The 72089-nt window shown below is 47.3% G+C and overlaps 1 pseudogene across 1 annotated transcript; it reads left to right on the top strand.

Moving 5' to 3' along the window:
* Positions 1 to 32443: 32443 nt before the first annotated feature.
* Positions 32444 to 33359, top strand: LOC308622636 (small ribosomal subunit protein uS2-like; annotated as a pseudogene). The gene has a single exon. The product of its transcript is annotated as a small ribosomal subunit protein uS2-like (transcript).
* The last annotated feature ends 38730 nt before the right edge of the window (positions 33360 to 72089 follow it).

The following is a 72089-nucleotide window of genomic DNA, read 5'->3' as shown; positions in this document are numbered from 1 at the left end:
GGCTCTGCAAGGGTCCGTGTTTGCTCTGCAATATTTTCCATTGCTGTGTACAGAAGAGTGACCAGTGCGTCGGCAGTGCAGGCTTCAGTTAGCGAGCCCCCGAGACACAGGTGGGCCATGCGCAGACAGGGGTGCGCTGAGGCAGTGGGAACACAGGTGAAGCTGGTAAACACTGGGAGAGCTGGGGAAACATGTCCAGGCTGGCAGGGCATCACGAGGTTGCATTTCTGCAATAATGTGAGTACCCTCAGCAGAGCAGCAATGCTGCTCAGATTATGAGATGAGGGGTTCCGATCCCAGACTGCCAAGGTTTGCGTGAACGCGGGGAAGGCAGCTTCACCTCTCTGAGCCCCATTACCTCATGAATGTCATTAACATAAAAAACTTAATCCTGACCTTAACCCACTTAAAACATTCCTCTGGATAACGTGCAGATATCTGGATCATGTGATGACGGAGTGAGATGATGTTACTTAATCCTGACCTTAACCCACTTAAAACATTCCTCTGGATAACGGTGCAGATATCTGGATCATGTGATGACGGAGTGAGATGATGTTACGTGCTACAGCCTATACAGAGGATATGCTCAGTCATTCCTGGTACCCATGCCTGCCCCTGCCCTGACCACCGAGTTCTATCAGAGAGGATTTCTGACCAGTGACCGATGCTCTGACTTGAACAAAGTGGAGATACTCTGGAGGGAGAGGGGTGTGCTTCACACTGGCTTCCCTGGAGAGCCTCGACCCCAGGGGAGAGCTGCTGGCTGGGTGGGTGGGTGTGCAGGGACTGAGCCCAGCAAGTCCTGAGCCTCTTTCTCTGTGCTGTCAACCCTTTTTTTTTTTTTTGGTGGTACGCGGGCCTCTCACTGTTGTGGCCTCTCCCATTGCGGAGCACAGGCTCCGGACGCGCAGGCTCAGCGGCCATGGCTCACGGGCCCAGCCGCTCCGCGGCATGTGGGATCCTCCTGGATCGGAGCACGAACCCGTGTCCCCTGCATCGGCAGGCGGACGCTCAACCACTGCGCCACCAGGGAAGCCCTGTCAACCCTTTTCCTTAGTCTCAGTCACGAGGCCTGAAGGAGAAATGGAGAAGGACGAGGAGGGTGAGGAGACTCGGACTCTGGGGACCACCAGAGGTTGGCATCAAGCCTCTAGGGGCTGAGACCTCAAGGGGCTTCTTAGCCAAGTCTCTGTCCTGAGGGCCCCCAGTGTGCAGACAGCCCCGGCCTGGGGTAGTGGAGGGACCCACTGCAGAGTAGACACCCAGGCCAGGGACGGGAGACCAAGAGAAGGATTTCCACCTTGTCTGCATTTCAAGGACACCCCACTTCCTGCAATGTCGCATAGCACCTTCACCTCCCATGCACAGTGTGTACCGTTTATAAGCAGCCCCCTCGAGAAAAGTGGCAGATCGATGGGAGTGGGGACATGAGAGGGTGAAGGTGTGGACAGATGACTAGAGCTATGTACATAACGAAACAATTCTTTAAATGATAGAGTGTAGATGAAAGAGGTCATCAGGTGTATTTACACAATGTCTATCCTTATCACAGATGTCCTTGGGGACAGGGGTCTGCAGTCCTAGCACCACCATCAGAACTGGAACGTAGTAGGAATCAACAGAAAAATTCTTGAAAGAATGAACGAACAAATGACAGATGCTCCTACAGTCCACTTATGGGTTGTGTGCAAGCTACAAAGCACCTGAACGAGGTTAGAGGTGGAGCAAATGTGGAAAAGGGTCAAAGGAAAGCCAGCCCCTCCAGCCTCTCTCTTTCCCTCCTCCCAGGTCTCAGACTTTCCTGCTCACTACTTCCCTCCACACTCACATGCCTAAAACACCACTTCATTCTGTCTCTCCCTGCTTGACAACCTTCCGTGGCTCCCTACTTCCTTCCATGGCTCTTAAGCCTTCGCATTCCCCTCTTACTGTTCACTCATTCTGACCAGCCCTTTCCATTGGCCACCATCCCTCCTGCACCTCCCCCATCGCTTCCTAACCTAACCCAGACAGTCTCTGAGATGCTACTTGTCTAACGGCTCCAGCTGCTAAGAATCTGCCTTGTCTATGAAACCTCCAGGAGTCCATGGTCCCAGCAGCAAAATTCACCCCTGACAGATCGTCGGTCCCTATTCTCTGGGTTAGTCCTCCCTTACCACGGAGACTGGATTCCCAGAGGAGGGGGGAGTGTTCCCACATCTTCTATATCCCACCCCCAGAAGCCAGTTTGCCACTGACTGATAAATCATGTCTGAAATTATAAAATACTTAACAAGCACCTACTGGGCTCCGGGCACTGGGGACTCACAGATGCAGAAACACCGGCTCCCTGGGGAGAAAGGAGGGACACCAACAGCCAGTTCTAACACGATGGTCAGTGCTCCAGTGAGGTGGGCACTGAGGGGAAACACCCAGCTCACCCCCCAGAGCTTGAAGAGAATGTTCTTCCTGGGGAGGTGACAGCTGAGGGGACTCAGCAGGAGTTAGCAAGGCAGGACGTCCACAGGCAGGGACAGGGATGCAAATAGAGCAGTGGCCAGCTGATGCGGTGGTCAGATGCCTCCCCTGTCCCGCCTCAGAGTTTTCACTTTACCCTGAAGCTTATGGGATATTAACAAGGGCAATGCACTCATTGGCAGATACTTGATTTACTCACAACTTTCAAAGGGACACGCCATCTCTTAGGGTTACCAGGAATAGTAACAGGTTTGTGGAAGAATATCCAGAAAAGGGACTCTGAGCATTCTGTCCTCAAAGAAAGGATTTTTCTCCCTCTCTAACTGATATTACTTTTTAATCTCAAAGAGCAAGCTTTACAGAAGGCAATCAGTTTTTATACCAAGACTGGCCCCCCACCAAAACCGGGAAGTGGTCACAGACTCTCACAGGCCCTCTGGAGCCCCTCACACCACTCACGTCCAGCTCAGCCCCCCATCTCTCCCTCCCTCCCTGACCCAGATCAAAACTCCTATTTCTCCATCCCACAGGTCCGTCCCACAGGTCTAGTGTTGACAACTCTCATCTCCTCTGCTGGATTTGGGCAAGTTGCTTACATTACGGAGTCTCTATGACCTCATTTGCGAAATGATTATAAGCAACCCAGCCTTCATCTGAATCCTGACCCTAACCCCGGCCCTAACTGTGCTCTGGACAGGATGATGAGCCATTATCAGAATTATGTGATGCAAGCCATACAAACCCATGCCATACTCAGGACATGGAAGTGTCGATCATTATTGGTCCTTTGCTCTTCCCTACTCAGAGGGCAGACCTGAAGCTCAGGGACCCAGCCTTGTTTAGCTCAAACTGGTGCTCAGTGTTTGTAGAACAAGATGTCCTGAGAGAGAGTTCTCAACTAAGCAGCTGTTCAAGTAAACTGAGGTCGGTCTGCTTATGGATTGCAATGCCTAAGACCCAATTAAAAATGTATGTTCAGATACAGATGGCCAACAGGCACATGGAAAGATGCTCAACATCACTAATTATTAAAGAAATGCAAATCAAAACTACAATGGGGTAGCATCTCACACCAGTCAAAATGGGCATCATGAAAAGTCTACAAATATGAAAAAAAATGTCTACAAATAACAAATGCTGGAGAGGAGAAAAGGGACCCCTCCTACACTGTTGGTGGGAATGTAAACTGATACAGCCACTATGGAAAACTGTATGGAGGTTCCTCAGAAAAACTAAAAATGGAGTTGCCATATGATCCAGCAATCCCACTCCTGGGCATATATCCAGAGAATACTCTAATTCAAAAAGATACATGTTTCCCAATGTTCATAGCAGCACTATTTACAATATGATAGCCAAGACATGGAAGCAACCTAACAGATGAATGGATAAAGAAGATGTGGCGCCTATATATATATATATATATATATACACACACACACACACACACACACACACATACATACATATATATAATGGAATATTGCTCAGCTATAAAAAAAGAATAAAATAATGCTATTTGCAGCAACATGGATAGACCTAGAGATTATCATACAAAAGTGAAGTCAGACAAAGAAAGACAAATACCTGATATCACTTATATGTGGAATCTAAAATATGACACAAATGAACTTATTTATGAAACAGAAACAGACTCACAGACGTAGAAAATAAACTTATAGTTACCAAAGAGGAAAGGGTGGGAGAAGGGATAAATTAGGAGCTTGGGATTAACAGATACACAATACTACATATAAAATAGATAAATAACAAGGACAAGGATAGCACAGGGAACTATATTCAATATCCTGTAATAACCTATAATGGAAAAGAATCTGAAAAGGAATATATACATATACATATACATATATATCACTTTGCTGTACACCAGGCACTAACACAACTTTGTAAACCTACTATACTTCAATTTAAAAAATATGGGAACATAGAAAAAGAAAAAAAAAAAAAAAAAAAAGTATGTCCAGAAAGGAGAGACAATTAACTGCACACCTGCAGAGATGTCAAGGACTTTATGTAAATTTTTTGGTCTAATCCTCCTAAGAATCATGGAAATGGTTATTGCCCCCATTTAACAGATGAGGAAACTGATGTTTATAGAGGTCAAGTGTGCCTCATTCAAGTCACTATGTCTAGCCGGGCTCAGAAGCTGTGGTGTGCCATTGTTTGGGACTAGTTGTCTCTGCCAATGTCTGAGCTCCTCTTCTTCCTTTGAAATAGACTTCCTGATTTTTTGCTGGGCACATGATCATCCGGAACGAAAACTACATTTCCCAGCCTCCTTTGCAGGCAGGTATGGCCAAGTGACTAAGTTTTGGCCAATGAGATCTAAGACAGAAGTGTTGCGTGAAACTTCCAGGACTGAGCATAGCCTTTTCTCCTCCTATCTCTGCTGACTAGCGCAGATATGATGATTGGTCCTGAGCAGGTGTCCTGGACCATGAGGTGGCATGCTAACCATGTCAGAGCAGGTAGTTTTGGACTGCTTACCCCCAACTTCTTTACATTAGAACTTCTATGTTGTTTAAGTCACTTATAATAGGCCTTTATCCCCCCAGCTGAATCTAATTCTAGCTAATACAGAGACAGAAGAGAAATAAATTCAGACACCCCTCGTAAGATCCAGAGACCCAGGTGGTGCACTGGTTAAGAATCCACCTGCCAATGCAGGGGACACGGGTTTGATCCCTGGTCCAGGAAGATCCCACGTGCCACGGAGCAACTAAAAGCCCGTGCACCACAACTACTGAGCCTGTACTCTAGAGCCCACAAGCCACAACTACTAGCCCTTGTGCCACAACTACTGAGCCTGCGTGCCACAACTACTGAAGCCCGCATGGCTAGAGTCCATGCTCGCCAACAAGAGAAGCCACCACAATGAGAAGCCTGCGCACCACAACAAAGAGTAGCCCCCGCTCGCCACAACCAGAGAAAGCCCGCGCGAAGCAACAAAAACCAAATGCACCCAAAAATAAATAAAAAAATGAAAAAAAGATCCAGAGACCTAGACAGTGGAGCTGGCCTTGCAGAGAGTTAAAGTGAATTGAGAAGAATTCTGACACTGACATTCCAGAGTACCTAGTGAATGTTCTAGATAGACCAGTGGTTTCCAAACCTGATTGCATATCAGAATCACCTGGAGAGCTTCCACAGACTGCTGGGCCACACCTCAGAGCTTCTGATTCGGTTAGTTTGGGAAGCGGGGCCTGAAAATTTGCATGTCTAATGAGTTACCAGGATGCTGATGCTGCCGGTTCAGGGGCCCACACTTTGAGAACCACTGTTCTAGACTTCTCAAAGATGCTCACCCAAACTCAGTTTTCTTGGGTGGGTCTCAGCTTTGCATCTCTGACAAGGGGGTGTCATGATTTTCAGCTACTTTCCAGAAGGAATGTGGGGATGCAGGAGAGGGTCTGAGCGACAGCCTGGGTGAGCTGAGCATCCAGTGAAGAGAAGATTTGTGATGCAAATGATTTACTGGTGTTCAGCTGGCAGCAGACGGGATTTCAGTATGGTGAGCCAAATCGAATTCATTACCTGAAAATTAGCTCCAAATTAATGTGAGATTGTGCTGCCCAACTGTGCTCTAAGAAAGAGGTTCCCTGACAGCTTCAGATGGGTAGGATCTGAGACCTCAATCTTAGCTGGATGCAGGCAGGGCTTTTTCCCAGTTTACAAGTGTACCCCGAGCTCAGAGGATGGCCAGCACCCCCCTCAGAGGGCCCTCTCCAATTTCACCCCCTCCAGACTTGGCCCTTATTAACCCAACTCGACCCCATCGAAAATGGACTTGTCTCCCAATGCCCTTGCGCCTCCAGGTTTGTTCCTCGGGAGACTGCCTTGGGCACGCACACAGGCTGGCTGCTAATTCTTCAGCAATGAGATGCTGCAGGTTGAAGCTCATTATGTTTTAGGGGAGCAAACCGTTGGCATTATGTGAGTATATCTGACCTCCTTAACTGAAGCTGCAAATCCCTGGAGGATAGGAACAATTTTCCTTATTTTTTATTTTTTTTGCGGTACGTGGGCATCTCACTGCTGTGGCCTCTCCTGATGCGGAGCACAGGCTCTGGACGCGCAGGCTCAGCAGCCATGGCTCACGGGCCCAGCTGCTCCGCGGCATGTGGGATCCTCCCAGACTGGGGCACGAACCCGCGTCCCTTGCATCGGCAGGCGGACTCTCAACCACTGCGCCACCAGGGAAGCCCTTCCTTATTTCTTTAGTTAATTTTCTCCCCATTCTTCCCATCCCCTCCCCTTCCCTGCCCTTCCCACTCTGCCTCTACTACTTCCCCTCAGGGCCCCTGATAGGGGGCACACAAGAGATGACCATGATAAATGATGGTCAGTGGATTGAGCATCCTTGGGACTTCATTCATTTATTCATTAAACATTATATGCCCGGATATAGGTCCTGATGGCCTCTGACCACATAAAACTCACAGGCTAGTCTAAGAGATCGGCAAGGAAGGAATTTTTTAAAAACCAGAAAGTTGTGCCCTGCGGTCCTGTAGTCCTTACTCCATGGAGTAAGGCACAGGGCACTCTGCAGACCACTGTTTGCCAACTGAAAACTCCTATAAGCATTCCAGCTCAGGATGTGGACCCTTCTGCTTCTTTCCAGGACAGTGGTCAGTCCTGCCATCTGCCCACAGCTCCGTCCCCTGCTCAGGGCACAAAAGGTCACCATCCAAGGGCACTCTCCTGAGCCGTGTCATGCCCACAAATCCTCAGGATCAGTGATTCTGAAAAGTCAAGTTAAGCAAGGTAAGCAACGCAAGAGGGGCAAAAATGCCTTGGAGCGGCCTCAGCTCCACCCCGAAGGCCTGACCAAAGCCTCTTCCAGGTGGGGGCTTTACTTCCCATCGTTGCCTTATGACACACATCTGCATCCCTGAGAGACCTCACGTAAAGGACTTCACTGGTTTTGACAAATGGCCCCCAGTGTTTTCTCTTCTTGCTTGAACTGTGCTGAACTGACACTCAGAAGGAGAACCAAGCCCATCTCTACCCATTGGTCACACTCTCTCTAAGTAATAGGTATTTGATACTTACCTCAGATAATCTGAGGGCTGAATCTGGGTTTAAAAAATTAAGGATACCAAATTACATGTGTATATTGCTTTACAAAATGCTTTAACTTCCATTACCCTTTTCCTTTTAAAAAAGTTTTTATTTTTTAACTTTATTGAGGAATAACTTACAAATATAGTTGTATATATTTAAGGTGTGCAATGTGAGGATTTGATAGACATCGCATTATGGAATGATTACCAAGGTCAAGATAATCAATACATCCATCACCTCATGTAGTTCATCCTGCGTGTGTGTCTGTGAGTGTGTGTGTGTGTGGTGAGAACGTTTAAGATCTACCCTCAGCAACTTTCAAGAATACAATACCAAATGATTAACTATAGTCACCATGCTGTACATTAGAGCCTTAGAGCTTGTCCTTCTTATAACTGAAAGTCTGTACCCTTTGACCTAAATCCTCCCATTTCCACCCCCGCCACTTCCCCAGCCCATGGCAACCTCCATTCTATTCTCTGTGTCTATGGAATGAGCTTTTTTGCAGATTCCACATGTAAGTGATACCATACAGGATTTGTCTTTCTCTGTCCACGACCTTATTTGATTACCCTAAGCATTCTTGGGCTTCTCTCCTTGATACAGAAGAGCAGTGGTCAGTCACAGAACCAAGGCCTCAACACTAGCCTTTGACTCTCAACCTGGTGCTCTTCCCATCAGACCATGCCCTCCTCACCACCTGCAGCAGGCAGGCAGGCTCATAAAACACGTGCGTGTGTTTGCACACCAGCCTCACCTTCCACCCACCTCCACCACCATCATCATCACACCTGTTGAACCCTCGGATCAAAGAGCTGTCCAGGAGAATAAAAAATATCAGGACCACATGATGTACTCAAAATAGCATCTGATCAGGCAGTGTTCTCCAGAGAAAGCGACCCAACAGAAGATGCCCATGTATGTGTGTATAAATATGTGTGTATGTGTGTACGTGTGTGTGTGTATACATATGTTTTGTTTTGTTTCGGTTTTTTTTTTTTTACAATTCTTTTTTTACATCTTTATTGGAGTATAATTGCTTTACAATGGTGTGTTAGTTTCTGCTTTATAACAGAGTGAATCAGTTATACATATAGATATATCCCCATATCTCCTCCCTCTTGCGTCTCCCTCCCCCCCTCCCTATCCCACCCCTCTAGGTGGTCACAAAGCACCGAGCTGATCTCCCTGTGCTATGCGGCTGCTTCCCACTAGCTATCTATTTTACGATTGGTAGTGTATATATGTCCATGCCACTCACACACTTTGTCACAGCTTACTCTTCCCCCTCCCCATATCCTCAAGTCCATTATCTAGTAGGTCTGTGTCTTTATTCCTGTCTCACCCTTAGGTTCTACATGACATTTATATATATATATATGTTTTTTAAAGGAATTGGCCCATGTGATTGTGAGGCTGGTAAGTACGAAACACACCCAGATGAGTGTGGATGATGAGCAACATCAGTCTGGTCCATTACATCATCACATCTGCCCAGGTGTGGATGATAACACGCTATGACCAGGACCACACTTTCTGGCCAGCAGTCCTCCTGCTGATGTTCCTCAGCATCTGCAAGGCCTTTGTCATGGAGGCCTTCATCCCCATCTGTTCCCTGGGCAACTGGACAGCACTGCTGGTCCGAGCATTGGTAATGGGCCTTATATGTCACCATTGTCAACAGGCACTCCTAGACTTGAGTCCCAGACATTCACATAACTTTTCCTGTCTCTGGGTTTCAGTGAAGTATTTGGGGAAGTACTGGGGGAAAAATTTTGGAAACTCAGGCAGGATTTGATGCTGGGACAATTCTTTTTTAAGCTTATAAACAACATCAATTTTTTTCCTCACATTTCTAGAATCTGGGAAGTCCAAGGTCAAGGCACATGGTTCTGAGGCAGAATTTCTTCTCCAGAAAACCTCCACTTTAACTCTTAAGGCCTTCAACTGATTGGACGAGGCTGACCCACATTATTGAGGGTGACTTTACTTAAAGTCAACTGATTTCGGATGTAGCTACATTTACAAGATACCCTCACAGCAAAGTCCTGGTGAGTGTTTTATCAAATAACTGGGTACTAGAGCCTCGTCAAGATGAGACATACAACCGTCACATCTTCTAAAACAAACTTCTGTCAAAGCCAGAAGAGCTCTGGGGACACAAAATCACCTCTTCTTACCAGAAACCCAGAGATGGAATATAAAAATGGGGAGAATTCCCTTCTCTGTGATACAAGGGGAGGGTAGCTACTTTCATCCCATCCTGCCAGGAATTTGACAAGCAGGTTCCTGCCAGGGAGAGGGATCTGGATAAAACTCCCCTTCACATAGCATTGGCCCCTGCACCCTCCCATGGGTGCCCTCATGACAGATATAGAGAAGATGGGGAGAAACAGCTGCTACCAAATAGTCTCAGAGACCCCGAAATCCACTCACTGCCTAGTCGCCTTCAAATCCTGGAGCACCAGTGAGCTAATTCCCCACACTTACCCTCACCCTCCCGTGAAACAGTCACACTGGGATTGATTTTCTTGATTAGCTTATTTCTCACATTTGATAAATAACACCTGCCCTGTTCCAGTGCTTTCCTCTGACTCTGTTTATTAACAACGTTCGAGAGATTTTTCTTCTCCCATGATGGGTACTAAAGGCGCAAAATTCTAACTAATCATGTCGAGGGGAGGGCTCCAGCCATCCGTGGCTTTGCGCCAGGCAGGGACATTTTATTTGTCAAGGGCTGACCGGGGCAGCACAGTGTTACTGGAAGAGTTCTGCTTCTGGAGTCTGCTTCAGGGGGTCATCCTGGCCCTGCCTTGAGTGGCCTTGAGCAAGTTTGTAACCTCCATGAGCTTTGGCTCGAAGATCATCTGAAAAGAGAGTTCTCCTGCCTATAAAGTGGGAATCGTTGATGGGACATTACTATGGAAAAGCACCTTTAAAGTACAAAGTGCTTCATGAACCCAGGGGCTGGGCCACTTCCATCCTCACTGTCCCAGATCCCTTCTGAGCCTTGTCACCCACGCGGCCTCAGGCAGCCCTGCTTTGGGGCCTCTACTGGTTACTATTGCTATGTACGTACAACCGTAAATGCACTGACATTAGCAAAAAACATTTTCTTACGCTCAAGGATTCTGCTGGTCAGGAATTCAAAAAGAGCCCAGCAAGGATGGATTTCTTTGCTCCCTGATGTCTGTAGCCTCAGGTGGAAAAAGTCAAAGACTGGAGTGACTGGGCACTGGAATCATCTGAAGACCTGTTCACTCACAGACATGTCCACTCAGGTTCATGGGTAAGAAATAGGGGCCACCACCTCTAGATGGAAAGTCCCACTGTAAGAACAGTGTGTAGGATGGAAGATATTGTTACAGACATTTTTAGGAAATTCAGTCTACCAGGGGTCTGAGTCACTAGATGAATGAACAAGCTGGCAGGTTAGAATTCTGGGCCAGGGATGGAATTTGGCAGATGTAGTACCCCTCTATTCCTGGTCATTTCTGACTCCAGGCATCCACTGAGACCAGCACAAATTGTACCCAGCCCAGGAAACCTGGCCAGCACAAAAATCAAACCAAGAAGTGTCCCAAGGAGGGAGCGGGACAGACGGCACAACTACCATTTCCACCCACTCCTGGCCTCTCTGCCTCCGCCACGGCCTGAGCTAGTCTTGGTACTTACGTCTCCCCATTTCCCAGAATGATCCCAGCCTCCCATTTCCTGGTCAATGCTCCCCAGGGTCAGCCCCTTCAGGGTATTTGTAGTAGACTCTCGCTATGTAAACTCTGTTCCATGGAGGGCAGCAATGGCATTACCGGGGAACTTACTATAAATACAGAATCTCTGGGCCCACCTTAGATCTAGGGAATCAGAACCTGCATTTTAACAAGATCCCCAAGTGACTGTGATGTGATAAAAGCTGGAATAGCACCAGAGGAGGAGAAAGAGAACTTGATTTGAACAACTCAGGCTACTGGGTGTTGATTCTGGCTCTGCCTATTTAATAGCTGGGCCAACTCAAACTACTGAGCCTCAGTTTCCCTAATTATGTAAATTAGGTATCATAGGCATGTGTGTGTGAGTGTGCTTGTGTGACATTATGCCTCCCAGGGCTGGCAGTCAATAAAGTTCAACCCTGAGGGCCAAGCACGGCCATCAGCCCCCCGGCCCCCTTCCACTTGGCCAGGCCTGTCCTGAAGTCTCCCCTCTGCCATGGGGTGTGAGAGAAGCCAGCTGTCAGAGCGGCCCAGCAGCATGGTGAGCATTACAGGGAGGTGTAAAGCTCAGGGAACTCCTCCTGGAGACAGCAGTCTCCTTGAGAGGAGAGGGATTCAGGACGTCTTGCTCTCCTTTGCAGAACTTATTTATTTTTTCCAACAGACACTGTTTATCGCCCACTTACAGGAGTTCTGACTGGGGCCTCTGTCGCTCTTTAGACTCTGCAAACTAGGTCAATCCCCTCCAGAATTTACTTGCGCTGGGAAATCTGCCTGGCTGTGGCAGCGAGGGGCCCCGACAGGGACCAGGGGCTTCGTGAGGATTCACAGAACCGCGGTCCCTGCACCCAGCGGCAGTCCCCAAGGTCACCGAGCTTCTCCCGCTACCGACGCCCAGGCCTACCAGGCTCCAAGTGTGTGTGCAGGGGTGTGTATGGGGGGACTTTACATAAAAATTATGCTTCAGGGCTTCCCTGGTGGCGCAGTGGTTGAGAGTCCGCCCGCCGATGCAGGGGACACGGGTTCGTGCTCCCGTCCAGGAAGATCCCACATGCCGCGGAGCGGCTGGGCCCGTGAGCCATGGCCGCTGAGCCTGCGCGTCCGGAGCCTGTGCTCCGCAACGGGAGAGGCCACAACAGTGAGAGGCCCGCGTACCACCAAAAAAAAAAAAATTATGCTTCAGTATGACCTTGGAAAGCAGAAGAAGGGCTGGTAAAAAAAATGTTAACAGGGGGCTTCCCTGGTGGCGCAGTGGTTGAGAGTCCGCCTGCCGATGCAGGGGACACGGGTTCATGCCCCGGTCCGGGAAGATCCCACATGCCGCGGAGCGGCTGGGCCCGTGAGCCATGGCTGCTGAGCCTGCGCGTCCGGAGTCTGTGCTCCACAACTGGAGAGGCCACAACAGTGAGAGGCCCGCGTACCGCAAAAAAAAAAAAAAAAAAAAAAATGTTAACAGGATATTCATGTACTCCAAGCCTTTGTTTAAAATGTACATCAAAACGATCCCACCCTTCCCCTATGCTACAAGCTTTCAAACGAAATTTTTAAAATATCATACGTAAAGATGATGAGCAGTCCTTACTCTATCAGTACTGCTAGCTGCCAGTCCTTCTTTAGATCTAACTTCAAGTCCTACTGCTTTAAGTGTCTGCAACTAACTGCTCAGCACCACGCACACAGTAACTTCTCAGCAAGTACACAGCAGGTGGTTGTTCCGGAAGCCTATGGCCTGAGGTGGGTAGAAAAATCTCTCCATCTCTTTTGATTTCCCAGGAGGTCTGCTTCGCTAGGGTCAGATGGTCCAGGTGTGTTCAGGGTCTTGCTAAGTCCAGCTGGCCTCCTCCCCAACCAAGAGTCTAGACAATCAGCGATGCTCAAATCGCCCTTCAAAGATGGGCACAGCGCCGTGGGGACATCTGATTGTGTTTCGCAAAAGAAATCGGCATTGAGGTTTCATAGTGAAGTAAACGTAAAAATAGGGAAATACTGAACCACAGAGAGCAGGGACTTTCTAGAAGGAATATGTTATGGGAAATGATCCTGCTGCTAGGCAGCGGGATGACCAGGCTCTGGTCTCTCTTCTGGACGCCGGCCTTTATGTCAACATCTAACTGGCCTGTGAGCTGCCCTGTCTAGTTAGGAGGGTCACATCTGCACAATTCTACAGACACTGTCCTCCAAAGTCATTTATTAGAAGATTTCAAAACATTTCAACTGAATGTGCAAGCGCTACATACGCGTTAATATAATAATTCTCTCACAGCAGAGCCACCAGAATTGAGCACCCTGGGAGGTCACCCGGCGGGTCCATGGGGCAGGGATGCAGAGGTCCAAGCTCAGCCTTCTCTGACTCACTGTGCAGACAAGGTCCTGCCCCAGCACGGGCCATGAGAGGGATCAGCCATCCCAGCCTCCACCTGATGGAGACACGCCAGAGACAAAGTGATGTGCTTGGAAGCAGGAGATGCTGACAGCAGATCACACCCTGGCACGGCAGCTGCCCCGCGGGAGAGCCAGGCCTCCTCCACTCCATCTGGCTGATCCACAGCCACATAATCTGGTTAATACAGACGACTTCTGATGACTGGGTCCCCAAAGAACCGTGTCAGGGCCAGATCTCCTGGCCAGAAATGGAGAGATCCATTTCCATGGGAAGGGATCGCTCCCGGCCCACACAGACGTGGGCCTGGCTTTGGACTTTAAAGGCCAAGGTCGAGGGGTCTCTGATAGTGGAGTAGGGGTTCTCAGGTCCCACTTGTCTCAAGGCAAGATTTGGAGGACTTGCTAACCTTTCCTCCTAAACCGAGGGCTGATTACGGGCTACAATGTGAATGAGTTGAATTGACCCGTGGATGACCAGGTCCCTTACCCAGAACTGCCTCTACCTTCTTGTAAATACATCCCCACTTTCTGACCCGAACTTCACTGCTCAGCATCTCAGTTCCTCGGAGGAGCGCCATCCAACCTTCCAACAAGCCAGCAGCCCTCAAACCTGGCTATGCATCTGCATGTGCCAGTAGGAAAGGCTCCTCTTCCTTCTAAGAGCTTGTCAGAGGCAGACAGGACAGAGAAGAGGACAGTGGGGGAGCCTATAGCATTACGGACCCAGCGTGCAGTGGCTGGGAGAAGAGAGGAGAGGGATCCGTGACAAACCTGGGGAGGTGATGTTTAGGAGGGACGGGGCCTTGCAAGGCGACGCCTGTTTATCACAGATGCCAGGGCCAGACAGTTCAGGCATCTGCAAGAGAAGCCAGCTCAGGGAGCCATCCTGAGAGGTGCTAGAAAACCTCATGCGTCATTTCACGTGTCTGTACATATGGGTCTGCCGAGGGGGCGGCACAAGAGGAAGGAAGTTCACACTGCCCACTACAAGAGTTCCCCTTGAGGATGTGCCCGAGGAAGTTTCTGGAACCCCCAACCTTGCCCACACTCCTGGCTGTGCCCCAGCTCTGCATTCTCCCCACTTCCCAGTCAAAACACCCAGCCCTAAGTTCTCTGGCTCAGGTTTCATTTGCAGCTCTCCCTGGAGACTTCCTTCCAGGGGTCCCCGTTAGAGCAAGCTCATGTACACAATAAACGGAGTCACTCAGCAGCAGCTGGCGAGTGTTTTCAATGAGTTGGAAAATCAGGTTGAATGTATCATTAAATATGGTGCTTACGCCGAAGCCCAGACATGAGGGCTAAGTGCTTTGTGATTAGACCTGCCTTTACCCACTCCCCAGCCCCCTTGCCTTCTCTTCACCTTCGTCTCTGCTTCTCCAGGGTTTTTAAAGTTAAAATCTGCCTAAGTATTTTATTAATATGTTGTAAGAGATGCTTCTTCAAGTAAACAGTTCTTTGCCTTAGGGGTCAATGTGATCTTTTGCTAACAGCAGGTGTGTTGGCTTGTGTATGTACATGAGCTCATGAGTGCGGCCCTGTGTGTGCGGGGGCTGAATACATGTTTACCGTGGACACCTGCCCATACAAGTGTCACTGTGCTTGTATTTCTGTCCCATGGGCATCTGTGCATCACACACACACACACACACACACACTCACACACCCTGGCTCCCAGAGCTGTAGGTGCTTTAGTTTCAGTTTCTGAATGTCTTGAGAGGCTGCAGTCTGTCTGGATGGACGGACAGAGGGCACTCAGATGGCCACCAAGATGTGTTTTCCTAGCTGACCAGGACCACCACCCCAGCCCCCATAGTCTCAGGACCTTCAGTCCAGGGGGGTCAAGTCTTCAAAGGTCAGCTGCCCACTTCTGAGCAGGCATAAACCAACCCAGCACAGCCTTCCTTTTTTCCTTTCACCCCTGCCTCTCTGCTCTCCTCCTAATGGTATCTCTTCCCTCCCAGCCTCCTCTGTCTTCACTTCCCTTCTCCAAGGAGCCAGATATTAGACAAGCTTGACACGGACCCAGAGAGCACAGACGTCAGAATGGGAAAGGCAGGGGAAACCATCTCCAAACTCTCACTTCATGGATAAGCAAACTGAGACTCGGAGGTGCAGAGAGGTTTCTCCCAAGTGCCCAAGGAAGTAATGGGAGAGCCAAAACCAGAGCTCGGATTTTCCCAGCCTTTTCCACAACTCTGCCCTTGAAGGAGAAAAACCATTTCATGGGCTCTTTTGCCGCCCCCCTCAAGCCCCACCCATGTCAGAGCGTCAGGATAGAGTGAGTGTGACCAGGGAAGGTCCCCAGTAAGGGAGAGAAGTCTAACCTCCTTCCTGGGCCAGGAGTCATCAACTGCTCTCTGGGAGGTAAGGACTTCAAAGGGATTCTCTTCCCAGTGAGCGGGAAGGAGTGGGCGCTGAGACACGGAGGCAATGGCCCTGCAGCCATCAGACCTTTGGTGTGACTTTACAGGTGCCGCCTTGGTCCCCACACGCCCCCAGCTCTGCCACGTGGCCACCAGAGCGCTGGCACCGACCGGCATAACCACGGAAAGAAACAAGAAAGTGCTGACATGAGTCCCAGCTTTTCGCCCTGGAAGGGGCTGCAGAGGTAGACGACCCTCCGGTTCAGTCCCCCGTGTTATGCAGGAACGCTGCACACCGGGACTGAGGACTTGCCCCAGTTCGCTCAGGTAGGTCCAGGGTTGCATCCCTAGAGCACCCTTCTGTTTACAGACCCTTCGCATCCGTTCTCCCACTTGGAGCTGGTCCTGATGATACTCCTATGAGGACAATGCTTGGCAAGACCTCAGATGAGGACACTAATTCCAGATAACGTGCCCACATGGCAATAGTGTCCCCACAAGACCAGCTCAGCTGTCTCTCGTCTGTCTACCACAGCCTACCGTTCCTCTGCTTCCCTGGAGATAGAGCAGATGACAGAGGCACACGGAGGGAGGAAGCAGAGATCGGGGACACAGGTGTGCCTGGGACTCCCCCCAGAGCACTGCCCTCCGCAAGGCCCCCAGGAAGCCAGGCTGACGCGAGGGCTGAGGAAGGGGCGGGTATGATTCGTTCTCCAAGGTCAGGGGCGCCCTCTGCTGTTAGCACGGTGAATTGCACGGCCCCAGCCCGTGCTCAGAGACTGTCCATTGAAAAATCAGGCAACCGGCCTGCATCCTCCCAGAGGAAGGGCTTATACAACAGGGTCAGTGGAAATGGAACCAGAAGGCCTTCCTTTTCCTGGGTGTCAGAGCTGAGTCTATCCTCTGAGGACTCAGATGGGGAGGGTGTGGGAATTGGGGAGGAGAAAAAATAGGGGGCTGCCTTAATTCTCTGGGACAGGGGAGCCTTTTATTTGGGATTTAGGGCAAAGGCAGTGCCCCTCCCCCCTCCTCTCGATGTACTGATATTTCCAGAAGCTCCTCTCACTTATTCAAAGACCAAGCTGTGCCAATGGAGCTCAGAGGAGCCACAGCATCCATGAAGATTTTACTCAGTCACCCACCAGCCTAAAAGTTAAAAAAAAAAAAATGTCCTTTTTGGCAACTTTGAACCTGGGCCAAAGCGGAGTGTAGCAGCAGGAAGAGCACAGGACTAGGAAACCTGGGATCTGGTTCTATGTCTACCATGTATTACTTATCGTTGACTAAGGCTTTTCTCTCTGTGCCTCAGTTTCCTCTCCTGCAAAATGGGCCTTCTAATACGCTGCCTTACAACTCACAGATGTGTCCTGGAAAATTCACTTAGGTAACAGATACATAGCAGTGTTAGCAAATGGTGGTGATGTTGCCTTGCTCCGTTTTCTTTCCCACGAAATGGGCAGTTATGGTGGGAAGGTGTGGACAGAGACTCTTGACTTTGAAATGTCGTTGGTGGTTCCATCTTAGCTCTTAACCATGTCATTGGGCTCCCACCTTAAGGCAAGGCATTGCCAAGGTTGTATAAAAAAAAATGCTGTTTTAGTGGGGCAACAGAGTAGCCGAAAACTAGACAGTCCCCTTAGCACTCAGCCTCCTGGAAAGCAGGGGCTGCTCCCAGCTAGGTCCAGAGGATCTAGGACTGGGGGAGGGGAACTCTGCTCAGGAAGGCAAGAGAGAGCAGGGTCAAGGTCCCAGCGACAGCATGAGGACCCTAAGATAGGGGCATGGAGGGAAAGGACAGCTTTCTCTGAGTTTAGGATTATCCTGGGACCAGCCCTGAGTTGACTTTACCTGACAGACAGGTCAGGAGCATTAGTGAGAACTCGCTGTGAGGTGGGGTTCCCTCTGTCCCTGTGCCCAGGACAGATCCTGGACTTCACTGGCCTCAGCACCTACCCCGGTGCAGGCAAACTGCTTCCCCAGTAGGCGGCATCCAGCAAGCGCACACAAAGCATTACTGTTATTATTATTGTCTCAATCATCCTTGTGATTACAGTCCTAGCCCTCTTATTTCCTGCATGATGTTCTCTTATTTGCATTTCCATTTCCTCATCAACAAAACCAAGAATGATCTTTGTCCCTCCTCAGCTCCCAGGGTTGCAACAGGGAGAGGGAGAGAGGTATCCCAGGTGCATCTGAGAAGGAAGGTTCCAGAGGGACCCAAAGTGCTATTATTGAAGGCTAAGTGTTCCGTGGCAAAAAGCTGCTGCAGCAATCTCTGCCTGCACTTGATTTCAATGGGCATATTACTGTAATGTCCCAGGGCTGCCGTCAGCACCAGAAGGTTGAGCTATTTGTAACCACGAGACGCGTGAAGATCAAACGGTGGAGGGAAGCTCGTCTGGCTTACCTGAGAAAACAGGGCCATCGGCTTTGAACAAAACTGGAATTGAGGCGTGGCCACCTGCATCACATGCCGCTGCCCAGGGCTTCCTGTGGGGAGAGCAGGAGAGACAGGCGGGGATGAGAAGACAAAGGCAAGGAGAGGGTGCGTCCTCCTGGGGCACCACGAAAAAGAGAGAGAGAGAGAATCCAGTTATAATCCCACCCCCGGTGCCATTACGGATGCTAGAAGTCCTGTCTCCCTCCACCTGTTGCTCTGAGAGCACCGCCTGCCCTCCACAAAACTTCCTGGGCCCCTCGGAGCTGGGTTGAGTGCCTGGTCCTTGGTTTCAGGCTATTCCTCTCCCTGCGCTCTCATCCAGAGCGACAGAGGACCCCAAGGCAGCCAGTCTCCACAGCTCAAGTTGCGGGGAGGGCATGGCAGTGAGGTGATGCCCTGACTGGACTTGAGAAGCGGCCGGAGGTGGAAACCAATGGGCAGGTCAGAATCCTGTCGAGACCCTCATGAATGTCCCCTCAAGGCTACGGCTGCCTTTTAGTTATCCCCAGGCCTCTCCCTCCTCATGGTAGGTCCTCCCAACTTTCCCACCACGCCTCCCTGATGTACATTTGCAACTGTTTCCAGTACTGGGGCGGGGTGGGGGTGCTGGGAGGGATGTCATCTTGCCTAAACCTTACTCCCCATGGGATGGCCAGACACTCGTCCCCCTTTTTCTTTTCCCTCCAGACCCTGGGAAGATCTCTGGGCCTTGGTTTTGTCATCTGGATGATGGCAGTAGTTGTCAGTCAGTGCTCTCCGAGGCCCCGGCTCACTCCCAGCACTCTGACTGTCCTCATCAGGCCCCCTCTCCCGACACCACGGGCCAGCAAGGCCTGTGCCCCTCGGCGTAGAGATTCTGCTGGTCACCTCCTTCTCCCCCTCCCCCCATCACACTAGGAATTTCCCCCCAGACTTGCTGCTTCATTTCACCCTTTGTTTATGACAAAACATACACATTTATCATTTTAACTATTTGTAAGTATACAATTCGATGGCGCTGAGCACACTCACAATGTTTTATAGTATCGTCACTATTTATATGCAAAAGTTTGTCATCGTCCCCAATATAAACTCTATTCTCATTAAACAATAACTCCCCCCATTCCCCCTGCCCTCATCCCAAGTAACCACTATTCTACTTTCTATCTCTATAAATCTGTCTATTCTAGGTGCCTTATATAAGTGAAATTATACAATATTTGTCCTTCTGTGTCAGACTTGTTTCATTTAGCATATTTCCAAAGTCCATCCATGTTGCAGCACATGTCAAAATTTTATTTCTTTTTATGACTGAATAATATTCCATTTTATGGATATATATACCACATTTTCTTTATCCTCCATCTGTCCATGGACACTGGGTTGTTTCTACCTCTTGGCAATTGTCTACAGTGGTGTCACACACATGGATGTACAAATATCTGTTTTGAATTCTCTTGGGTATATACCTAGGAGTGGAATTGCTGGGTCACGTGGTAGTTCTCTGTTTAACTTTTTAAGGTGCTGTCAAACTATTTTCCCCAGTGACTGAACCATTTTACATTCCCACCAGCAATGCATGAGGCTTCCAATTTCTCCACATCCTCACCAACCTTGTTATTTTCAAGGTTTTTTAAATCATAACAATCCTAGTAGGTGTTAAGTGGTTTCATTTCACTCTTAAACCCCCTCAACGCCCAAGATGCTTGTAGTTTTGTATGATAATGGTCCTAATCTTGTATTCCATTAGGTATAAATGATCCAGTTTAAGAGGGAAAGTTCACAGAGGGCAGGAACAGCATATGGTTCCCTCAAGACCACCATTTTCACTTTCATGTCTCACTAGGAGGTGACCAGGGTGGCCTGCAGAGGAAACAGCTTTCTCCCTTAAGTCCCAGAGTCCAGCTGTGTCCGCCCTTCCCACTGACAGACACTGGAATGCCAGAGGCCTCAAGGACAGTCTTTGATGAACCGGGAGAAAAAGAAATAAAAGAGAGTAAGAAAGAGTTGGACGAGCCTGAGATAGAAAGGGCAGGACCCAAGAGTGAAAGCAGGGAGAGGAGAAGAGAGATTGAAGGCAGAGCTAATCACAGAATCCAATCTCCAGAGAAGCAGATTCTGCGGCTCTTTCTCTGCACCTGATTCTTCACCTCACGGATCTGAGCTGGAAAATTACAGAGATCCTGCTGCCGAACTCCCTGCCACCTCAGCCCCTGCCGCTGAGGCCAGAGACAGCCTCAGGTGGCCCCCAAGGATGCCAGTCAGGGCCCAGGCAGACTGGAGAATCCAGCTGCTGTCAACACAGCTGTTGCTCTGGGCTTTGCCAAGGGAACTATCACTGCGGACCTTTGAGGGGTGCAGGTTACTCCAGGAGAGGGAGGGACCAGGAACGGGGTGGCAGTGGGACCTGTGGGTGTGGCTGACTAGCCAGTGGCTACATCCCTGCTTCTTCTTGTCCAGACATCCATGGAAAGGCAGAAGAGATGCTCAGAGGCTCACTCACCCAAAGGGCAGGATAGGGAGATGCGTGGAAAGGGACATGAAGAACCCCGGGGAGGCCAGGAGAGCGGACCTGGGGCAAAGGGAGGCCTGGGACACGTGGATCAAATGTAAATCGACTGTGCGGGTCTAAACTGGAACATTTTTCCCTCTCGGCTCCCTCTCTCTCCGTCTCTCCCCATCTCTCTCTCCCAGTTACTATCAAGGCAAAATTTATGAAGGGCTTGAGGCACTGGATATTCCTTGTATTTCAATCTAACTTTTTGCAATCTCAAGTGAACAGCTTGGCTGCTTCTGCCTGTCAGGGAATTTAAATTGCAGATGGGATGGTGAGCCAGCCACCCGGGCAGGAGCAGCCCCTCTAGCGCGCACCATCATTGCCTAGCAACCAGGCTGGGAAGAACTTGACGAAGCTGTAGAAAGTTCCACTCTGGAAAGTGCCCTTGACCCAGGGCACCTCCTGGGAAAAGAGAGGGAGTTTCCCGGAGAGAAGAGACAGCCAGGTAAGGGTAAGAGGTCTGCTCAGTCAAGGAACGCAGCCAGGGAATACAACCAGTGCCACTGGTGTGTCCTTTCTGACATACAGAATCCCCTCTGGCCTCTGCCTGGTTTTTGATATTCCATTGTTTGGAGATTGTTTTCAAGCTAAAGATGCCATCCTCCTTCTCTGTGTGCCCCTCACACCTCGCACAGCGACAGTGTGTGGAGAGAGACAAGAATGAATAATCCAACACACACACACACACACACACAATCACGTGCAGAGATAGCTAGGTGCTTATGCTGTTAAAAACTAACCGCCAGGGCTTCCCAGGTGGCACAGTGGTTGGAGTCCACCTGCCGATGCAGGGGACACGGGTTCATGCCCCGGTCCGGGAGGATCCCACATGCCACGGAGCGGCTGGGCCCGTGAGCCATGGCCGCTGAGCCTGTGTGTCCGGAGCCTGTGCTCGGCAACGGGAGAGGCCACAACAGTGAGAGGCCCGTGTACCCCCAAAAAAACCTATTAAGTCTGCTCCCGCTTGGACCTCAGTTCTCCAGGATGGAACTGGTATGATTATGGCCTTTGGCCTTGATCAGAGTTAGTAAAGTGTTTGCTACACTTAACATCCTAGGAAAGAGCACCCCAAATGCACTTAAGGCTATAATCAAAGCATATGCTTTTACTTAAATAATTGGCTTTGAGAATAAAAGTGTAAATAGTACCCCAATGTGTCTGTCAAAGTTTACACATATTGGTGTCCCATCAACTTTGAGGCAAAACAACCCTCCACACACACACTCATGGAAAACACACCCACATCAGACACACCCTTTTCTACCGTGTGTCCAGGAGATACCTAATGTATTTTCTGGGTTCCTGCTCTGAGTTGAATTGTCTTTCCTCCAAAAAAAAAAAATATATATATATATATATATGTATGTATACGCTGAAGTCCTAATCCCTGGTATCTCAGAATGTGACCTTATTTGGAAATAGAGTCACTGCTGATATAATTAGCTAAGATGAGGTCATAGCGGATACGGTGTCCATAGGACTGGGGTGTCCTTCTAAGAAGTTGGATGGGCCATGGCGAGACACAGAGACACGGGGAGGATGCGATGTAAGGATGAAGGCAGAGATTGGAGTGCAAGCAAGCAGCACCAAAGATTGCAGGCAAACCAGCAGAAGTTACAAGAGGCCGGGAAGGATCTTGCGCTATAGGTTTCAGAGGGAGTGTGGCCCTACTACACTTGGTTTTAGACTTTTAGCCTCCAGAACTGTGAGATGATACATTTCTATTGTTGTAAGCCACCCAGTTTGCAGCCCTAGGAAATAATACAGCCTGCTGTCACCCTGCTGAAGGGGACCAGAAAGGCCCATGTGCTGGCAGAGCCAGCTCGAAATGAGATAGAAATGGGTCTGCACAGGAACACGCTTGGGCCCTCTGGATGCAGATGCTGGCATGGAGTTGAAGGGTTTCAAAATCTTTGAGATTTTGGGCAGAGAGCTGGATATTGGCTTTTTGGCTAAATTGTGATTTTTCATTAAAGGTTTGTTCAGTGGAAAATCGCATGGCCCTCGAGTATCCTGTGGGGGAGCAGTGTTTTCAGAGTGCTGAGGCCGGTGCCCTGGCCCGCATCTTCTTCACACGTGTCGACCCCACTCACTGGGCACTTCTCCACGGCTGCCTGGCCCTGTCCTTTAGCTTGTCCTGCCCCTCCAGGGGGGCACATCTTCCAGGGCTGGCACCACGCTGTGTCCTTCACTGGGTCATGCAGAGTGTTGTGCACTTAGTAGGTGCTCAATAAATGTGTGGGAATCAATGCACAAGGCATACAAATATGAAAACCATGATTCGCACAAAGACGTCTAGTGAGTCACCACCAGTGGAATCAGCGCACCAACCCATTCATTTCTGAGTTGTTATTATTGCTGTGTTATCAATACCCCATTCATTGTGTCTGATTCAAGTGTATTTGCTTCGGGTACCTATGTCTTCCTGTAAATTCCAGAAGGTAGGTAAAATGGGTGTGATCACCCCATAGGTCAGAGACGAGACAGAGGTAGGATCTGAGTACTGGACCAGTGAGGAAGCTGGACGTGGAGTGGGCCAATAGTTGAGAGCATATGGTTCTAGACCTGCCCACTGATAGAACAAGTTACTTCACCTCCCCTGACTGAGTATCAGTGTCAGCAATCTGTTAAATGAAGGTAGTTATGCCTTAAGCAACCTGCAAATGACTCTCTGACCTCTGATTTCCCAACCGTGGTAGACACAGAAAAGTGCCACCCAGGTCCCCTACTGTGGCCGAGGTCAGCTTCAGCTGGGGGCACCGAGCCCACAGGTCAGGGGGATGAGTGAAGCACGGGTATCAAAGGCCAGGTCCTTTTGCCTGATGAGTAGTCCTCAGTCCAGAGCCCCAGGCTTTGGGGCCCGCACCCCAGATTCAGCCCAACGTCCTCCTCTTCCCAAACCTACCTCCTCCCCCTTCCTTCAGAAGTGTGGGTCCCCAAAGTCACCTTGCAGCCCAAACTCCACCCCAGCATCTGCATCTAGAAGGCCCGACCTGCAGCACCAACCTGCCCCTCTGCAGACTTTTTAAAAATTGTGGTAAAATACACACAACATTAAATGGATCATTTTAAACCATTTTTAAGGGTACAGATCAGTGGCGTTCTGTACGTTCCCAGTGTTGTGCAACCATCACCACCATCCATCCCCCCAACTTTGCTGTCTTCCCCAACTGAAACTCTGCACCCACTCAACTCCCCATTCTCCCCTCCCTCAGAAACCACCATTTGACTTTTTGTCTTCATGAATTTGACTGCTCTAGGGACCTCATATAAGTGGAATCATACAGTATTTGTCCTTTCATGTCTGGCTTACGTCACTTAGCATGGTATCTCCAAGGTTCATCCATGTTATAGCATTTGTCAGAATTCCTCCCTTTATGGCTGATTAATATTCCATTGTATGTATAGACTACATTTTGTTCATCCATCCATTCATCTGTCAGTGGACACTTGGGTTGCTTCCACCTCTGGCTATTAAGAATAATGCTGTGCATCTTTACTCCCATCCTGCCCCTAGGTTCTTCATGACCACTTTTTTTTTCAAAGTGAGAGACTGGCATGGACATATATACACTACCAAATGTAAAATCGATAGCAAGTGGGAAGCAGCCGCATCGCACAGGGAGATCAGCTCGGTGCTTTGTGACCACCTAGAGGGGTGGGATAGGGAGGGTGGGAGGGAGGGAGATGCAAGAGGGAAGAGATATGGGGATATATGTATATGTATAACTGATTCACTTTGTTATAAAGCAGAAACTAACACACCATTGTAAAGCAATTATACTCCAATAAAGATGTTAAAAGAAAAGAAATAATATAATACATGTAACATACTGGCACTGTAAAAAAAAAAGAGAATAATGCTGTGCATATATATTTTTCTCTCACGCCAGCTTATCTCCATGTACAAATGGGCCTTCCTAGCCTCCTTCAGGATGACCAAGAGGTAAGAGGAATGGCGGACATGGTCAGAATTTCCCAATCATGGGGTTAAAAAGGCACAATTTCTCTAGCTCTCCTGGCCTCAAGGATGGTTAGCTGGGCAGTATCCTGGGCAGAGATGCCGGTGTAAACAAACAGACAAGGCAATATCTGTTTTCCAAGGTGCAAAAACTGCACAAGGTATGGAAGTGAGGAATGACGGAAAAGCACTGGGGCAGCCCAGAAAGCGTTCACGTCCTCTGTCCTTGCTAGGCCACCTTTCCCTATAACACTGCCTGTGACATTCCCTGCAGAGAAGGAAGTGAGCAAGGGTTCCCCACTCTGCAGTTTGCCTTGCCCAGCACCCCCTATCCACCCAGCCAGGGGGAGCCCCGGGAAGATGACTGTATTAGAAACAATCATCCCTGACCTCAAAGAAAAACATGATGGATTGCATTAATTCAGCAACAGCTTCTGAAAGCCCAACTGCACCAGGCACAGTGCTAGGCGTATGTCACTTCGCCACTGAGACCACCCTCCCAAGAGCTCAGGAACCCGTTAACTGGGTCTCCATACATAACGGGCAGAATAATGCAACCAAGCACAGGAAAACTGCCCTAATGTGCTGTCCTCTTTGGGAGGAGACTGTCCCCGCTCTAAAGACCTGGCCCCTGGACCCTTAGGGCAATTCCCAATTCTTCTGCTCTATGTATTCATTCATCCAGGCATCCCACAGTTGTCTTTTCATCTGCCAGGCACCATGTTGGGGAAGCAAAGGTCAAGAGTGCATCCCAAGCAGATAAGAGGAGCCCCCGTCCACATACACGCATTGTGAGCAATATTGCCGGGGATGAATATGTGCCCTTCATCGCAAAACAAAAAGACAGCCTCTGACCCAACTGGTAAAAATGTAAGCACACTGTCCTCTGCCCACATGGTCAGCAGTCAGCGGGTTTGGGAACAGCATCTCTGGCAGCTTTCTCTGTCAGAGACCTTGGGCTGATCAACATTATTCAACCACCAACAGAGCAGTGGGTCAGCCCCTTACCTTCAGAGACTGCCCCCCCTCCACTGCGACCTTAATACCCACCTCAGCACCAAGTGGCCCCTGACGAAGCTTCAGGGACCAGCCATTCAAATAGGGACCTGGAGGCCGGTTGTCACCTCAGGAAGGAAGAAAAAACCCAAACTGAAGGCACGTGAGCTTCCCCTGTGCCAGGAACCCTGCTGCCTGTCACAAGCCAGACATGATGTATGGGAATAATAAGGCCCCTTGAATTACCCATTAAGTACTGTCAGCAAATCACATGATTTCGTTTTTAATATTGCACGTATCTGGCCCCTGGAAAATGATGATGATGCTATCTCCGCCGGCTGGATAATAAACAGAGCTCCCCCCCACACCTCCCTCCCCCCTCCCCCCACCGAGCCAGGGAGACACAGCTCCTCCTCCAAAGTCATCTCAGAGCAAAGGCAAGGAAAGGAAGGAGAGACAGCCCACACTCCCGCTCCTGCATCTTGGGCTTCAAGCCAGCACTCTTCTGGCTGCCTTCGCGGATACAGGAGGGTTCACAAACTTCCCTACCTTGTTCCTCTCTCCAGCCAACTTTCCATGGCTTCCTAGGGAGCATTGCTGCTGTGTAGATGTCACTTGCTCAGAGTAGCCATCCCTGACTCCCCTGTGTAACTAAACCAAGAACCCTCCACGAGTCTCCCACCAAGCACCTGTGGTTTCACGTCTAGCATCCCACCTGTTTGCTTGTTCAATGCATCAGTCATGAGACAACATGCCCCGGGAAGGCAGGAACCGTGGCTGCCTTGTTCACAATTCAGCCCCACGACTGGCACACAGCAGGACCTCAGGAACCACATGCTGAGTAACTTAGTAGTAAATGCTCAGTAAACCCTGTGGGACTGAACTGGGCCACATCTCCTAGAGCTGATCAGCGCATGGTGAACTTTGGCGAGCATCAGAATCACGCCACAGGGTTTTTTAAACCACAGACCGCTGGGCCCCATCCCCAGCTTCTGATTCAGTAGGTCTGGGGTGAGGGGAGGGGGGGCCTGTGGATTTGCACTTCCAACCAGCTGCGAGCTGATGGCAATGCTGCTGGTCCAGGGACACCACTTTGCGAAGCACATCCGGAGAGAATCGCCCATAAATGCAGATACCCGTTTCCTGCTCTGCTGCCCTTCTCATCCAATTTATTGGAGCTGCCCACGTGCGTACAAGTGACAAGGACAGAAAACGGAGCCCTCTGGATCCCATGTGTCCTATGTGAATAAAATTCTTCTCATCCCTAAGAGTGGGAAGGTAAACTGAGGCGAATGGATGCGAAGTGAGGTGGATTGTTCAGGAAGCTGGCACAAACAACACAGCACCCCGCACACCAGATCCACAGCTTCCTGTTCCAATCACTGGGCTGCACTTTTGTGACACCAACTGTAGAAATGAGTTGGCTTCCAAGTGGCTTATTAGAGAACAAATTATTCCCTGTTTTGCTACTCTTTCCATTTGAGTTAATCTGCAAGTCTAAAGTCCAAGCAGGTGCCAGAGTTATTCCTGCCACTGGCACCAAACTGCATTCAGAAAGCACAATTAGCACTTCGTTAATGCGCCTCAGAATGGGATAATCTACATATTACCCAAAGGCCGCCTCAGTCCCCACTGCACTTCACCTTCATGTGCCAAAGTGCAGGTTGCCCTGCTCACGGGCCTTTACAAATCCAGCATTTGCCAGGCAGCTGTCCCGAGCTTTTCATTTGAACAGAGCAGGGAGGACCCCCTGGTGACAACAGTTAAGAATCCCAGATGCAGCCTCTCTTCTTTCTTCCTATTCCTTTTCTTCCTGAACTATTCAGGCCACAAACCACCCAGGGGTGGGGGGTGGGGGCGGACAGGGGCATCCTAGAAAAGTGGGCACCTGTGCCACGGCCGGCACTGGGGAGACACAGTGGCCCAGAGCCAAGTGTTGGAGCCCAAGTGTGGAGAGGAGGACCCAACCAAGGACAGCTCAGCTCAGGGTCTGGAGCCTGAGCACTGTGAGAGGTTCCTTCATGGGACGAGGGCCACAGGGGGAGCCTGGTATGGGGTGCTGGAGCTCCAGAGGGTAAGGAGGGAGTCCCAGGAGGGGGCAGCTAGGCGAGGGGTATGGGTACCTAAAAGGATTGGAAGGGTCTTCCTCACCAGGTTAGGGGGACAGCCTGGGACAGGCTGGGAGGCCAAGAGGGATGAGGAGGGCATCTGTGCCAGGAAGGGGTGATGGTGGCAATGGAAGATTACATAAGGGGAGATGGATCAAATAAGAAACATAGGGGCTTCCCTGGTGGCGCAGTGGTTGAGAATCTGCCTGCCAATGCAGGGGACACAGGTTCAAGCCCTGGTCTGGGAAGATCCCACATGCCACGGAGCAACTGGGCCCGTGAGCCACAACTACTGAGCCTGCGTGTCTGGAGCCTGTGCTCCGCAACAAGAGAGGCCACGACAGTGAGGGGCCCGCACACTGCGATGAAGAGTGGCCCCCGCTCGCCACAACTAGAGAAAGCCCTTGCACAGAAACGAAGACCCAACACAGCCAAAAATATAAATAAATAAATTAAATTTTAAAAAATGTTTAAAAAAAAAAGAAACATAAACAGGAGCCAGATTTCCCACTGTTAGAGAAGGAAGCTACAAGCATAAAAAGGATGAAAACTAAAGTGAATCCTGAGGTGTGAGATTGGAATTTGTGGTATCTATGTGAACTGATGGTTTTTAGTATTTAGTTAGATAAACATATAAATACGCATGCCATTGTATGTGTAGACATACATGCACATATTTCTCCACTCTGTCCACCAAGAGGGTCTGGGAGCCACCCCAGTACCCATGAGCACACCTAGCCCTTAGATCTTGGTTTCTAAATATCATTCTCCACTGAAAGGAATCAGGGCTCCCTGAAAAATGGGCTGATTCCAGACAGGGGCAGGGAGAGTACAACACGAATTTGGAATATCTTACTTTACCGTAAGGAAGGAAGCACTCAAAGAATGATGGGGACTTGTGAAAAGGACACTAAAGCTAGCGTGAAGGGATTCCCACCGGGCAACTCTGAGACAATTTCAGCATCAAAAGACATAATAATAATAAGGTACCATCCATTGAATAAAATATGAAACACAAGTTCATCCTGATATAGATAAATGAATAAATTGAAGTTTGATAAGGAATGGGATCTTCACCTCATCTCAAGGCATCTCCACACATGGTCACTTACAAAGAGGAAAAGAGTAACTCTGCCGTGGAGAAGGCTGGTGACACCACCTTAAACAAAAGTCATCAAAGCCTATCTCACCAAGTCTGGGACAAATGAGAATCACGGGATGCCTGCTAAGCTGCAATAAGAAGGGCAGAGCATCACTTCTACGAAACTCCTGCCTAAGATGCATAGTCTGAATCTAATCATGAGGAAACATCAAATCAGACAAACCCAATGTAAGGGACATTAATCAAAAGAGTCGGCCTGGCGGCTTCAAAAGTGTCAATGTCTGGAAAGTTAAGAAAGGACTGGGAATCTGTTCCAGAGTGAAGGAGATTAGGGAGACACAACAGCGAAATGCAGTGTGTGACCCCAGACTGGATCCTTTTACTCTAAAGATCATCATTGGGGCAGCTGGCCAAACTTAACTGGGGTCTGAGGATTCAATGTTAGTCATGAATCAGGTCACTTCCTGCCTTCAATGATTGTTTATGGTCACATAAGAGCATGTCCTTGTTTGTAGAATATATAAACTATAAAGTATTCATGGGGATGGGCATGATGTCAGCAACATACTCTGAAATAGTTGAGGAAGAAAAAAGTTTTTTGCACTGTATTTGCAGCTATTCGGTATCACTGAAGACTGTTTCCAATAAACCATTCAAGAAGCTACAGCAATAATGACAGCAAAAGACTTGAGTCTCCTTCAGCCAGCACTGTCTGGCCGAGCTCTCAATGGGCTCAGTCGGCTTAAAGACACTGCATGAGTCAGCCTCACGCCACCGGGGTGAGGTCATCAGAGTCGTGCCTGCCATTTTAAACATCCTGAGTGGAAGAGTGGCTTGAGGGGAGATCAGTGGATGCTGTGCCCTCCGGGAGCGCTGCACTGATTATGGGAAGGATCCAGGCCACTCAGATTGGGAAGACGGAAGTCTATCGCTGATGTGAACGCTGGGTCTTTGGGGAGGGGAGCAGTGTCCTGGCTTCCGATCCCAGGTCTGGTCCTCATGGGTGCTACTCTCTAGGGCTCTACCCTCAGAGGCTTTGCCTCCTCTTCCTTTTCATGCGGAAGGCTGGCTGGGCAGGAATGTCTATGCCAAAGCCTATCCCGGAAAGCAGATGTGGTCCTCTCGGGGGTCTGACCTGCTTGCCAAGGATGAGAAGCCTCCTTCAGTGTAGACTGGCGTTCACACCCGTGCTCCACAGTGCAAACACGGCAAAGACTAACTAACTGATTCACCCCTAGAACAGGGGGACCAGGTGGTGAGGGGTCTGACAACCACATCGTGAGAAGAGAAGACCCAGCAGAGATGGGACATCTGTCTTTAAACGTTTGAGGAGGTGGCCCATGGGGTGACTGGATTTATGTCACATAGCTCCAGCTTAACACCTAGAACCAATGGTGGAGGATGAAAGGCAGTGGAGTTCAGCTCCACATAAGGAAGGGACTTTCTAATACTGGATCTAGCCAACGCGGGCCAGGGCCCCTGGGTGGGCTGGGATCCTGGAAGTGGGCAAGCAGACACTGAAAGGCCATCTGGGAGGGGAGCTGCAGCAGTGACCTCATCAATGTCAGGATGATTCCAGGGAAGACCAGATTACCCTGTATGGCTCTGACTAGGAAAAGAAGCCAGAGCTTTAGTGAGCAGAGCGAAGACAGCATTCCTGGGCTTTGTTTAGGCCAGCAGGACAGTCCCACCAAGCCAGGGCACCTCTGTCTCCCTGGCAGCTCACCTTCTGCCACCCGGCCCCAACTCTTCCAGTATCTAAGGTGAGTAGACGCAACACAAATCCTGAGGAAGGACCAGGACCTACGGCTCCTCAACACTGTGTCTGGGACTCCGTGGCCTCCCAGATGTGTGGCTTCTCCACCACCAACACGGAGGCTGCCCCCCCAAGTCCAGCTTGAACCATAGTCCCACCTGTTCCCAAAGACCTCTGGCCCCTCCCAAAGGCAAGATGGCTGGCCTGCCTGGTGAGTCTCCTCCTTCCGTCACCTGTTTCTCTTCCTTCGACCCTTGAGTCACTGTCCCTACATCACACAGGTGAACAAGCCTCAGGCTTCAGGTTACAAATCCTAAGCGGAACCGGAGGGCTGTGCCCTTCCTCCCACTTTACCAAGAGCTGGTGAAGAAGAGGAAAGGTCATCGGAGCCCCCGGAAAGAAAGAGCAGGGTGCTGCAAGATTCCTCATTACGCCAGTTCACCTGGAGACAAAGGTTAGGTCAGCGCGGAGAGCTTCCCACAGGCAAAGCCATCAGCCACTGACGAGTCCAGCAGATACACATATACTGTACAGTTTCACATTTGCGTTCATTGCTCTGGCTGGATTTATTAAAAGAAAGAGACAGGGCTTCCCTGGTGGCGCAGTGGTTGAGAGTCCGCCTGCCGATGCGGGGGACACGGGTTCGTGCCCAGGTCCGGGAAGATCCCACATGCCGCAGAGCGGCTGGGCCCGTGAGCCATGGCCACTGAGCCTGCGCATCCGGAGCCTGTGCTCCGCAACGGGAGAGGACACAGCAGTGAGAGGCCCGTGTACCACAGAAAAAAAAAAAAAGAAAGAGACAGTGATTTTTAAAAAGGCAGAGAAAGGGGATTTACAATAGCACATAGGGATACTGGGTTGTTGCACTGGACGCATTATTCCCCAGGGGCCTGAATAAAGAATTAGAGCAGTGGGATCTTATTTGATGTTTCCATACGCCTGTCGAATTTTCAGCTTGGATGCAATACCAAGCAGACCCAGTAGCCAGCCCCTCCCTTCTCAGCACTGCCACGACAAGTTTTAAGGGAGACCAGGTCAGGTTTATTAGACACTTCTATTATTCAGCTTATACCCCACCCAGCTCCATGGGCACAAATCACTTTTACATAACCCATGTATTCACGCACATACAGTTAGCAACTTTGTGTCTCGGAGTTTAGCAGCAAACTCAAAGTTGAAAGCAACCGACAGCCAGACTTTTATTTTTTTTATTTTCACGGTACTGCTGATAACCCCTCTCCACGGGCTAATCTGTCCAGTGAACATGCCATGGGCAAGAACGGACGGTGGCCTGGCACACCCAAGACCTGGCCTCTGCATTGGCTCTACTGCTAACTTACTGGTGGCCTTCAGAAGTCAGAACCTTCCCTGCCTCTGTGATCATACCTGCTCTATGTACTTCAGAAAGCAATGGGGTAGAGATCATAAGATCGTGAACAGGAAAGTGCTCAGAACAATAGGAGGTGCTTTAAACCTATCAAATTAGGCGCCATGGAGTCAGAATCAGGTTTAAAAAATGGGATCTGCTTTCCGCTCCAGACAGGGGTCCATACAGCTTTGTTCTGGATTCCCGTCGTAACTTAAAGGGAAACTTTCACAATGCCCGGAGCCCTTGATGTCCTGCAAATGAAGGAGGGGTATGTCCTCAAATTCCTTGCAGCAGGAACCCACTTAGGTGGCACCAACCCTGACTTCCAAATGGAACAGTCCATCTACAAAGGGAGAAGTGATGGCACCTACATCATAAAGCTGAAGAGAACCTGGGAGAAGCTTCTGTTGGCAGCTCGTGCCACTGTTGCCATTGAAAACCCAGCTGATGTCCGCGTCGTATCCTCCAGGAACACTGGCCAGCGAGCTGGGCTGAAGTGTGTTGCTGCCACTGGAGCCACTCCTACTGCTGGCTGCTTCTCTCCTGGAATCTTCACTAACCAGATCCAGGCAGCCTTCCGGGAGTCAAGCCTTCTGGTGGTTACTGATCCCAGGGCTGACCACCAGCCTCTCACGTTAAGAGGCCTCTTACGTTAACCTGCCTACCATTGCTCTGTGTAACACAGAGTCTCCTCTGCAGTATGTGGACATTGCCATCCCGTGCAACAACCAGGGAGCTCACTCAGTGGGTATGATGTGGCGGATGTTTGCCCAGGAAGTTCTGCGCATGCGTGGCACCATCTCCCGTGAACACCCATGGGAGGTCATGCCTGATCTCTACTTCTACAGAGATCCTGAAGAGGTGGAAAAGGAAGAGCAGGCGGCAGCTGAGAAGGCTGTGACCAAGGAGGAGTTTCAGGGTGAATGGACCGCCCCACCTCCTGAGTTCACTGCTCCTCAGCCTGAGGCTGGTCCGAAGGTGTGCAGGTGCCCTCTGTGCCTATTCTGCAGTTCCCCACTGGAGACTGGAGTGCTCAGCCTGCCACTGCTCAGGCCACTGAGTGGGTAGCAACAACCACTGAGTGGTCTTAAACTGTTCTTCCACAAACTCTTAAAACGGAAATAGGTTGAAGAAAAATAAAGTTTCTTAAAAAAAAAAAGGGGGGATCTGAACATAGGGCTGTGAAGAATACAGAGTCTGAGTCATGCTCTGGTCCCACCCCTCATTTCACAGGTAAGAAAGTGGGCACCATGGGAGTCACGGCTACTCACAGGACAATGGCAAGACCAGTCAGGTTCGGATGAGACAGTTAAGGTGCATCCCATACTTGAATGCCCACCCAATGGCCACCTAGCCTCTGCTTGATTATCTGCATTGACGAGGAGCTCACTTCCTCAAAGGCAGCGCCTTCCACCTTTGAAAGGCTTAGGAGACTTTTCAGAAGCATGAGGAAGGAGAAGCAATTTCTGTGGCCTTTTCTTTACCAATCATTTGGTCCAAGAGATACTAACGACGCCCCATAGACTGCTTCTGCCCCCTTTTCTATACAATACCTGGTCAGTGGGGCTGTTCCCCATGACACTTCTCTCCTTCAATCTGTGCATCCCTGCATCGCTGGCTCCTTTGTTCACTCCTCACATCAGTCTCTTTGCCACCCTGGTCACCCTGCAATCAACAGGCTCTAATTTGTCCAGCACTAGTTCCCAGCTCATCTCTTTGGCGTGGCCACCTTGTCCTTGACAGCTGATGGTCTGAATATTCAGGACCTCTTCAGTCACCTTGTGTCAGAGCAGCTACTGTCAGCAGCTCCTGAAACTGAACAGGAAGCTGAGGGACCAGGCCTGGACAAGCAGAACTCCACGTGCTCCAGTCCACTGTTGATACCTGGCACAAAAACTAAGGCCTTGAAACAACCCAGAGAGGCGGACACAGAGCCTGCGGCTTGGCTAGGCGCTGGTCAGGGGCCAGTACTCCGGCAAGGAAGCACCCTGCACTGTAGAAGATGGCAAGAGAGACCGTTGCCATGGTGACCGTCAGGCAGCCTAGACTGCTGCAGCCGGTGAGGAAAAGGCACTAGGAAGGATCGTAGTGAGAGGCAGGAATTCACCCACAACCACTACCCAGCCCGCCAGGGGCGTCACCAACTCAAGCTGTGCCTGGGCTGCTTCCCTTGTGGTCCACGAGGAGAAGGGGCCAGGGTTGACATTAATCATCCTATAGGAGAAGGGGAGGTCTTCAGGGGGGTGTGTGTGCATGTGTGTGTGTGATATGTCTGTGTGTGTAATGTGTGTGATTGTGTAGTATCTGTGGTGTGTGTCTTTGGGGGGGTGTTCTATGTGTGTGATACGTGATGTGTGTGATATGTGTGATGTATGTGATGTCTGGTGCGTCTGTGTGTATATTTGTGTGATGTGCGTGGCTGTGTGTGATATGTATGTCTGTGAGTGTCTCTATATGATTGCGATGTGTGTCTGTGATGTCTGTGTGATGTGTGTAGTGTGTATCACGTGTGTGTAATATCTGTGATGTGTGTGTCTGTGGGGAGGATGTTCTCTGTGTGTAATACGTGATGTGTGTGATGTATGTGATATAAGTGTGATGTGTGTCTGTGTGATGTGTGTACGTGATGTGTGTTTGTGTGTGATGTGTGTCTTGTGTATGATTGTGATGTGTGTCTGTGAAGTGTGAGGTGTCTGTGTGAGGTGTGTCTGTATGTGTTGTGTGTGTCTGTGTGTGGTGTCCTGTATCTGTGTGCTGTACTGTGAATGATGTGTGTGAGGTGTGTCTGTGTGTGTGATGATGCGTTGAGCTGACCAAGCATCAGTGCCTTCCTGGGCAAAGCCTCTTTCTTTTCAGGCCCCAAAGCACAGGAACTCTCTTGGAGCAGCTGGAAGGTGGTGACTGGAGGCTGAGCGAGTCACCCCTCCCCCGTGCCCCGGGAGCAGTGTGCAGGCTCCTCTATTAGCATTAATTACAAAGTGCTCTAATCATTTGTTTACAGGCTGCCTCCCCCACTGGAGGAGCTCAAGCCCAGGGGCTGCGTCTTCTTTTTCTGCCCGAGTGCCAGCACGACTTTGTGCCCTCAGCACAAGGTAGACGTCCAGTGAGTGTCGCCTGACTGAACGACTCTGACAAGGACAAGATCAGAGTATCTGGACTTCATACAGCAGTGTGCGAGATCAAGCTCATTCAAGGAGCAGCGGTGAGGCTCTCGCTCCGCTGGGCACTGCGCTGTGTTGGAGTCTCCTCACCACGGAGTTCACGCAGAGCGAGGGGGCACTCAGACTGTGGCCCTCCTCTTCTCCTGTGGCAGGGACACGGCGCCGGAGGCAAGCCTGCTGGCCAGTGGCAGCGCTGGAAGAGGTGCCCAGAAGACCTCACCACGCGGGCATCCACTCTGCAGGCTACCAAGGAAGGACTGGTCTTGTTTCACATTTATTTAGTTGCTTTTAATTTACATCCAGTCCACCTGCTCTTTTTGGTGTACAGGTTTACGCGTTTTGGACAAAGGCATAGAATTGTGTAACCACAATGAAGATACAGAACCATTCCCTCCCTCACTGATCTGTTTCGTTTTCTTAAGTAACCACCCACATTTTTTGCGGCCCCATTTTTGTTTCATAGCCCCTTTTAGTGGAGACGTGTTAACTGAAAACTGAGTCAGTTCCTTCCAGTAGCCTAGTCAGATCTGCCCCTCCTTGGAGCCCTATTTGACATTTCAAAGCAAAAGAGGGCAGCACAGGAAAAAGTAAGGTGGGATGTACACCAACTCATCCTGAGAAAGAAGTATTTTCCTCGAGAATATCCCCCTTGAATCGGAAGGACACACAAGCCAGAGAAGGAACTCTGTGAGGACAGACTTGGCCATACACCACTGGTGCACTCCTGAAAATTAGGATTATACCTAATCCCAATTTGATCAAACAAGCTATCAATCTTCGTCTCTGCTGGTCACCAATCCTTGGCTCCATTTCCGTCACCTTCCCACCTATCCATGCATACCCTTGGAGTTTCAGGGAAGCAGAAAATGGATAAAACTCACTTGCAGATAAACTTAAACGTCACTAGAGACTGCTATTATTTAGAAGGAAACTTTAAGAATATGTTTAAAGGAATAAATATTATGCTAGGAGAACGAGCACATGAGAGCATTTTTTAAAACCATAAAAGGTTGGAATTTGTCCGTTCACATTACGTTGCTCTTCGAAGCGGTTCTGTAGGATGCGGCTGACTCCTTTCAAGTTTGCTGTTATTACTTTAAACACTGATGGAACTTTGCCTCTGAAACTGCCTTCAGAGTCAGTGTATGAAGCATTCAAGAAAACCAGCTTCACTCTTCATGTCACATATGTTTTTGTCAAGTATATGTCCTCCTCCTTGATCCTTGAGAGCTAGTCTCCATTGATTTTCATTAACCTAATGTCCAACCCTGAGGTTGGGAATAGAGTAGTCAAGCATCATTAATTTGGAATCCACCATTTTGGAATAAGAAATAATTCAGACAGTAAACTTCAGCCATCCAATTGCTCTCTTCGAAGGAAGGAAACTAGTCATATATGTAAATCAGAAGGAAACCATTTAAAGCTACTTAAAAGAATAAACGTCGCAAGCATTCTCAAGCACACCTTAGATTAAATCACCCTTTACCCAACATATTTGTAGGCTCAGTATAAATTGTCTTTATTAACTAGACATGTCTCCATGGACTTGTAGAGACAGTATATTTTTTTGACCTACTTCCTGTTACTGTCAGCGTTGGGGTGCAGGAAAGTTGCATGTCTTTAAAATGATCTCGGAGGCGTGCCGTGCGTTCTCCCGGAAAAATATCTGTTCAAGACACGGAGATCACCTTCCTCCCCACGGATACACCAGAAATACAGCTACACGTGGAACAACTCCTACAGAACACCTACTGAATGCTGGCAGAAGACCCCAGACCTCCCAAAAGGCAAGAAACTCCCCACATACCTGGGTAGGGCAAAGCGGAGAGATCCCCACACAGAGGATCGGTGCCGAGCGGCACTCACCAGCCCGAGAGGCTTGTCTGCTCGCCCGCCGGGGCGCGCAGCGCTGGAAGCTGAGGCTTGGGCTTCGGTCAGAGCGCAGAGAGAGGACTGGGGCTGGCGGCGAGAACTCAGCGTGAAGGGGGCTAATGTGCCACAGCTAGCTGTCAGGGAGTCCGGGAAAACTCTGGAGCTGCCGAAGAGGCAAGAGACTTTTTCTTCCCTCTTGGTTTCCTGGTGCGCGAGGAGAGGGGATTAGGAGCGCTGCTTAAAGGAGCCCCACACACGGGCGCGAGTCGCGACTGAAAGCGCGGAGCCCAGTGACGGGCGTGGGACGCTGGGGCTGCTGCTGCTGCCGCCAAGAAGCCTGTGTGCGAGCGCAGGTCACTGCCCACACCGCCCTTCCGGGAGCCTGTGCAGCCCGCCACTGCCGGGGTCCCGGGATCCAGGGGCGGCTTCCCTGGGAGAACGCACGGCGCGCCTCGGGCTGGTGCAACGTCACGCCGACCTCTGCCGCTGCAGGCTCGCCCCGCACTCCGTGCCCCTACCTCCCGCCCGGCCTGAGTGAGCCAGAGTCCCCGAAGCGGCTGCTCCTTTAACCCTGTCCTGTCTGAGCGAAGAACAGACGCCCTCCGGCGACCTACACGCAGAGGCGGGGCCAAATCCAAAGCTGAGACCCAGGAGCTGTGAGAACAAAGAAGAGAAAGGGAAACCTCTCCCAGCAGCCTCAGAAGCAGCGGATTAAAGGTCCACAATCAACTTGATGTACCCTGCATCTGTGGAATACCTGAATAGACAACGAATCATCCCAAATTGAGGAGCCAGGAGTCAGTGCTGCGCCTCTGAGGTGGGAGAGCCAACTTCAGGACACTGGTCCACAAGAGACCTCCCAGCTCCACATAATATCAAACGGCAAAAATCTTCCAGAGATCTCCATCTCAACATCAGCACCCAGCTTTACTCAACGACCAGCAAGCTACAGTGCTGGACACCCTATGCCAAACAACTAGCAAGACAGGAACACAACGCCACCCATTAGCAGAGAGGTGGCCTAAAATCATAAAAAGTCCGCAGACACCCCAAAACACACCACCAGACGTGGACCTGCCCACCAGAAAGACAAGATCCAGCCTCATCCACCAGAACACAGGCACTAGTCCCCTCCACCAGGAAGCCTACACAACCCACTAAACCAACCTTAGCCACTGGGGACAGACACCAAAAACAACGGGAACTACGAACCGGCAGCCTGCAAAAAGGAGACCCCAAACACAGTAACATAAGCAAAATGAGAAGACAGAAAAACACACAGCAGGAGAAGGAGCAAGATAAAAACCCACCAGATCTAACAAATGAAGAGGTAATAGGCAGTCTACCTGAAAAAGAATTCAGAATAATGATGGTAAAGCTGATCCAAGATTCTATTTCCCAGATCCAAAATCTTGGAAATAGAATAGACAAAATGCAAGAAACAGTTAACAAGGACCTAGAAGAACTAAAGATGAATCAAGCATCGATTAAAAACACAATAAATGAAATAAAAAATACTCTAGATGGGATCAATAGCAGAATAACTGAGGCAGAAGAACGGATAAGTGAGGTGGAAGATAAAATAGTGGAAATAACTGCTGCAGAGCAAAATAAAGAAAAAAGAATGAAAAGAACAGAGGACAGTCTCAGAGACCTCTGGGACAACATTAAACACACCAACATTCGAATTATAGGGGTTCCAGAAGAAGAAGAGAAAAAGAAAGGGACTGAGAAAATATTTGAAGAGATTATAGTTGAAAACTTCCCTAAAATGGGAAAGGAAATAGTTAATCAAGTCCAGGAGGCACAGAGAGTCCCATACAGAATAAATCCAAGGAGAAATACGCCAAGACACATATTAATCAAACTGTCAAAAATTAAACACAAAGAAATCATATTAAAAGCAGCAAGGCAAAAACAACAAATAACACACAAGGGAATCCCCATCAGGATAACAGCTGATCTCTCAGCAGAAACTCTACAAGCCAGAAGGGAGTGGCAGGACATAATTAAAGTGATGAAGGAGAAAAACCTGCAACCAAGATTACTCTACCCAGCAAGGATCTCATTCAGATTTGATGGAGAAATTAAAACGTTTACAGACAAGCAAAAGCTGAGAGAGTTCAGCACCACCAAACCAGCTTTACAACAAATGCTAAAGGAACTTCTCTAGGCAAGAAACACAACAGAAGGAAAAGACCTACAATAACGAACCCAAAACAATTAAGAAAATGGGAATAGGAACATACATATCGATAATTACCTTAAATGTAAATGGACTAAATGCTCCCACCAAAAGATACAGATTGGCTGAATGGATACAAAAACAAGACCCATATATATGCTGTCTACAAGAGACCCACTTCAGACCTAGAGACACATACAGACTGAAAGTAAGGGGATGGAAAAAGATATTCCATGCAAATGGAAATCAAAAGAAAGCTGGAGTAGCAATTCTCATATCAGACAAAATAGACTTTAAAATAAAGACTACTAGAAGAGACAAAGAAGGACACTACCTAATGATCAAGGGATCGATCCAAGAAGAAGATATAACAATTGTAAATATTTATGCACCCAACATAGGAGCACCTCAATACATAAGGCAAATACTAACAGCCATAAAAGGAGAAATCGACAGTAACACAATCATAGTAGGGGACTTTAACACCCCACTTTCACCAATGGACAGATCATCCAAAATGAAAATAAATAAGGAAACACAAGCTTTAAATGATACATTAAACAAGATGGACTTAATTGATATTTATAGGACATTCCATCCAAAAACAACAGAATACACATTTTTCTCAAGTGCTCATGGAACATTCCCCAGGATAGATCATATCTTGGGTCACAAATCAAGCCTTGGTAAATTTAAGAAAATTGAAATTGTATCAAGTATCTTTTCCGACCACAATGCTATGAGACTAGATATCAATTACAGGAAAAGAGCTGTAAAAAATACAAACACATGGAGGCTAAACAATACACTACTTAATAATGAAGTTGATCACTGAAGAAATCAAAGAGAAAATTAAAAAATACCTAGAAACAAATGACAATGGAGACACGACGACCCAAAACCTATGGGATGCAGCAAAAGCAGTTCTAAGAGGGAAGTTTATAGCAATACAATCCCACCTTAAGAAACAGGAAACATCTCGAATAAACAACCTAACCTTGCACCTAAAGCAATTAGAGAAAGAAGAACAAAAACATCCCAAAGTTAGCAGAAGGAAAGAAATCATAAAAATCAGATCAGAAATAAATGAAAAAGAAATGAAGGAAACGATAGCAAAGATCAATAAAACTAAAAGCTGGTTCTTTGAGAAGATAAACAAAATTGATAAACCATTAGCCGGACTCATCAAGAAAAGAAGGGAGAAGACTCAAATCAATAGAATTAGAAATGAAAAAGGAGAAGTAACAACTGACACTGCAGAAATACAAAAGATCATGAGAGATTACTATAAGCAACTCTATGCCAATAAAATGGACAACCTGGAAGAAATGGACAAATTCTTAGAAATGCACAACCTGCCGAGACTGAACCAGGAAGAAATAGAAAATATGAACAGACCAATCACAAGCACTGAAATTGAAACTGTGATAAAAAATCTTCCAACAAACAAAAGCCCAGGACCAGATGGCTTCACAGGCGAATTCTATCAAGCATTTAGAGAAGAGCTAACACCTATCCTTCTCAAACTCTTCCAAAATATAGCAGAGGGAGGAACACTCCCAAACTCATTCTATGAGGCCACCATCACCTTGATACCAAAACCAGACAAGGATGTCACAAAGAAAGAAAACTACAGGCCAATATCACTGATGAACATAGATGCAAACATCCTCAACAAAATACTAGCAAACAGAATCCAACAGCACATTAAAAGGATCATACACCATGATCAAGTGGGGTTTATTCCAGGCATGCAAGGATTCTTCAATATACGCAAATCAATCAACGTGATACACCATATTAACAAATTGAAGGAGAAAAACCATATGATCATCTCAATAGATGCAGAGAAAGCTTTCGACAAAATTCAACACCCATTTATGATAAAAACCCTGCAGAAAGTAGGCATAGAGGGAACTTTCCTCAACATAATAAAGGCCATATATGACAAACCCACAGCCAGCATCGTCCTCAATGGTGAAAAACTGAAACCATTTACACTAAGATCAGGAACAAGACAAGGTTGCCCACTCTCACCACTCTTATTCAACCTAGTTTTGGAAGTTTTAGCCACAGCAATCAGAGAAGAAAAGGAAATAAAAGGAATCCAAATTGGAAAAGAAGAAGTAAAGCTGTCACTGTTTGCAGATGACATGATACTATACATAGAGAATCCTAAAGATGCTACCAGAAAACTACTAGAGTTAATCAATGAATTTGGTAAAGTTGCAGGATACAAAATTAATGCACAGAAATCTCTGGCATTCCTATATACTAATGATGAAAAATCTGAAAGTGAAATCAAGGAAACACTCCCATTTACCATTGCAACAAAAAGAATAAAATATCTAGGAATAAACCTACCTAAGGAGACAAAAGACCTGTATGCAGAAAATTATAAGACACTGATGAAAGAAATTAAAGATGATACAAATAGATGGAGAGATGTACCATGTTCTTGGATTGGAAGAATCAACATTGTGAAAATGACTCTACTACCCAAAGCAATCTACAGATTTAATGCAATCCCTATCAAACTACCACTGGCATTTTTCACAGAACTAGAACAAAAAATTTCACAATTTGTATGGAAACACAAAAGACCCCAAATAGCCAAAGCAATCTTGAGAACGAAAAATGGAGCTGGAGGAATCAGGCTCCCTGACTTCAGACTATACTACAAAGCTACAGTAATCAAGACAGTATGGTACTGGCACAAAAACAGAAAGATAGATCAATGGAACAGGATAGAAAGCCCAGAGTTAAACCCACGGACATATGGTCACCTTATCTTTGATAAAGGAGGCAGGAATGTACAGTGGAGAAAGGACAGTCTCTTCAGTAAGTGGTGCTGGGAAAACTGGATAGGGACATGTAAAAGTATGAGATTAGATCACTCCCTAACACCATACACAAAAATAAGCTCAAAATGGATTAAAGACTTAAATGTAAGGCCAGACACTATCAAACTCTTAGAGGAAAACATAGGCAGAACATTCTGTGACATAAATCACAGCAAGATCCTTTTTGACCCACCTCCTAGAGAAATGGAAATAAAGACAAAAATAAACACATGGGACCTAATGAAACTTAAAAGCTTTTGCACAGCAAAGGAAACCATAAACAAGACCAAAAGACAACCCTCAGAATGGGAGAAAATATTTCCAAATGAAGCAACTGACAAAGGATTAATCTCCAAAATTTATAAGCAGCTCATGCAGCTCAATAACAAAAAAACAAACAACCCAATCCAAAAATGGGCAGAAGACCTAAATAGACATTTCTCCACAGAAGATATACAGACTGCCAACAAACACATGAAAGGATGCTCAACATCTTTACTCATTAGAGAAATGCAAATCAAAACTACAATGAGATATCATCTCACACCAGTCAGAATGGCCATCATCAAAAAATCTAGAAACAATAAATGCTGGAGAGGGTGTGGAAAAAAGGGAACACTCTTGCACTGCTGGTGGGAATGTGAATTGGTACAGCCGCTATGGAGAACGGTATGGAGGTTCCTTAAAAAACTACAAATAGAACTACCATATGACCCAGCAATCCCACTACTAGGCATATACCCTGAGAAAACCACAATTCAAAAAGAGACATGTACCAAAATGTTCATAGCAGCCCTATTTACAATAGCCCGGAGATGGAAATAACCTAAGTGTCCATCATCGGATGAACGGATAAAGAAGATGTGGCACATATATACAATGGAATATTACTCAGCCATAAAAAGAAATGAAATTGAGCTATTTGTAATGAGGTGGATGGACCTAGAGTCTGTCATACAGAGTGAAGTAAGTCAGAAAGAGAAAGACAAATACTGTATGCTGACACACATATATGGAATTTAAGAATAAAAAATGTCATGAAGAACATAGGGGTAAGACAGGAATAAAGACACAGACCTACTAGAGAATGGACTTGAGGATATGGGGAGGGGGAAGGGTAAGCTGTGACAAAGTGAAAGAGCGGCATGGACATATATACACTACCAAACGTAAGGTAGATAGCTAGTGGGAAGCAGCCGCATAGCACAGGGAGATCAGCTCGGTCCTTTGTGACCGCCTGGAGGGGTGGGATAGGGAGGGTGGGAGGGAGACGCAAAAGGGAGGGGATATGGAAACATATGTATATGTATAACTGATTAAATTTGTTATAAATCAAAAAATAAAAAAAAATAAAATGATCTCATAATTCAGACTTTTTTGTGGCACTCCAGCAACTTCAGACCAACCTTCCTCGCATTAGTCTGAATTAACGAGGTTTGATTGTACTGGATTGAACCATATGAAATCAGCAATATTCAACCATTTTTGACCTTTAAAAATGGTGATTTTATATGGTTCAATCTAACGTATTTCTTTTCTGGGACTCCCTTCCAAGCAACCAAAAGCATTCCCCATTTCCATGCTTTCTTCGTATATTTTAAAGATACAAGTAGGAGAGTGGGATTGAACACCCAGCCCCTAACCTCCTGCCCCTCAGTTCACAAGTACAGAAACTAGGAGAGTAATAGAAAAAAATCACTCAAACCACAACTGCTGCAAAATGGGACGAAAAAAGTACTAAAACAAAAATAAACAATGTCAGAGAACTCTCACCGCTGCTTTCCCATCACCCAAACTCTCGCCCTCTCCTTCAGACCAGTCTTCCAATCTGGAAATCACTTCGGGGAGACAATATACCTTGCCTACCCGTAAGTGTAATCCATTAGAGCCCAAGAGATTCTGACTGTGTGAACAAAACTCGAACATCAGACTCCTGAAAGGTTTGGGATGAGAGGGGAGCAAATTAAAGTTTAATAGGATGGAACCTCAGGAAATGGACAAATGTAAATTAGGAAAAACAGAAATTATTCTCACTTTTACAAGGCTCCTCATTAACTTATTTGATAGCATTCTGAGAATTTGTTTAAGAAATGCAGGGGGCTTCCCTGGTGGCGCAGTGGTTGAGAGTCCACCTGCCGATGCAGGGGACACGGGTTCGTGCCCCCGTCCGGGAGGATCCCGCGTGCCGCGGAGCGGCTGGGCCCGAGAGCCATGGCCGCTGAGCCTGCACGTCCGGAGACTGTGCTCCGCAATGGGAGGGTGAGGCCACAACAGTGAGAGGCCCGCGTACTGAAAAAAAAAAAAAAAAAAAAAGAAATGCAGGGATGTGCAAACCTCAGAAGAGTGTAAGATTGACTCTCTCTGCTTCCGGGCAAGGAAATGGATTTGCACTGCAGAAAGAAAGGGTTTCTGCTGAGTATTAAGAACTTCCTGGATTGTGAAGGCCAGGAGAAGCTGAGGAAGGGGAGGGCGGCAGACTGTGAAATGTCCTTGTCTGGGGGTATTATGGTGGAGGAGCCCCACTTTGCGAGACTGGGGTTAATTCTGTCTTCATTTGACTTCTTTCATCTTCTGCCAGAGCAGACTGGTCCCCCTTGGCCACAGGGTGCCTCTTGAAGGCTCTGTGACCACCGGGGCAAGCATCAGAAGATGGTTTCCTCTGAGGGCTCAGGGGCTCATCCAGCCCTCACGGGAGCTCCTCCAAGATTATCATTCTCCAGCAAAGACCCTATTTGTAGGAGCCATATGAGGCTTGCTGCCACCAAAGCAACAAATTCCTGAAACAGAGAGGGAGAAACAGCTACCTAAGGGAGCATCTCCTCTGCACTGAGGAGAGGGGGAGGGGAGCGATTTATGTTTAGCTTATTTTAATTTTTATTTATTTTTTATTTTTTTATTTTTATTTTTTGCGGTACGTGGGCCTCTCATTGTTGCGGCCTCTCCCGTTGCGGAGCACAGGCTCCGGACGCGCAGGCCCAGCGGCCATGGCTCACGGGCCCAGCCGCTCCGCGGCATGTGGGATCCTCCCAGACCGGGGCACGAACCTGCGTCCCCTGCATCGGCAGGCGGACTCCCAACCACTGCGCCCCCAGGGAAGCCCCTAATTTTTTGTTTTTAAAAAAGATGTAGTGACTGCATCTACTCCTTCCTTCAACAGGTTCAACTGGTGTTACTGAGACTCCACAGTGTCATCAAGAGCATTGTTTCTTTCCTGCCCTCCCACAGTGTCACCTTCATCCAAAGGTCAATCCTAATTAAAGTCTCAATACCTCCCAACACTTCTGCAGCTACACGTCCAGACAGAGAGAAGCTGAGTCTCTTCAAGAAACACTCAGAAGGCTAAGAACATTTTACCTGGTGTGTTTAGCTTATTTTTAACCAAGTGACACTCAGGCATGGAGGAGGAGAATTCAAGCTGGGTTTGAAGCTACAACCTTTCCCGGGGGAGCTGCTACGAGAGGCGCTCTCCATGGACCAGCCTGGTCTCATATGCCCCATGTTACAGGAAGGGAGCACTTCCCACTCCTGCAAAGCCAAGCAGACCCACCACTTGAGTCTCCCTCTCCCACTGACTTGGGCACAGAGTGGTAGTTTATGGCAACAATTAATGTGGCTCTAAAGGTAAATTGAAAACACCAAGAGGAGCAAATTTTCACATGAAAATGCAAACTGTTCCTTATATGGGCTGTTCCACAGACGCTATGATTCATCATTGACTGTTCAACTGTATTTCCAAGCAAGATCTCAGTAAGAAGGATAGAAAGGCAGAGCTCAAGCCTGGGGAGATTTACAGCTCCTTTTATCCAGATGCAAAGCACACGGCGTTGCAAGGGAATATGAAACCTATAAAATCTCCATCTATCTTGTAGTCCTTATTTGAGGAGGGCCAAAGGACACACAAGCATATACTTACATCCTCCAAAATTTGCCCTCTCCAGACACACACACTCCTTTACTTTCATGCAGTTCACCTTTACTTTCCCTTCTTACATGAAGGCAAACTCATCCATCCATCCACCCATCCACCCATCCATCCATCCATCCATCCATCCATCCATGCATCCAGGCTTTACCGCCAGCCACATACACAGTTTCTGATTAAGAAAAGGAATCCAAGTGGGTTTTCCGACGTTCTCTTGTGCCAGCATTCGTAAAGGACGCTTATTCAACAGGAAACACCAAACTTGAGAACTGGACCAGGGCTCAGTGTGTGACCCAAAAGCAATCGTCTAAAAGCTGGAACTCAAGGAAAGCTGGTCCCTTAAGACAGGTCAGGAGGGAACGCTCACGTGGCACTCTTGATGTACCAGCCCGGCTCTGAGTGCTTTATGAATATTAATTAATTTACTGAGCCCCATAGATGAGTGCGCCCTGAGTGAAAGCCACTGGCACATCACACTCTGCTTCTGGAAACTACCATGGAGAAAACTCCCCTAAGCTCAGGGTGCTCGCTCCTTGAGGGGCCACACTCTGGGTCCTGCGTGGAGCCTCTGCACGTCCTATTGTGGGACAAACTAGGACCTGGGTGACTGGGCTGCCGAATGGGTGGTCTTCCCGGCCTCCCCAGGCGCCCAGATATCCTCGTGATTCTCTGTGTGTCTCTTCCTTGTCATCTGAGAAGCCTGACCAGTAAACAACCATGCAAAATGGTATTCCAAGAAAACAGAAACAAAACAAAATGTTATTCCACAGATAACCTCCTGGGTACCGGGGTTTCAGGCAAAGAGTTCCTGCAGGGGAGGGGCGGAAAGGGAGCTAGAGCCAGCGCCAAGCCCTGCTGGTCTTTGAGAGCTGCTGCAACAAGCTAGGAGACTTAGGACAACAAAAATATGTCTCACAGTTCTGGAGAATTCTGAAATCAAGGTGTTGCAGGGCACCTAGTCCCTCTGAAGGCACTAGGGAAGAAGGATCTATTCCAGGCCTCTCTCTAGCTCCTAGCAGTTCCTTGGCTTATAGCAGCATAACTCGGATCATCATACAGCATTCTCCCTGTGTGCATGTCTGTGTCCAAAGTTCCTCTTTTTCTAAGGACACCAGTCATATTGGATTAGGGGCTCACTGTACTCCAGCCTGAGGTCATCCTAACTAATTACATCTGCAACTGCCCTGTTTCCAAATAAGGTCACATTCTGCGGTGCTAGGGGTTAGGACAACGACATAATGAAATTCGGGGGCATACAATTCAACCCACAATACTAGCTAAAGGATTTGAGCTTCACAAGAGAATGTCTGGGGACTGCAGCCTGCAATGATGGGGCCCCTGCATTTGAAATCTGGCCTTAAAAATCCTTCCGCCAGGGCTTCCCTGGTGGTGCAGTGGTTGAGAGTCCGCCTGCCGATGCAGGGGATAACGGGTTCGTGCCCCGGTCTGGGAGGATCCCACATACCGCGGAGCGGCTGGGCCCGTGAGCCATGGCCGCTGAGCCTGCGCGTCCGGAGCCTGTGCTCCGCAACGGGAGGGGCCACAACAGTGGGAGGCCCGCGTACCATAAAAAAAAAAAAAAAAAAAAAAAAATCCTTCCGCCATCCTTCAGCTTTTCGGATGTCTAGAAACAGACTGAGGGGCTATGTTAGGGGCCTCCTACCCCAACCACCTGTGAATGTTTCAGCAGGAGAGACGCGACGATCGGCATTCCCACAGCTCACATGCAGCTGGCAGAGCTGCCTTGTGCATCCCACTTCCCACCCCCAGCCCCATCCCTTTGTTACTCGATTTTAAGAAAGGTATGGAATTGCTCCTTGCCTTAAACTCACTGGCTGTCCTCCCAGCATGAAGTTGCACTGAGGATTAGTTTTTTTAATTTTTTTGGTTTTTTTGGCCATGCTGTGTGACTTACGGGATCTTAGTTCCCCGACCAGGGATTGAACCTGGGCCCACGGCAGTGAAAGCACCGAATCTTAACCACTGGACCACCAGGGAATTCCTGAGGATGAGTTTTTGACCATCCTTCTCATGCAGAGATACACACTCCTCCCACCCACAAGGACCACTCCTCAGATACCCGTATTCTATAGCACAAGAAATTGAGAGCTGGTTAGACCATCTGTGGAATGGTCCATCTATACTTCCCTCAACTTTCTAAACCAGGCAGAGGAAGCACCTAATTTTTTATCAGCTTTAATGAAGTGTAATTTATATATGAGAAAATTCACCAAATTTTATATATAATTCAGTGAGTTTTGACAAATATACACAGACTGTAACCACCACAATCACAATATAAAATATTTCTGTCACCATAAAATTCTCTTTTGCATCTTAGTCATCAATCTCCTTCCCCTACCTCTCTGGCAACCACTGATCTGCTTTCTGTCTCCATAGTGCTGCCTTGTACAGAACGTGATATAAATGAAATGATAAAATATGTAGTCTTTTGTGCCTGGCTTTCTTCACTTAGCATAATGTTTTTGAGATTCTTCATGTTGTTGCTCACTCCTTTTCATTGCTGAGTAGTATTCCATTGTATTCATTTGCCAAAATTTGTTTATGCTTTTACCTACCAACAGACATCTGGGTTTTGTCCAACTTGGGGCAATAAGAATAAAGAATGAAGATTTGAGTATAAGTCTTTGCGTTGATATAGCATTCATTTGTCTTGGGTAGATACCTAGGAGTGGGGTTTCTGGAAGGAAGAGTAAAAGTATGTTTAACTTTATAAGAAACTGCTAAACTGCTTTCTAACGTGGCTGTACCATTTGCATTCTCAGCAGTAAGGTTCATGTTCATCAAAACTTAAAGTTGTCAGTTCCTTAAGTTTTAGTGATATGGGTAGCTCACTGTGGTATTAATTTGCATTTCCCTAATGACTAATAAAGTTAATCATCTTTTCATGCATTCATTTGCTATTTATCTATCTTCTTTGGTTAAGTGTCTGTTTAAATCTTTTGCCTATTTTCTATCAAGGCATTTGTCCTCTTAAGTTTTAAGGATTCTGACCCGTGAGCATGTTATATATCTCCATTTATTTAAGTCTTTAATTTCTTTTTTTTTTTTCTTTTTTTTTTTTTGGCGGTACGTGGGCCTCTCACTGTTGTGGCCTCTCCTGTTGCGGAGCACAGGCTCTGGACGCGCAGGCCCAGCGGCCATGGCTCACGGGCCCAGCCGCTCCGCGGCATGTGGGATCTTCCCGGACCGGGGCACGAACCCGTGTCCCCTGCATCGGCAGGCGGACTCTCAACCACTGCACCACCAGGGAAGCCCTAAATCTTTAATTTCTTTTGGCAGTGTGTCATAGTTTTCAGTGTCAAGGTCTTGCACATATTTTGTTAAATTTTCCATAATTATATCATATTCGTTCTCCATTAATTGTGATGATCCTACAGTTTTTCTTCTTTAGACGATTGTTTTCAAATGTTAAGCCAATCTAGTGTTGCTGCGATAACCTCACGTGGTCATGATACAGTTTTTGTATGTTGAAGGATTTGGATTTGTTAAGATTTTGTTAAGGAAATTGTGTCTACGTTCATGTGGAATATAGTTTTCTGTTCTTATGTCTTTGGTTTTGGTATCCAGGTAATGCTTCATAAAACGTGTTGGGAAGTGCTCTCTTCTATTTTCTGGAAGAGTTTGCGTAGACTTGGTATTATTTTTCTTTAAATGATTGATAGAATTAATCAGTGAGACCATCTGAGCCTGGAGTTTTCTTTGTTGAAACAGTTTTTTGCTTTGTTTGTGAAAGATTTTAAACTGTGAATAAATTTCCTTAATAAATATTGGGATACTCAGATTTTTTCTTTTAAGTGAGCTTTGGTAGTTTGTGTCTTTGCAGGAGTTGGTCCGTTTCATCTAAGTATCAAATTGACTGGTATACAGTTGTTTCTTTCTCTTTATTATCCTTTCAGTGTTTGTAAGATCTGTAGTAAGGCCCCATTTCTCATTCCCGTTATTGGTAATTTGTATCTTTTCTCTTTTCTCCTTGATCAGTCAGGCTAGAAGTTTATGACTTTTATTCATCTTTGTGAAAAAATAGGTTTTGTTTTCATGGATTTTTCTATGTCGTTTTTCTGTTTTCTGTTTCACTGATTTTTGCACTTATCTTCATTATTCCTTCTGCTTACTTTGGGTTTAATTTGCTCTTCTTTTTCCAGTTTCTCAAGATGGAAGCTGGGACCTTTTACATGAAATCTGCTTTTCTAATACAAGAATTTAATGCTATAAATTTCTCTGTAATCACTCCTTTGGTTGTATCTCACACATCTTCATTTTCATGTTATTCAAAATATTTTTTAAATTTCCTTGTGATTTCTTACTTGACCCATGGATGACTTAAAAGCACATTACTGATTTCCAAATATTTGAGGATTTTACATACTTTTTGTGGATTTCTGGTTTAATCCTGTTATGGTCAGAAAAGATACTTTGCTATAATTTTAATCCTCTTAAGTTCATTGAGACTTGTTTTATGTTACAGAATATAGTCTGTCTTGGTGAATGTTCCATGTGCACCTGAAAAGAATATGTAGTCTGCTCTTGTTGGGTAGAGTGTTTTATAAATATTAATTAGGTCAAGTTTGACCTAATAGTGTTCAGGACTTCTAGATCCTTACAGAATTTTTGTCTAATTGTTCTATAAATTTTTGAGAAAGGACCACTGGGGTTTCCAACTGTAATTGTAGGGTTTTCTATTTATCCTTTCTATCAGCTTTGCCTCAGATACTTTGAAGCTATATTTTTAGGTGTCTATGCACTGAGGATTGTTATGTTTTCTTGGTGAGTTGATTCTTTCATCATTACATAATCTTCCTCTTCATTGCTGGTAATTTTCCCTACTCTGAAGTCTGATTTGTCTGATATTATATAATAAAACCACTCCAGCTTTCTTTCAATCAATGTTATCATAGCACACCTTTTTCCATCCTTTTACTGTTAACCTACACTTGTCTTTATATTTAAAGTGGATTTCTTACAGGTGCGTATAGTTGAGTTTCGCTTTTATTCTTTTTTTTTTTTTTTTTTTTTTTTTTTTTGTGGTATGCGGGCCTCTCACTGTTGTGGCCTCTCCCGTTGCGGAGCACAGGCTCCGGACGCGCAGGCCCAGCGGCCACGGCTCACGGGCCCAGCCGCTCCGCGGCATATGGGATCCTCCCAGACCGGGGCACGAACCCGTATCCCCTGCATCGGCAGGCGGACTCTCAACCACTGCGCCACCAGGGAGGCCCGAGTTTCGCTTTTATTAATCCAACTGAACAATCCTTTTATTTGGAATGTTTAGACTATTTACATGTTATATATGAAATTATTTATATTACTGAGTTTAAAACTACCATCCTATTATTTGTTTTCTATTTGTGCCATCTGTTCTCTTTTTCTTGTTGTCTTTTTTTTTTACTAATCCTATTTTTATGACACCACTGTGTCTCCAATACTAGCTATAGTTTTTTGTTTTGTTTTGTAGTCACTTTGGAGTTTGCTAACTTATCCCAGTCTGCTTTCCAATAACATTATGTCTCCCACATATAGGGAAAGAACTTTACAATAATATACTTCCATTTCTCCCTCCCATCTCTTTTGCTATTGGTATACATTTATTTCAACTAATGCTATAAACCATAAATTACATTTTTTTTGCTTAAAACAGTCAATTGTTATGTAACACATTTTAAAATGAGAACAAATTTATTTTATATCTATTCATATATTTATAACTTGCAGAACTCTTCATTCCTCTGTATAGTCTAAAATTATTATTATTTTTTTTTTCTTTTTTTTGCGGTATGCGGGCCTCTCGCTGTTGTGGCCTCTCCCGTTGCGGAGCACAGGCTCCGGATGCGCAGGCCCAGCGGCCATGGCTCACGGGCCCAGCTGCTCTGCGGCATGTGGGATCCTCCCGGACTGGGCCACGAACCCGTGTCCCCTGCATCGGCAGGCGGACTCTCAACCACTGCGCCACCAGGGAAGCCCTGTATAGTCTAAATTTTTATCTGTTTTCATATTTCTTCTCCCTGAAGAATCTAATTTTTTTAAAAATTCCATCCTGCTGTAATGTACTCTCTCACCTTTTTTTCGTCTGAAAACGTCTTCATTTCACCTTCACTGTTAAAAAATATATTTTTGGTTAGATTTCTAGGTTGAGAGTTTATTTTTTTATCATAACTTTCAAATGTTGCTACGTTACCTCTTTGCTTGGTTTATGATAAGAAGTCCGCTATCATTTCTTTGTCCCTTTGTACATAATATGCCTTTTTTCCTTTGGCTGATTTTGTGGTTTCCTGATTATCTCTGGCTTTTACCAATTTGATTATGATGTGCCTTGGTATGATTTTCTTTATATTTCTCCTACTTTGATCTTGTTGAAATTGTTGGATCTATGGGTTCGTATTTTTTATTGTACTTTAGAAACTGGCTATTACCTCTTGAAACGTTTTTCCTGTCTCACCTTTTCCTCTTTTCCTTCTGTGACACCAGTAACATACAAAAGGCAACTTAATATTGTATCATAGGTCACCGATGCTCTGTTTATTTTTTTAGTGTTTTTTCTCTGTGCTTAATTTTGAATCACTTTTATACTATTTCTTTCAGCCCACTGATCCTTACTTCTACAGTGTCTTAACCACTGTAATTCCATCCAGTATATTTTTTATTTCAGATACTGTTTTTCATCTCTGAACGTTCCATTTGACATTCCTTTATATCTCCCATTTCTCTCCTCATGTTCACATTCTCCTATACTTTCTTGAATATATATATAATTTTTATAATGATGGCTTTAACATCCTTGTCTACTAATTTCATCATTTCTCTCATGTCTTGGTCTATTTCTCTTGATTGATTTTCTCAATTATTCATCTTATTTCCTTGCTTTTTTATGTCTTATAATTGTGTGTGTGTGTGTGTGTGTGTGTTGGATTCTGCTCTCACGTATAGTGAAGTTACTTGGAACATTGGATACTTTTGAGACTTGCTTTAAGCTTTTTTAGAGCAGGTCCACAACAACCATTAGCCTAGTGTTTTGGCTCTACTACTGAAAAAATACCTCTTCTGAGGGTTCTACCCAATGCCTCATTTATTAGGAGATCTTCCCACTCTAGCTGGTGTGAACATGAATTATTTCTGTCCCTCTCTGTGCTCTAGCAACTGTTCGATCTACTGCTTTCTAGTGAGTTCCCCCAGCTGTAGTGAGTTTCCTCTCATGCATGTGCACATCAGTACTCAGGCAAAGACGCAAGGTAACTTCTGCAAACCTTCAGAGTTCTCTCTCTCTCTGTGCAATTCCATTCCATCCTCTGCGCTACCCCACCCTGCAAATTCCAGGCACCTTGGCCTCCCCAAACTGATATCTGTCTTCTCAAGCGACCAAGGTCACCCAGCTACGTGTGGTTCTCTCCATTCTCACCTCACACAGCGACCTAGAAACTGCCTCAGGGACCAAGCTGGGACCATCTTAGGGTTCACCTCTCTTGTTTCCCTTCTCTCAGGGATCACCCTCCCGTGTTACCTTCTGTCCAATGTCTGAAAACCATTGTTTCATACATGCTGTTTTGTTTTTTAGCTGTTTAAAGTGAGAACATAAATCTGGTCCCAGTGATTGTATCATGGCTGATGGACGTCAACACCTATCTTTGAGGAATTCTGAAGGATAGATGTCCACGTTTCCTGCACCGATCTATCCTACTGTCCCATTTAACCTCATTATTACCTCTTGTCTCCTGCATATTTTCTCTGGACTCTCTTCGGAACTGCCATATTTTAGACCTACTGGAAAGGACTCAACACAAGTTCCCAGGGTACTGCCAGAGCTTTACCAACCTCAGGCGTATACTCTCCAGGATGTAGAAAAACAGAAACTCAGCTTTAATACAATGGTCCCTTGATCTCCAGAGCGACTTCGCCTCTGTCCACTTTGACAGCCAGCGTGGTGTCCTCTTCCCCAGCCACCCCCTCAAATATTTCCCATAAATCGCCCCAGCCAACCGCAAAGAAACCTTCAGCTACGCCTCAGATCAGCCACCTTACAAAAACCACCAGTGAATCTATTTCCAACCTTTTGGAGGCCGGCTCAATCAAGAAAGGAGAAAGAGAGCTCAAAATTGGAGACTGAGTATTGGAGACGCGGGTTTGATCCCTGGTCCGGGAACTGAGGTCCCACATGCCGAGGAGCAACCAAGTCCGTGCGCTCTGGAGCCTGTGTGCCACAAGTAGAGAGAAGACTGTGCGCCGCAACTAAGACCCGATGCAGCCAAATAAATAAATATTAAAAAAAAAAGGTGACAGTCGCTCTGTCACCTGTTATTACAGAGACAGGTGAACCTGGTCTGATGACCTGACCCTCATCAGCGAGGGTGCTGAATGAAGTCCTGGGCTGGAAGCTGAGGAAACCAGGTTCTAGTTCCATTCTGTGGCTTAGCAGCTGTATACATTCGGGCATGCCACTGAGTTCAGTTTTCTCATCTGAACATTGAAGGGCTTGAATCACACGGTCTTTAAGTATCCTTCTAATTTTAAGGTTATGATCCTAGGATCTATCAACAAAGTAAACCTGACCACGGTCCCTTTCTGTTCCCTTGTCCACATGGATAAGTTATGCAAGAACCAGTCATGCCCTGGTTCTGAACACCACCATCCATCAGGTCTCTATAAGGCAGAAGAGGGTCTTCTGGGGTGGGGGACCCCCAGTAGGACCATCCTGCCTCCACGCTCTCATATGAGTGAATGCAGGACCATTATCTAACTGGGCCCACCCTTTATTGTTTACTCAGAAAGACATCCATGTGTCATTCCATTTGCCAGCATCTTCTTTCGCATCAACAGTGTGCCACCATATATAAACACGGGTTCCATATCCCTGCTAAGTCAACCCTGACAAATCTAGTCTTCACTCCCCTCCCCAAATGCCACAGGGCAGAGGATCTTTCCTTCCCCACTCCATCTGTTCCAACCTTGACAGCCACCCACTGGGTGCTCCAATCGTCACTGCACAACAGCTCTGGGCCCAGCACAAGGAGAAAGGAACAGTGGGGAGCCCGCAGGGGGTTGCTAAGAGCATTACATCAGCCCAATCTCCAATGCTCCCAAGGTTTGGCAGTCAAGTCCTGAGAACACATTTTATTCCCAGAAGAAATCTAGTACAGGAATCTCAGGAAGCAGATAGTCATCTTCTGGCTCTGGTCACTCCAGCCTCTCCATCCTTGGGTGACCCTGGGCAGGCACTTTCCTTCCCTGGACCTTGGTGCCCTCCTATCTAAAAGGGGGTACACCATTTCTGGAGCTTCCATGATCTCAGTGTTGTTGATAGGACAAATAAGATCCTAAATAAAAAGACAGAGTTTACTGAATGCAAGGTGGTGGCGACAGTGCTGAGATAATTAGCTTTCCTGTACTGAGGAGCTGCAAATACACACACACAGGAGCTTTCTTTTCAGGCTTTCAGGCTGTTAAAAGATATTGTGACTTCCCATTTCACCCCTAGAGTTTCTTTGTGTTTTCCTGAAGAAAAAGACAGAGGAGGACTTCCCTAGGGACGCAGTGGTTAACAATCTGCCTGCCAATGCAGGGGACACGGGTTCGAGCCCTGGTCCGGGAAGATCCCACATGCCGCGGAGCAACTAAGCCCGTGCGCCACAACTACCGAGCCCTCGAGCCACAACTACTGAAGCCTGCGCGCCTAGAGCCTGTGCTCCACAACAAGAGAAGCCACCGCAACGAGAAGCCCGCGCACCGCAACAAAGAGTAGCCCCCACTTGCCGCAACTAGAGAAAGCCTGCACACAGCAATGAAGACTCAACACAGCCAATAAAAAAGACAGGGGAAGGAGGTGGGGGGCTGCAGATTTACTCCACAGTTGCTGTTTTAGTCTCCAGAGGAGCCAGGCTTGTTGATTCAGAGAGACTGTTATCTCTCTTAAGGCTCAATGAAGCTCACCTTCAAACCAGATGCTCCTTTTCTCCTAGTGCTCAGTGCAGGCAGAACCTGGGACAGCAGTGGATCAAGAATGGGTAGGGGGGGCTTCCCTGGTGGCGCAGTGGTTGAGGGTCCGCCTGCCAATGCAGGGGACACGGGTTCGTGTCCCGGTCTGGGAATATCCCACATGCCGCAGAGTGGCTGGGCCCGTGAGCCATGGCCGCTGAGCCTGCGTGTCCGGAGCCCGAGCTCTGCAACGGGAGAGGCCACAACAGTGAGAGGCCCGTGTACCACAAAAAAAAAAAAAAAAGAAAGAAAGAAAGAAACAGACTCAGATCCATCACTCACTAGCCATATGATTTAACTTCTCTGGATCTCAGTTTCCTTATCTGTGCAATGGGCACCATAACAATATCCTCACTGCTTACCTAGGAGGGTTAAAGGAGTTAATACATGTAAATGAACATTCTGAACTGGGAAAGAGGTGGACCAATGAGAAGCCTGCACGGCATGAAGGAATAGTCTGAGCTCTGGAGTCAGAAACTGTGGGTAAGTTACTTAGCTCTCAAGCTTCTGTTTCCCCACACACAAAACCAATGATCCTCAGGCCTTGGGCTCATTGTAAAGGGTCAAATGAGATAGCGTACGTAAAGCTCTTGGAACACAGAAGGGCATCTCTGAATGTGAGGTCTCTTCCATATCTGCTTTCTCAGCCTTCCTCTTGGAACAGACTCCTGGGATTCCCTGAATTTTTTTTTTGAGTGGTGATTGTCTGAGTGTGCTGCTGGGCACAGGGGTCCTGGGAGTATTCATCAAAACTCAATTCAAGGCAAGTCAACTCATCACTTTTATTTTGCCAAATGGTGATGTGGCTTCCCATCAACTGAATCTTGGAAAAACTGCTTTTGGCAAGTGAGCCTGCCTTCCGGAAAGATTCTCTAGGGGAACTGGGCTGATCCGGACGCAAGTTTCGTGAGTCCTTGGCTCAGAAGCAGGAAGCAGTTTGCTTTCAGCACTATATGTTGGCAGCTGAGCCCTGCACTTGGTGGCTGCTGTTCTGTGAGGTCTCCTATGGGCTCCGCATTGTCACCAGGGCTCATTTATCGATACATAATCCCCCATTTATGAGGTCAGTACTACTAGAGATCGGGGGACGAGGGCTCCCGGCAGGTCCTAACTCACCCAGGGTCACACAGCCCCCAAGTGGTGGTGACAGGCTGCCCACCTGTAATGGCACTTGTTTTCTTCGCGAAAGCATTTATGCCCACGTCTTAAGACTCATTAGGTTGTACACCTGTAACAAGTAGGTAAATGAAGGCTCAGGGGGAGCAGGTAGCTGACTCCGTGTCCCAACAAGGCAAGCCTTTGTTTTCCCTGAGGGGGCATGTGTCCTTCTAGCTCAAAACACTTCAAGACTTTGGTCTCTGTGGCCTAACACATGGTCTTCTCCCCCCAAATTCTAAGGATTGAGGACTTGCCTGTTGCCAAATTACCCTCTAGGATTATGGCTCCTCTAAGCCAACTCCCTAATCCATCTGAAGCTCTCAAATAAAAATTGCCTATGGAAGCATCCAAGGCAACTGATTGATAGGCTGTGTCTAAGGTAGCCGATCAGACCAAGCTCAGGGATTTGAGAGGCAGCTGTATCTACTTCCCTGAAATGCAAACCCCACCCCTGAGCCACTGCAGCCTCCAGATTTCAGCAGCATCGAGACCCATCAAGGGCTGCTTGATTTGCCTTCAACATCTGAAGGCTGTCAGCAGGGAGGGCACCACCAATTACCATCAGTGAGCGGGAATCAGATATAAGGTTGCAATTGCCCTGGGATCCACATAAAAGGATCAACATTCTATAGGAGATTGACAGTCCCAAGAGTTTATAAAGATTCTGGCTCGAAGAGAAACAGTAATCACTAGCAGAGAATACATAGTTCTTTAGCTCCTGGATGTCCTGCTATTAAGGAAACAAAGTCCTATAAATTCCTTCTCTTAAATTCCTCTCAAATTCCTAGCCTCCTTCCCTTTCCCAAGGCTGCCCTGTGGGATCTTCTCCTCTCTGACTGTGAGTCTATCAACAGGCTCCTAAATGCTCAAGACAGTATTTGACTTCCACATGCCAACTGGGTGATCCATCCAAATGAAAATTCCATCTGCTTAGGGCAGAGGCATGTATACACCCCAGGGAATACATAAGACGCACTGGGGTGTAGAAAGAAAAAAAATTAACTTCTGCTAATTTTTCTAAGAACAAATTTAAAGAAATTAAGCTTTACTAATATATAATATTCATCTTGATACTTACACCCCTGCTCAGTCCATAGGGGGAGCAAGCAGGGGAGTGGAGGCCCCACAACTAAGGGGTTGACAGGGGTGTCCTCATTCAATGCTTCATTTTCAGCCTTTTTTGTATAATCAATCCAAACTGTACTAAATCAGATTAATCATAATCCCGATCCATATAATATTTCATCATTAGTCACTAATTCATTTATATATTTATATATTTTTAACAATGCAATAAGCACACATCAATCTACCACCCAACAAGAAAGCTAGGACCTCAACAATCATTTCCACCCAGCTAGGCAGCCATTCCCCATCCCATCCTCCTGCTGTCCCCACCGAAGGTAGCCCACCATCCTGAATCACAGGTCCATTGTTCCTTAATATAGGAACAATGTTGCTTCTAATATAGTGCTAACTCATCTGTATGTATTCCTTAAAGGTGAAGATTTTTATATTAGTTGCTTTTACCACTCTAAAAAAGGGGGGAGGCATTGTGCTGTATGTAATCTTCTGGGCTTTTCTTCCTTTACTTAATATTACTTTGCTAAGATACAACCATATTACTTCATGTCACAGAGATTCATTCACTTTCACTGCTGTGTAATATTCCTTTATGTGCCTATACTACACTTTATTCATCCACTCTCCTGTTCGTGGGCATTTGGGCTGTTTTCATTAATAAAGTTAAAATTTATTTTAAAATTAAAATGAAATGCAAATACCCAAGGATAGCCAGGACAGTCTTGAATATATATATACGGCATATGTAAATATATCCTCTGGAAGGACTCATATACAGAATATATATCCCTGGAATGTCTAAACATACTGCTATGCTATTGCTGCCTTCATCAACTAAGATGTGCCTCATTGTTCTAAACCACCTTTTGTTAGTAAAGAGAAACCTAATCACAAGATCTGCTAAGTAAAGAGGATGTGTACATGTCAAATTGTATCCAGAGGTATTGCTGGGGATAAACCCACTGCAGATGTAAATTTAAAAAAACAATTAAGATGAAAAAAAAAAAAATATATATATATATATATAAAGAATATCAGGGCTTCCCTGGTGGCGCAGTGGTTGAGAGTCTGCCTGCCGATGCAGGGGACACAGGTTCGTGCCCTGGTCTGGGAAGATCCCACGTGCTGTGGGGCGGCTGGGCCCGTGAGCCATGGCCGCTGAGCCTGCGGGTCCAGAGCCTGTGCTCCGCGACGGGAGAGGCCACAGCAGTGAGAGGCCCGCGGACCACAAAAAAAAAAAAAAAAAGAATATCAAAATTCAGTAAGAGGGAAGAGACTCAAACACTTCATGAGGAAGAATATCCACGTGACCAATAAATATATGAAAAGATGCTCAACCTCGTTAATCTTCAAAGAAACTCAAAATAAAACCACACTGAGATGACCTCACACCCAACACAATGATGAAAACTTGAAAGACTGACAACACGAAGCGTTGGTGAGGCTGTGGAGAAACTAGAACTCTCTCGCCTGCTGACAAGAGCACAGATTGGTACAACCACTTCAGAACATGGGCATTGTCTATCAGAGTTGAACATACATATACTCTATAACCCAGCAATTTCACTACTAGATATACAGCCAAAGGAAATGTATACATATGTACACCAAAAGACATGTATAAGAATGTTTATAGAAGTATTATTCATCAGTTTAGTACCACTTATAAATGTAAATTCTGCCCCAGAATTTATATATCCTTCAGCATACCTACGACAGGATGTAAGAGAGACTGGAACTTGCCTCTCCTCAAAAGAGTGGGGTGATGAGGGTATTCCTGGGTACACTGTGCTATAGAGAGGTACCCGCCTCAACCTCCTTAGAAAAAAGTGACTGTCTTTCTAGAATATCAACTTGGGGATCCAGTACTAAATATCCACTTAACATCAGACTTTTCTTTAAATGAAAAACAATTGTACTTTGGACTCCAGTTACTCAACTTGGACTAAACATAATCCTTGCTCATGACCCAATGCCAACATTGTTCCATGCATGGCCTGCTGGTCCACTCATTCATTCATGCATTCATTCATTCATTTTTGTTCATCCAATGCCAAATCTAGAATAATATAAATAACATATCCTCACCTTGGCTGGCCCTCTCTCAGTGCTCCCCACCTGTGCCAGAGATAACCATTACACTAAATCACCTATATACGTATGCCTTATATTATGTATCTTTTCAGTTTTAATTCTGAAGTTTAGAAAACAGGTATTGTACTCTACACAGCCTTCTAGGACTTGCTTTTTTCCCATTCATTATGTTACTAAGATTCACCTGTGTTGTTACATGCACTTCATTCATTTTCACTGCTATAAAAATCTCCATTTTGTAAAGATATCATCATTCATTTATCCATTCTTCACTCTGTGGGCCTTTGGGTTGTTTCCACACAGTGCTGCTATGAACACTTTTTTTTTTTTTTTTTTTTGCAGTATGCGGGCCTCTCACTGTTGTGGCCTCTCCTGTTGCGGAGCACAGGCTCCGGACACGCAGGCTCAGCGGCCATGGCTCACGGGCCCAGCCGCTCCGCGGCATGTGGGATCTTCCCGGACCGGGGCACAAACCCGCGTCCCCTGCATCGGCAGGCGGACTCTCAACCACTGCGCCACCAGGGAAGCCCTATGAACACTCTTATTCCTGTCCTAACACCCACCATTTCTCACACTATTGTTAAGGCTATATTACGCTTCTGGACTTGTGTTTCTGGAAAGGTGATAATGATAATAATAATGTGGTGATGATGGTAACTAACACTTGTCTGATGTGTTACCTGTTACAAAGCACTCTTATCAACGTGATCTAATTCGATAACTCTAGACACAGGCCAGCCTATCACAGGGTTGGGAAGTAGCTGAATCCACGGCTGCTGGGTCTTGTTTAATGAATTATTCTGATCCACGTTCAGGCATCAGGACTTAATTACCGTTTCTATCCCTGTAAAGACTAGTTTCAGTGCAACATGCTATTAAAAATGGGTGGGACATTTTATGTCAGTGGGCATTTGAGGAAACTGAGGCACATATTGATTACAAAGGCCATCGGCAAGCAGCCAGAGCTGATACCACCAAAGATTCCTTTCCCCTTCTCCAGCCAAAGGTGAGATGTTCCAGGGCCTGTGAGAGACCTGGGCTGTCTGGGAGGTGGGATTCCTCCTGTAATCAGCCACCTGGCACCCTTTCTCCCAGGATGAGAGTGAGTTGCCCTTGACCCTTTCCTGGCTGTCTGTCTCTCCCAGTTCCCACATCAACTCCTCTCCTGGGAGGCCAGGCTTGGCAGCAGGATGCCAGCCCTTCTCTGCTCCTCATCCCCTCACTGAATAATGAATACCAGCTAAGTGATGGGCTGGTGCCAGTGACCTCCCAGCAAATCTTCCGCTTGGAACTTGGATCAATAACACTTAGCTGCTCCTTTTCAGCTCGGAAGGTGGGCAGAAGGAAATCTAGCCTGGGCCCTTCCCCTCAGGGAGACACTGCTCTAACAACCCCCAAGCCCACCCTCACAGGCTCTTACTGATCCCCCATCTCCCACGGGGTGTGAGTGCAGGAGTGAAGCCGTGTGTCCACAAAGGACTGATTACCCTTCTGTCTGCAGCCGAAGTCCCCCATCTCCCATGAGAATGTGAGTGTTACGCTCCATCTCCAGGAAAGGGCTCTTGTCCTGGGAGCTCTGGCCTGGGCAGCCACGGGAGCTCAGGGGAGACTGTGTTCTGGATCCTTTGGGAGCCATCAGCCATCTCATAACCTTGAGCTGCTTGGGTTGGGATTGGGGAGGATGAGAGGGAACGAGGAGGCGTTTCTACATTGATGGTCAATTCAACAACCTTGGTTGGGCTCCGTGTCTGATCTAGGCACTGTCAGGTCCAGCCTGGTTCTGGGAATCACACCCTCTCACACATTGAGAGGTCATGTTGCAGAGTTTCTATGAGTAAGAACAGCCAACACTCACAACGTGCTTTCTCTGTGCAGGCTCTGCTCCAAGCCCTTGGCTTATAACTCTTTGAATCCTCTGTTACCTACAAGGTGCACACTAGCATCTCCACTTCAGAGACGGGGAAACTGAAGCACAGAGAGATTAAGTGACTTGCCCAGGGTCACAAGGCTAGTGGGCAGTGAAGCCAGAGATTAAATGCAGGCAGTCAAGTTCTAGAGTGCGTGGTCTATGCCACTACACCAAGCCTTCCGTGACTCCAGCACCTGGGAAAACAGGGGCTCTGGAGGCAGATGTTCCTGACTCTGAATCCAGCTGTTATTTACCGTGACATGATGGGCAAGTTTTGCATCTCTCTGTTTCCCTGAGTCTCTCTTTCCTTATGTGAAAAATGGAGATCATGCTTACCTCCAAGGGCTGTTGTAAAAATAAAAATGAAATAATGTGCAGAGTAGGTGTTCAATAGGTATTAGTTTTCTGATTCAGAAGCTGGGAGTCCCTTGATCCTCTTTGTGGAGGGAGGACTTCTGATCTGGGGCAGGAAGGCCCTGGCCCATATGTGGGGTCCTGGTATCATAGCTTCTCCTTCTTCTCTGGTTGCTGTTTCCAGGTTCCTCTTCCCGACACCTTCCCGATACCCCAGCCCTCTTCAAGGGTTGGGGGAGGCGGGCAGGGCCTGTCACCACTCCCCTCCCCTGGTCTGCTGGCTCCTGCCCCCCTGCTAACCTCCCTGGCCGCAGCCCATACCTGGTTATGTGGACTTCTGAGGCCACTCTCCATAGTCATGCCCTTCTCAAGGAAGGTTTGGCCACATCATCTGGGACACACTACTCTGCTGATGCACAGCTTAGATCTGTGGCCAGAGAAGTTCCTCAAAGTGGCCTCCCCCGCTTACCTCTGAATTAAATGTCTCATTCACAGCAGACCTGGTGCACTGGTTATTCAATGCTGCATAACAAATCATCCCAAACTTAACAACTTCATACACCAGTGATCGTGTATCATATCATGCTTCTGGTGAGTCAGGAATTTAGACAGGCATGTGGAGGATGTCCTATCTCTGGTTCCACGATGTCTGGAGCCTCAGCTGAAGAATTTGGAGGCTGGGTGGCTGGAATCACCTGAAGGCTCGACTGGGGCGGGAGGATCTGCCCTCAAGGTGGTTCACTCATATGACAGATAGGTCGGTGCTGCCGAGCTGCTTCCTCTCCACGTGGGCCTCTTCACAAGGCTGCTTGAGTGTTGTATTAGTCTGCTCAGGTTGTCATAGCAAAGACCACAGATTGGGGGCTTAAACAATAAAAATTAATTTTCTCACAATTCTGGAGGCTGTAAGTCCAAGATCAAGGTATCGACAGAATCAGTTTCTTCTCAGGCCTCTCTCCTTGGCTTTCAGACTGTGCCTTCCCCTGTGTCCTCACAGATCATCCCTCTGGGCATGTCTGTGTCCTAATCTCCTCTTCACATAAGGACACCAGTCATAATGGATTAGGGCCTACCCAAAATACCTCATTTTACCTTAATTACCTTTTTAAAGGCTCTATTTCTAAATACAGTCACATGGTGAGGGTCTAGGGGTTAGGACCTCAACATATGAACTGGGCAAGGGGGACACAGTTCAGACCATAACGAGTGTCTCTGTGATGTAGTGACCCCAGAGACCAAGAGGGCAGGAACCACGTCTTCTATGGCCTGGGCTCAGGAGCCACACAGCATCATTTCCTCACTCTGCTGTTGGTCACATGGGTCAGTCCCATTCAGTGTAGGAGGCAAGTGAGGAGAACACATGCATGAGAATAAGCTTCTGAAGGAGAGACCTGGAAGGCACACAGTCGCTCTGCCAAAGGCTCCCATCACCCTCAGTGGTCAGGACAGTGGCTCCAGAGAAGGAGTGAAGAGAAAGGGCTGGAAGCGTTCCTCTCAAACCATTACCTCTGGGGTAGTCAGTGTCACTGCCCCTGTGGAAACCTGGGACTGATGTCCCCAGTGTAGAGAGAGGTTCCATCCTGCCCCCTGGTTCATGCCTCCCGCTGTGTAGTGTGTGTACCCTGAGCAGCATCGGCCAAGTCTCGGGGTGGAGTGGACACTGCCAGGTGGACATTGATGAATGAGATACACACTGTTTGCAAGGAGCTTGTAATGCAGCACATGGCATAGAACAGGTGACAAAAGACTAACTGGCAAGTCAGACTGCATTTGTTCATTCCCAGTGCACACTGGGCCACATCATGGCTGAGGAGAGGGAGGTTCTACTCCTTTGTCCTGAGTAGACCGGACTTCAAAGCAGAATCATTATTCTTTCTCCCTTATTTGTTTAATCCATAGAGAAACAGAATTGCTGCCGTCCAGCATCGGCTACTTTTTTCCTGGGTCAAAGATCTGTGTCTGGGACCCCGGATGATCTGCAGTCCATTTACTGAGTCCTCACTGGGTGTATGTCCATGGAGATATGGAATGAACTTGAGCTTGGGTCCCAGCACAACCCTGACTTAGAAGGAGCCACTCAGCTCTGATGACTGCTGCCTTGTCCAAGTGGATGTGGACTTGCCACTGACCTGGGGCTGGAGTCATAACGTACAGCTCTCAGTCCTGCCTTGGAGTCGGTCCCCCACAGGCCTGCCAGCCTTCCTCTCCTCCCTCGCCATATATTCCTGGGACTTGACACCAAAAGAGTCAATCCTCCCCACCCCGCCTCCCCATCACCTTCCTTCTTGGCTAAAATCACGCAGCCCAAGTTCTAGGGGAGAACAGCTGATCCTGCGATAGCGCCTTCCCTTCCTCAGGATCTCTGGACTTGATTTAAACTTCCCACACTACCCCCCCCCGACCTTATTAGAGAAAGGGAGGATTCCTCCAGCCCCAGCTGGCCACATCCCTCGTTCACCTCATCCATCATCCCGACAGATGGTTCCCAGAGAGAAGCCATGAGCAGGACAGGGGTAATTAGGATCCATTAAGGAGATGAGGCTGAGCTGCAGGGGGACCATTCATTGCCCAGCCCCCTCTTCTAAATGGGGCCATCAGCCACTGTCAGCTTGCTCCCCCTGCCCCCCAAGTTCCTGGGGAGGATGAGACAACAGTGGGTAAATGAGCATCTTGAGGACAGAGAGCCTGGATTTGAGGCAAGGGACCACAGGCCACATTCCGGCAAAGGAAGCAGGGAGCCGAGAAGGGGAAGCAGGACCCCCAGCAGGATCCAATGAAGGCGCTGTTCCTGAGCCAGGGCCTCAGCTTACGAATCCAAACTCTGCAGTCAAGGCTGCTTTCGGCAGCCTCCCCACGTGGCCAGCCCAGGGTCCGCCTTTGCAGAGGCAAAGAAGAAGGTAGTCCCCACGTGCCCGGCGGTGGCTCTCACGGAGCCGTCTGCAGAAGGCCCCTGCCAGCAAGCAAATGTGCTTCACGAGAGAAGGTTATAAATGAAACTCGAAGCGCTTTCATCAAACACCTTCTTCCCGATTCATTTGTCAGACTGGCTGCCTCCCTGAGAGAGTGAGAATGCTCAATAGCCAGACCAATTAATTTTTTCTATTTTGATCAGATCAGAAATATGGGGGGTGTGGGGGGGTCAATGGCAGATGGTGATGGGGTGGAGAGTAGACAAAGGGGTGAAGTGTGAGAAGCACCCACTCTGGGGGAACCAAGATCCATGATCCCCTTTCTCCTAAACTCAGGCTTGATTCAGTCAGAGGAAGAGGGGGAGCGCGTGTCCCAGGATATGGGGCCAACCCTGGAAAGGACCGGTGGCCCGAAAATGCTCACACACCCCCTGTGCACAGATCGAGACTAGAGAGTGGGGCTCCCAATCTTCAGACGGTGCCAATCACCAGAAGCCCTCAGAACCCTCAGTAACAGCCTGGTTGTCTTGTCCTGGAGGCCCCTCCCTCTGGGGCAGTGAAGACGCACAGGAGAGCATCCACCGTCTAGATGCAGGTGCACAGAGAAGATGAGGCAATGATTCCTCAGTCAAGGTGTGGTGCCCTGCCATCCATGACTGGCCCCCTCCTCAAGGTGGTGGTACCCACATTTGTCTCCGTCTTCCCACCAGGAGACAGGCTCAGAGATGCGGAGTGACATGCCAAGGTCACACAGCTAGTAAACAGCCAAGTCTGGACCTAACCAGCCCCTATTTTCAGCAGAAGGTCCAGATGTTTAATACATGAAGACCTGTTTCTATCACCTAAACCCTGACAAGTCATCCATACCTTCATAATCCAGTTCCTCCTTGGGGATCTGAATCCTTCACTCATTCGTTCATTCATTCAGAGCTGATAAGAAATTGATCCTATATGAGGACGTAGAGAAAAAGGAACCCTCCTACACTGTTGGTGGGAATGTAAGTTGGTACAGCCACTATGGAAAACGGTGTGGAAGTGCCTCAGAATACTAAAAATACAATTACCGTATGATCCAGCAATCCCACTCCTAGGCATATATCCAGACAAAACTCTAATCCAGGGACTTCCCTTGTGTCACAGTGGTTGGGATTCCATGCTCCCAATGCAGGGGGCCTGGGTTCGATCCCTGGTCGGGGAACTAGATCCCACACGCATGCCGCAACTAAGAGTTCACATGTCAAAACTAAGGAGCTGGCGAGCCACAACTAAGGAGCCCACCTGCAACTAAGACCGGGCGCAACCAAATAAATTAATAAATAAATAAAATAAAAAAACTCTAATCCAAAAAGGTACATGCACCCCTATGTTCATAGCAACACTATTCATAATAGCCAAGATATAGAAACAACCTAAATGTCCACTGACAGATGAAAGGATAAAGAAGATGTGGTACATATATACAATGGAATACGACTCAGCCATAAAAAAAGAATGAAATAATGCCATTTGCAGCAACATGGATGCAACTAGGATTATCATACTAAGTCAGAAAGAGAATGACAAATACCATATGATGTCACTTACATGTGGAATCCAAAATATGACACAAATGAACCTACCTACTGATACAAAACAGAAACAGACTCATGGACACAGAGAACAGACTTGTGGTTGCCAAGGGGGAGGGGCTTGGGGGAGGGCTGGAGTGGAAAGCTGGGGTTAGCAGATGTAAGCTATTACATATGGAATGGATAAACACGGTCCTACTGTATAACAAAGACAACTATATTCAGTAACCCGTGATAAACCATAATGGAAAAGAATATTAAAAATGTATACATAGGTATAACTGAATCATTTTGCTGTACAGCAGAAATTAACATAACATTGTAAATCAACTATACTTCAATTTAAAAAAATTTTTTTAATTGGTCCTATGATCTTGATACCTACATGCCATGCCCTTGGTAACTGTGCTCACGCAGTGGTGGGACAGCTCACAGCCTGAGCCCTGATCTACACCAGGCCATGGAGTTGAGGTAAAGTCTGGTTGATCAGGGCTCCACAGCATCACATTTTGTGGCCCAACAAGAGCCCAGAAACAAAACTTTCCCCCTTTGGTCATGTAGTTGAACCCCATACCTCTTGAGTAAAAAAGCAAGAAGATGTATTTTGAATATAATTCAATTTTTGGTGTAGCATAAATGCTTTCTGAAGTGTGTTTGTTGGGTCTTTAGCAGTTTGCTGTTTGTTTGTTTGTGACATCAAGTTCCATGATGTCTGTTGAAAGGAGCAAGGAGAAATAGTGGTGCAGAACCACAGACAGCAGCTCAGGAAACCTCTACCCACTGTACCCTTCATCCTGCTGCCCAAGACCCCCTGGAAGGCACTTCTTAGCTTCCTCTTTCCCAAGGCCCTTATAGAGCAGAAATGGATGAAACCTGAATCTTGGGTACCTGTGTCTGGCTGAGCTTTCTGCAGGGACTGAGCTACTTTTGCCTTTCTTTGCTGGTTTTAGTCAAGGTAGCAGTTAGGCCCACATGAGACCAGGAAATGGGAGATGACAATTACTAATGTGCTGAGATAGACTAGATGGGTAGATAGATAGATAGGGAGATAGATAGACAGTACTGACGCTTGATATTAAGTATAAGAGAGACTAATGATTCAGACAGGCAGAAACTTTGGAATCTACCTTGAGGCTTCCCAAGGCAGAATGCAGTGACTGGCCACACATCTGTATAATAGTTTTCTTGTTGTTCCCTTTGTCCTTTTGTTGCTTTGACTAACTGCTTCTAAGCACCCTGTTATTTCTCTCGTTCCTCTGAAAGGATCGTGATTTGTAAAATGGCAACTTTCACCAGCACAATGCTGTCATACATTTGGGAATATGAATGGACACAAAGCTCTTGATCAAGACAGCTCCAGGAACCACTCCTCCTGCCCCTCCAGGAAATGGGATATGACAGGTGTGCCACCTCTTCAGCTGTCCCATGCTTAGAAGGGCCCTCTGATTAGAAAGGTCCTATGCTCGGTTTAAAGCAGGGGTCCCCAATCCCCAGGCCGTGGACCGGTACCAGTCCGTGGCCTGTTGGGAACCGGACCGCACAGCAGGAGGTGAGCGGCAGGTGAGCGTGCGAAGCTCCATGTGCCGCTCCCCATCGCTAGCATTACCGCCTGGACTATTCCCAAGCCCCACCCCACCCCCGAAACTGGTCCCTGGCGCCAAAAACGTCGGGGACCGCTGGTTTAAAGCATGCAGTCACTGTTTAGAATTTCTCTCTCATTTTTTAACAAGGAGCTCCACATTTTCATTTCATACCTGGCCCTATCAATCACGTATGCTTCTCTCTCTAAGTCAAGCTTGGCCGGGATATGGCGGAACTCCAATGGCAAGTGGGCACCATGTGACAAAGCCTCCCAATAATCCATCCATCACAGCATCTCTGCCTCCTCTGGTTCTCACCTAGCTCCCCAGCACCCTCGATGGCCATGACTCATAGCAGAGGCACAAATCCCATTAGCCAGCACTCAATCTGATGCCAGATTTCCTGAATTCAGCTGTCAGGCTAGCCTGGCTCATTCATGAAGAGATGGAACAAACAGAAGCACAAAGATTGTTGTCTGGACAGACTTTTAATAGCTGAAGTCACTTCCTTTGTGCAGAAAACCTGAGTGAGTTGGGAGTGATTTCTCTGGTCCTAGGGATTCTAATGGTCCCAATAAGAAACTTGGAGCTGCCGTGCTTATGCTGCTCATACCTGCGCCCTCCTCCCTTCTGCACTGTTCCAGAAAAACGTCACTCATCTATTCCTAAAATAAGCATTACCAGAGAACTCCAGGCTGTCCTAGGCATTGGGGATCCAAGTGTAAACAGAGAGACTCAGTCTATGCCTTGATGATCTTATGGTCTCATCACAAATGAGATCCAAATGCCCCATGCATCCATATGCACATTCACGCGGGAAGGGCCAACTGCATGTTCCTGCCTTGGAGCCCATTGTTATCCTCACTGGAGTGGCTGCTCCCCTTTTCTGACAACTCATGCCTAGTTAACTGGATATCCAGAACCCAGCTCAAAATATCCTTCTACGAGGAGTCCTTCTCTGTCCAGCTGCATGCTGGTCACTGCTTTGTGCCGCTCCACTCAGCTGCCTCTGTGCTGCATCCACCTGAGGATCCAAGTGCTTCTGTGTCTCTCTGTGCTCTTCAGTTCCTATGAGGATTATAGATTTCCTGGCTTGACAGGAAGTGAACAGATCTAGGGTCTGTTTCCCCGTGTTCCCTCATTACTGTCCCTGATGTAGCCGGTACTGTTTGCTGCCCACATAAACCCATCGCCCTCTTCTGCCTGGACAGTGGACCCCAATTTGGTTTCCACAGTCACATTTTTCTCAAGCCTGTCTTGTTGGGAGAGGTGACCTTATCTCTATCCTCCTTCCCTAGGAAGATGAGGCATGAATGTTGATGGGTCTGTGGGGAACCCCTTCTTCTTCCATCATTGGATTCAAAAGGGTCATGTGACCTAGGCTTAGCCAATGAGATGTGAGAGGAGTAATGGGGGTGGCTTCTAAAAAAAGATATTCAATCAATAAAAATAGAATCCTGGGGGGAAATGGTCCCTTCTCTTCAGTCGGATCATGTCATGTCTGCATGGGATGCCTGGAACTATGACAGCTATCTTGTGACTATGAAGGACAAGACCAACAGATCGAGGATGACAGTGAACAATGATTGAGAGAACCTGGGTCCCAGATGACACAGGTGAACAGATGTTAACCAATCTGGAACTGCCCTACCTACTTGCAGGATTCTTGCGGTGTAACTTAAAAATTCTCTGTATCACTTCATACATATTTATTTAGGTTTTCATTCTTTGTAGCTGAACATGTCCTAAATGATAAACAGGGTTTTGCCTATAATAGATGTGCCTTATGGGTTTTCTCTGACTACATGTTAGGTACAAGATAGGCAGGCAGGCAGATCTCCTTGGAACTGAGCTATAGACTGCTTGTAAGAAATGTGAGTGGCCCATCAGAAAAAGAATAAAGCCATCCTGGTGTTTCTGAGGTGCAGTTCTCTCTCTGTCCCTGACTGTGACATTGACAGGATGGAATACAGGAAACTGAGACATTGAGGAGGAAAATCTTGACCTTGGTTGCACCACAATCTAAAGAAACTCAATTTAGACCACCTACTTGGAACCAATCCCAAATAAAATTGGGGCATAGGAAAAGTTTGTCTTTGGTGAGCCAAGATTCTTCTGTATACAACTGCTCAACTCTTTGATGGTAAGTTCATCCCAAGTAATTGTTCTATGCACCATTTTCTATCCCTTATTTTATGCTCAAGAAAAAAAAAAGGGCCTACCCATAAATAGGAATGTTTGCATTTTAATTGTTTTAGAGATGATTTATAAAGCCGAAAGAAAGGATCTCTAATGGTGGAATTTCAGACTTTATCAGTTCTAGATGATCTACTTTTAGACAGACTGATGTCCCTAAAATCCCATTATATCAGTAGCCACCAATTTCTCCTGCTTGAAGGCAGGCCTCACCCCTGCCTTACTCTGCTATGACAGGTAAGCTTATCTTAGCTGTCATGACTCTTTATCCACTCTCTGCCCTAAGACAGATTTTGGCTGACCCTACTGGCCAGTGGATATTTTTGTTTGCCCCAATTAAAAAGGTGAAAGGAAAAGAAAGGGGTAAGAAGACCTGCAGGCATGGGTCTGGCAGTCACTCATCCCCTCTCTACATCTCAGAAGCAGGAAGAAACAACAACAACCACTTTAGCTAATGCAGTGGAGTGGCCAAAACACTCTGGGCTGCCCCCAGCAGGGTAGAGAAGCTCACAGATGTAGCAGCCTTCTTCAGCATTGCCCTGGCTTCAGGGAAAGAAGGTGGTCTTTGGCTATAGGTCCTATTTCTTCTGCATTTCCAAGTCTCACCTTGCTGAGAAAGTCCAGCCTTGAAAAGACCTGGGAGAGGGGTCCACTGAAGGGGCATAACTTCTGCCAAGGAGACAAGAGAATGGTGAGGGAGGGGCCCAGATCCTTTGACCACTGTTGAGCCTTCATAGTGGAAGAAAGGAAGGGAGGGAGACAGGGGATATGGGGATGTATGTATACAAATAGCTGATTCACTTTGTTATACAGCAGAGACTAACACAACATTGTAAAGCAATTACACTCCAATAAAGATGTTAAAAAAAAATAAAGGCAGTTGATTTTTTAACTTGCTACTGCTTTATAGCTTTGTATAAAATGTTAATGCCATGTCATTTGTAGAACTATCAGATCATTTTAATGAAAAAGTAAAAAAAAAAATTCTCTCTTCTTCTGATGAAAA

This window comes from Mesoplodon bidens (assembly GCF_964165515.1).
Source record: "Mesoplodon bidens genome assembly, chromosome: 9".
Classification (NCBI taxonomy): domain Eukaryota; kingdom Metazoa; phylum Chordata; class Mammalia; order Artiodactyla; family Ziphiidae; genus Mesoplodon; species Mesoplodon bidens.
The sequence above is the reverse complement of the archived record's forward strand: the minus strand, read 5'-3'. Positions and strand labels throughout refer to the sequence as shown.